The sequence below is a fragment of the Ceratotherium simum genome, chromosome 10 (genome assembly GCF_057802395.1).
Source record: "Ceratotherium simum simum isolate JZ-2026a chromosome 10, ASM5780239v1, whole genome shotgun sequence".
NCBI classification, from domain to species: domain Eukaryota; kingdom Metazoa; phylum Chordata; class Mammalia; order Perissodactyla; family Rhinocerotidae; genus Ceratotherium; species Ceratotherium simum.
In genome coordinates, this window is record NC_141909.1 from 2809679 (window position 1) to 2881252 (window position 71574).

The following is a 71574-nucleotide window of genomic DNA, read 5'->3' on the forward strand; positions in this document are numbered from 1 at the left end:
CCCCTATAAATTCCTAAGCGATGAGAACACCAAGAGCATCTCTTGTTCTAATCTTTGTCCCCCTCTTTGCTGGCACAGAGCTCTTAAACCCTTGTAAATTCCATGTGATAAGAGCACTAGGAACATCTTGTTCTAATGAGGCAACTCTGGGTGGGCTCCTGGAAGGGGGCTGGTCATCAGACCAAGCCATGATTAAAAGCTTGGGATTTTCAGCCCCATTCCCCACTCCTCCAGAGAGGGCAGAGGGGCTGGAAATGCAGTTAATAATCGATCATGCCTACATGAGGAAGCTTCCATAAAATCCCAATAATAGGGGGTTCGGGAAGCTTCCAGGTTGGTAAACACATCCACACAGGGAGGGTGGCGCACCCCAACTCCACGGGGACAGAAGCTCCTGTGCTCGGGACCATCCCAGACCTTGCCCTATGTATCTCTTCATCTGGCTGTTCATCTGTGTCTTTTATCATATCCTTTAATAAACTGGTCCACATAAATAAGTGCTTCCCTGAGTTCTGTGAGCCCTTCTAGAAAATTGGTTGAACCTAAGGAGGGGGTCATGGGAACCTCAGACTTATAGCCTGTTGGTCAGAAGCACAGGTGACAACCTGGGCTTTCGACTGGTGTCTGAACTGGGGAGTGGGGCAGACTTGTGGGAGTGAGCCCTTAACCTGTGGGGTCTGATGCTAACTCCGGGTAGATACTGTCAGAACTGAGTTGACTTGTAGGATGCCCAGCTGGTGTCACAGAGAACTGCTTGGCAAGGGGACAAACCTCCACACATTTGGTGACCAGAAGTGTCAGAAGCAAAGTGTTCTCTGTGAAGGTAAAGGAGACTCACAGGGAAGAAACACATAGGAGGGAAGAACTGGGTTGTTCCCTACATAGGAAGGAAAAAATGTGAGTTTTTTTCCATTCTAGTGCTAAGCACTTTTTAAACAAGATATAAGTAAGACAGAGGGTAAGACAAGATTCTAGAATCTTGCTGTTCTTTATAACAGAGACCCCTGGTCCATAGCAGGTCTCCCCTTTTTGAAAAAGAGCTGAGGAAGAGAGAGGGAGAGATGGAGAGAGAGAGACAGAGATGGAGAGAAAGGGAGGGACAAAGAGAGATGGAGACAGAGAGGGAGAAACAGATGAAGAGAGACAGAGACAGAGATGGAGAAAGAGGGAGAGACAGAGAGGCATGGACAGAGAGACAGAGACAGCGAGACAGAAATGGAGAAAGAGAGAGACAGAAATGGACAGAGAAGAGAGAGAAAGACAACCATCTATTACTTTATTCAACAGAACACCTGACATCCTATTTGGAAGTATTTTCAGAGCAAGCTCTTGGGCCTGCCTGGGGGGCTCCCTTTCAGAGCAGAGAGAGGCCACCCCTGAAGACAAACGTGTGTTTCACACTTAGAGCCGGCAGAAGCAAACTTGTAGCAGGCTTCTAATCGTCAAGAGATCTACGAATGTGGAGAAGTAGCCTCAGAGCATGCCTCTTCACAATCAAGATTTTTCTTTCTTTCATGATTAAAAATGAGTAACATCTATTTGTTGGGTTTGTAAATGTTTTCACTGGAGGTGACAGGAAACTAAAATGCTAGACGTCTGGAAACTCTCCTCCTGGAACTGCCTAGAGGGGAAGAAAGCTCCTGCTGTTAGAGCGTCAGGGCTGGTCAAAGGACAAGTAGGCGTAGCCGGGCACGTTTGAGGGGGTCTGGGCGGGCCGGTGAGGGAGCCTCTCCAGCTGCAGGCATCTATGGATGGAGCCAGCGAGGAAGGGGGAGTAGTCTGCTGGGGCTGTCCCAACAAAGTACCGCAAACGGGGCTTCAACAACAGGAATCTATTCTCCCACAGTCCTGGAGGCAGAAGTCCATGACAAAGGTGTCGGCAGGTGGATTCCCTCTGAGGCTGTGAGGGAGGATCTGCTCCAGGCTCTCCCCAGCTTCTGGTGTGGCTGGTGACCCTTGGCGTTCCTTGGCTTGTAGACGCATCACCCTATCACCTCTGCCTCCATCTTCCCATCACGTTCTCCGTGTGTGTGTGTCTGTGTCCAAATGTCCCCTTTTTATAAGGACACCGGTCTTATTGCGTTAGGGGCCCACCCTATTCCAGAATGGCCTTATTTTAACTAATTACATCTGCAATGACCCCATTTCCAAATAAGGTCACATTCTGAGGTATGGGGGGCGGGTTAGGATTTCAACACATGAATTTGGGGGGACATAATTCAACCCACAACAAAGGGAGTGTGTGCTGGGGACGAAGTGGGAGAAGCCTCCAGCAGTGGTGACTTTGGTTTCAGGGACAGACTGGACAGCTCGTGCAGGGCATGACAAACGGGTCCAGAGAGGTGGGCAGGACCCGGCTGCAGGGGCACCAACAGGCCGAGGTACGGATTTAGGGCTTCGCTCCCTGGGAGCAATTTCCAAAGTGAGGTGTGAGCACCACTAACGGAGGGGGCCAATTTGGGAGGCACTGGAACAAACTCTGTCTTGTGTATTTGTTTAACTGGGTAGGGAGAAAACGTAACTAGCACCATAAACTCATTGATGGTTAGTTAACAAAGAGGACCTGAATAAAGCCCATAAGTTTAAAAAAGTGAACCTATTTTTAAAGTATTTTTTCTTTTTTTTTTAATTTTATTTATTTTTCCCCCCAAAGCCCCAGTAGATAGTTGTATGTCATAGTTGCACATCCTTCTAGTTGCTGTATGTGGGACATGGCCTCAGCATGGCTGGAGAAGCGGTGCGTCGGTGCGCGCCCGGGATCCGAACCCACGCCGCCAGCAGTGGAGTGCATGCACTTAACCCCTAAGCCACGGGGCCGGCCCAAAGTGAACCTATTTTAAGAAAAATATTAACAGCACAGATCCTGAGGATACAGAAATCCACATGGTGCTGGTATCTGAACGACTGAGGTCTGAGAAGATGTTTGCTGTTGACTGCATATTTATGTCTCCCCAAAATTCATACCAGCGTGATGCCATTTGGACAGGGATCTTCTGGAGTTGATTAGGTTTAGATGAGGTCATGAGAGAGGGGCCACCGTGGTGGGATTAGTGCCCTTGTAAGAAGAGACGTGAGAGATATGGCTCCCTCTGCTCCGAGTGAGGACACGGCAAGAAGGCGCTGTCCCTGAACCAGGAAAAGGGTTCTCACCGGAACCCCACCGTGCTGGCACCCTGATCTCGGGCTTCCAGCCTCCAGAACTGTGGGCAATAAATTTCTGATGTTTAAGGCACCTAATCTGTGGTACTTTGTTATAAGAGCCCGAATGGACTAAGACACTGTTCTTGTGTCCAATTTTAAGCAGATTTGCCTTCTCAAAAGATGGATCTGGCAGCATGGTGGGACATGGATGGGAGGTGGGAAGGGGCAGATGAACAGTAAGGCTCTGGTCCCACTCTTGGGCCAGGGTGAGGGCACCATCAGAGGAGGTTCCCCTGTCCCAGAGCCAGCTGCAAGTCAGATCTGCTTCTCCTTTTGTGTCCCACCTCCTCCCCTTACCTGGCACAACAGCAAAGCCCCTCACTGGGCCAACACTTTGAGGAATTAAGGATGGCTCCTTGTGTGGCGTATAACCTGGGGCCCTGCCTTCCTTTCCAGTCTCATCTCCCATGACACACCGTTCACCGTGTAGTAACAGCGCTCAGAAGAAACCCATCAATGTCCACCATGTGCGAAGACACTTCTGTGCATTTCTGACAGGGATGTTCTTTCAACTGAGCACTGCCCACTGGACCAGTTCCTCACATGACACGATCCTTTTTGGGAAAACACAATGCCAATCCTAACGGCAGGGTTTTGTTTTGTTTTTAATATATTGAGTTTTGAGTAAATATATGAAATACATGATTTATGTATTTGAATCATATCTTCAAATTAGCCAAGTTTGCTTATGTTAAAGAAAAAATTATTCAAAAAAATTATTATTCAAACTGTTAAAGAAAAATTATTCAATGACACTTGTTAAAGCACAGTAAGGCAGACTTTATTCAAGCGGGGCTTCTCGATGGGTGTAGGGACCACTGCAATGGGTAAGACCCCACTTTTTCTTGCAGTGGGGGATAGAAATGGGACTCATCTCTGAATACAGCAGGGGCTAGTGAGAATTTAGAGTCAAGGAGCCGGTGGGCACTGGTGGATGGAAAATTACTGAGAGGACACATCAGGGTCAGCTAAATGCCAGGGGTTCTGGCTAAACCAACCTAACAGGATTCTTGCTGAAGGAAGGCCAAGGTGAGCAGATGTCACCTGGGGGTGGTGAGGGATGAGGAATCCGATTAGATATCGAGGGCAACAGATACGGGGGATGGGGAATTCTAGTGAAACCAACTTTGAAGGATTCTTGCTAAAATTGGACAATGCAGAGACAGACACCCAAGTCCAAAAGTCAAGGCCTAGTTGAAATTCAGGGAGCTTGAGCACGCTTTGGTGAAGGAGAGAATCTGTCATTTATTTACGGTTGCTTTGTCAAATAAAAGACAAAAGATGTGAGTTATGAATCTGCATTTTTCTTTTTCTTTTCTCTAGAGCTTTTTAGAAACAAGAGTCCTAAAGAAAATCTGTAATTGGTAATAATTTTAAGAGTTGGGCAGAACTTGGGACCAGCCAGTCAGAACACTGACATTTGCGGGCACTCACTAGACTGCTCCTTATAATTCTCACAGCCACAGTTACCATTTGGCATGTCGCGGGGATCCATCATCATACGTATGCTGGTCGATTTCTGTGCAGCTACCTAGACACGTATACAGTCCAAGCGACCCTAAAAACCAGAAAGTCGTCTTGACTGAGGAAGGATGTACGCTAAGTATCCTATCATTGTAACCTACTTTATCTTCCTAGGCCTTAAGACTTTATGCAAAATAAATTCCAAGATTAACAAAATCTAATAGTGGGTTGGAAACCAGGTCTGGCTATTCTTCTAAGCTCCACCCCGGGTGCGCAGCTTGTCCTTGGGCAAGTTCCTTAGCTTATGCGTGTCTGAGTTTCATCACTTGCAGAAGGCAGGATAAAAAAGAGTAATCCTCCCACTCCTTATTATGGATGACGAGGCATGCTTATGTCCTTTTGCAAAATGGGATGCTTCTTTCCTAGTAAGGGTGGAAGTCATTATCCGGGTATATCATCTTAAAGAGATAATTAGATTAAAGTCAGCATGATGTATATAAAGAAAAATGATTGAATTCTAGAGTGAACCAAGCTTGAAATGAGTTTACGGCATATTTCTACCTTTTGGTCCAAATAAGAAAGTACTGCTTGAGTTTACTGAAATATTCTTTCTTGCCTCACCTAATAGATTACAAGATCCTTGACAGAAAACAGATTCTAAGTCTCAAGCATATTTCCCATTCATTAGTAACTGCCTGCTGGATTGAAATACTTGCTCCTTTCCCTCACTTACTGTTTCCGGAGCATTTCTCAATGTGTTTCATTCATCATTGTGCTGCACAAATGTTTGTTGTATGACTAGATGACTGTGTGGTATGTTTATACCATAAGTTAACAATTTCCCTTTGTCAGGCTAATTGGCTAATAGGCTAAAATAAGTCTAATTTCTTGTTTTATTAACTAACGCTGCAATGTGCTATCTTATGCATCAATGTTTTCCCAGACATCTGGTTACCTACTTAAAGTTGAATTACTGTGATTTAGAATTTTGTAAAAGAAAAAAGAAAGGCAATAGACACAAGGAAAAAATATATACAAATGAAACAAACTATATGGTTATAAAAATACTATAAGAAAATATCCATAAACGTTAACAGTGGTTATTCCTCGATAGTGAAATTTTTGATTTTCATGTATTCCTCACAATCAGAAAAAACTCTATTTAAAAAAACTATGATTCTTGGTCATTGAAAGAGAATTTACCATTTCCTTGCATGCAGCAATGTTTCTTCCTCAGTATTTTTGCTGTCTGTTCTCGCAAACGTGCACCCCACCTGGCCCGACCAGCAGGCGCTCTAATTAGGACAGAAAGCGCGGGGAGCTGGTCCTTTGCTCCGCAAAGCGCGGGCTGCGGTCTCAGAGGGTAACCAGCGGCCGTCTCCCCGCAGGCGCCCCATAGCACTAACTGGGCGAATTACAAGGGCGCGGCCGAAACCTCAGGGGACCCAACATCCTGCGTGCAGGGGCTGGAGGGTCACAAACTCAAACCTGCGGCTCCGGGGAGCTTTTTATTAAGGGGCAAGGGTTTCTCCGCAGAGGTCGCCGCCGCTGGGCTGCCCTCCGCGCGCTGGTCAGGACACCGCCGGGCCTGGGGTCTCGGCAGGGGGCGCGACCGAGAACCCACCCTACCCGCCAGGCAAGGGAGCCGCCTCGGCCCCGCCCCCTACTCCAGCCTCCCTCTCCCCCGCCCCTCACTCCCGGCCCCAGAGCCCGCTGCTCCAGGCATCTGCTCCATGCCCGGCCCCGCCAGGCCTCGTCCCTGCTCCAGCCTCCCTCCTCCCCTTCCGCGCCCCGCCCCCTCCCGCCCCGCTCGCGGCCCCAGCCCCAGCCGCTCCGGGCGACTGCCCCCTGTCCGGCCCCGCCAGGCCCCACCCCTGCTCCCGGCCCCAGCCCCCGCCGCTCTGGGTGTCTGCTCCCTGCTTCCGGCCCCACCCCCACTGCCGGGGCCAGCCTCCGCCACTCCCAGTGTCTGCTCCCTGCACGGCCCCGCCAAGCCCCACCCCTGCTCCGGACCCCAGCCCCCGCCGCTCCGGGCGACTGCCCCATGTCCGGCCCCGCCAGGCCCCACCCCTGCTCCCGGCCCCAGCCCCCACTGCTCCGCAAGTCTACTCCCTGCCCAGCCCCGCCAGGCCCCGCCCCACTGCCCCTGACTCCACCCCTGGTGCACCAGGCCCCGCCTCCAGGCCCGGCGTCTCCGGTCGCGGGCCTCAGCCCCGGCCGCCGCAGGCCCCACCCCCTGCTCCCGGCCCCGCCCTCAGCCCGGGCCGCTTCTGGTGTCTGCCCCACGTCCGGCCCCGCCCCAATGCTCCTGGCCCCGCCCCCGACACTCCAGGCCCCGCCTCCAGACCCGGCGGCTCCAGGCGCCGGCCTCAGCCCCGCCGCCACAGGCCCCGCTCCCGGCCCCGCCCCGCTCCCTGTGCGCGCTCGGCTCGGCAGCCGGCGGGACGCGGTGGCGGCGGCGGCTGTGCTCCCGCTCCTTTGTGCTCCGGCGCCGGCTTCTTGGGCCCTCACCGACGCGTCTTCTCGGCCCACCAGCCCGTGCCTCCTGGTGACAGACCATGTCGGCGGCGGGAGCGGGAGCGGGCGCGGAGGCGGGCTTCTCGAGCGAGGAGCTGCTGTCGCTCCGCTTCCCGCTGCACCGCGCCTGCCGCGACGGGGACCTGACCGCGCTCTGCTCGCTGCTGCAGCAGACGCCGCGCGCCCACCTGGCCGCCGAGGACTCCTTCTACGGCTGGACGCCCGTGCATTGGGCCGCGCACTTCGGCAAGGTGGGCCCGGGCGCTTTAAGGCGCCATTTTCCGCGGCTTTCCTGTGGGGGTCTGGGAAGGTGGGGGCTGGGGCGCGAGCGGCGCGGGGCGTGCCGGGAGCGCGGGGCGGAAGCGGGGTTGGTGGTGCCCCGAGGGGCCCGCGGCGCATGTGCAGCCGCGGCGCGGGCGGTTGGGGCCCCGAGGGGGCGCGGGGCGTGCCGAGAGCGCCGAGCGGAAGCGGCCCTGGCGGCGCCCTGAGGGACGTGGGGCGCATGTGCGGCGGCGCAAGTTTCAAACGGGGGCGGCTCCCCGGAGGCGCTTTCTTCCCGGAGGCTCCGCCCTGCCCTGTAGGGTCGGCCAGGCGCCGCTCCGCGCCTGCGGTCGGGCGGCGGTTCGGGCGCACCCCCGGCGGCTGTGCCGAGGACCCGGGCCGCCCGCGTTCGCCCGGTGTGCGTGGTGGTGAAGAGGCGAGGCCCCGGGGCGGCGCGAGTCCCGGCTCCTCTGAGAAAAGCCGCGGGGCGGCGGGGACGGGCGCTGGGGATCGCGGGGTCCCCGTGCGGTTGCTGGGGGGGCGTCTGTTGGATAGCGGGGGGAGGCTCTGGGATTGTGGGGGGCCCCGTGCGATTGCGGAGGGGGGCTTGTGGGATTGCGGGGGGCCCGTGCGGTTGCTGGGGGGTCTCGGGGATTGCGGGGAGCCGTGTGCGGTTGCGGAGACGTGCGATTGCAGGGGGAGCCTGTGGGAGTTGGGGAGCCCTGTGGGGTTGCGGGGGGCCTATGGCGTTGCAGGCGGAGTCTGTGGGATTGTGGGGGCTCTGTGCGGCTGCGGGGGGGCGTTGTGACTTTGCGGGCCCTGCGAGGTGCTCGCTGCGCCGGTACCCCCGCCTGGGTTCCGCTCCCGAGGCGCCCCCCTCCCCTCGCCGCTGCTCGGCGGCGCGGGGGTCGAGCGTCCGGCCTGCGCCCCGGCCCCGCTGGAACGAGCGTGTGCCCGGAGTATCCGGGGACAGCCTCGCTGTTAGCGGAAGGTTGTGGTCTGGATGATTTCGGTGGCGGAATAACCTGGTTAAATTGTAAAGACGATTGTGAAAGATGAATAGGGACATTTAAAGAATGGTTTAAGGGAATTTTGTGTCGAATGTTGTCTGTGTGTTTCCAAGACTCTTAGTTTGCCCAGGTTTAGTAAAATCAGTGGTGGTAGTATTAAGAGCATTTAAATTACTGTAAAGGGGTTAGATTAGGTAGATTTATCTTCTTGTGGAGCCTTTACATTCCCCTTCTTTGTATTATTATTTTTTTTAGTTATTTAAAAACTTGAGAAGAACAGCGTGCTACTTTAAATTTTTAGAAGTTTAGATAACGTGTTCCAGATCTGTGCCGTAAATGGGGTTATTTGGCCAGACAGCTAGTCATAGTGAGATTCACGATGCGTTTCAAAAGTGACTTTAATGATTGAGATTTATATACCAAAATTCAGGGACAAATAAAAATATTTTGTCTCTGAAATGATGAGGTTGGGTTGAAATAAAGAAATGGTTTTGCAGGAATATATGCAGGATAATGTGAAATAAGTTATTCCAAGAAGTCTTGAATGTCTTAATGTTTTTGTTACCAGCTGATGAAGTTGCTTTACTTTGCTCTTGGTGCTGCATTCACAATACAGTTGTATCTTTTGGGAAACAGTTATTCCTCTCATAAAATGGAAAAGTCAGATTTATTTTAGTGGAAGAAATGAAAGGGAGTTATGAGGGAGGTCAATTAAGTTAATCAACCGTGGGCTGTAAGATCGCCGTGGCACCGGTCTCTAAAGTCGTGCTAAGATAGTACCAGTGGCTGAAAATGAGCATCCATGGGAAATCAGTCTTAACACACAAAACTCTCTTTTGTGCCCTTCTCCCTTTAGCCTTGAATGTAGATTTCCCAAGGCAATCAGTAATCTGAGGCATTATCTCCCTCCTGAGTGCATCTTGCTCTGGTTTATTTTTACATTAAACTCTATGTAACTCTCCGAGCATTGGTTCTCAACATTTTTGTCTTGATGTGTTTTGGGGAAAGACACCCCTGTAACAGGCAAGGACAGCTTTTTTTGGGGGGGGGGAGTCCTGATCGTCCCTGTTTTGGTTGAGAATGGTGCTATTTATTGTGTGACAATGGAGAATGACAGTATTATATGACAATCTGGTACATTCTGTAGAATGTTTAAAGCCTAATTACAAATAGTCATTTGGAATATTTATCAACCCAAGGGTGCCTCCAGGTATCTCTAGGGATTAAAAATAACCATAACTACTTTAAAATGCTTAAAGTGGTAAGTTTCATGTTATGTGTGTTTTGTAACAATAAAAATAAAACCAACTGAATTCACTCTTTGCAAGTCTCTACTTCTGTAGAATGTGAGTAGTAGATTAACCTTGGAGACCCAGTGATGTAACTAGAGGCATTACTTTATTGTTTTCAGCTGTCTAATCGTTATGACTGTATCATCTTAGATACAGAAGGGACTGTAGAAAGCATCATTCAGTGGGTGAGAAAAAGCTGTTGGGCAGAAATTAGGCCAGGACTCAGGGCTGCAGGCTCCCGTTCCAGTCTCCCCCCCCCCCCCTTGCCAACAGCTTCCCTCCTTTTATATACATTTAAGCCTGTGCTCTTATGAACTCTCCCAGCTTTCAAGTTTGTGTTCCTAGAAATGTGCCAGTGTGCACAAGTTACCTAACCTCTTATGAACCTTATTTGTTCCCGGAGGACTAAACATTAGTATTTAAAATCTCTAATTACACCTTGCTTTTACAAGCTTTCCCATTGAACAATATATTTCCAAAGTTCCAAGCGCAGTTTCCTAAATTGAACTCAGAGGTAACAGATTTAAGTCCAGGGAGCCCTCAATTGATGTTAAGATTAACTGCTTTTGGAATGCCAAGTGATTTTTATCCTTGTTTCATTTCTGTTGGATTTGAGACCTGTTCATCTTGTCACTACTATTGGCACTTTGAGTTTTCAGTCAGCCCATTAATAAAGGCAGTACATAAAAATGTACCAAAGTGATGTCTCTCTGTTAGCCCTCACTCCCAGATTCAAATTCCATGAAGACAGAGATCATGTTTTAAATCAGTGTAATCCTAACTGTGAGAGTTCGTCTCAGAAAAATGTTGATTGCAGCAGTCTGTCCTTTGCAAGGAAAGGCTTAAGTTGCTGAAAGAGGATAAGAGACTTGGGGAGGGATTGGAGTGTAGCTATTTGCTCTTCATTTGAGGTCTGTCCTCTGGAAGAGAATTGTTGGCAGTTAGAGCTTTTTGACTAGCTCTGCTTTGTGCTTCGTGAGGGGAAACGGGGCAGCTCAGGATCCAGGATTTTAGGACTGCAGGCCTTCTCCGACAGTGCTTGGCACATGCTAGGCACTTGCTGAGTACTTGGTGAGTGTGATGAATTCTTTTACCGAGAGACTGGTACAATATCGGTGCCTGGCTGCAGTCTTGTGTTGACTGACGCGTGTGTCTTCATTGTAGTCACCTGTTAGGCGCAGGGCTCAGCTGTGCTCTAGGCCTTTTTTGCATTAGTGCGGGGGTTCTATACAAACAGTTTGAGAAGACTGAGTGCTGCCCTCTCACTTACTTTACACATCTTTTCTCTGAGAAAATAATCTGGAGGGTGGGCCTCACCTGAGTAGTTATCGAATGCTGTGTTGTTAAAGGTGTGCAGAGTACAGTTGTGCAGGCTGCAGAAAACAGTCTTTGACTATGAAGAGTTTACTGTGGCTACACAAACCTTTTTAACCCACCAATCACTTTAACATTTTTATTCTTTAGTGTATGAAAGTGGCAAAACCTAGTTTTGATTGAAGTCTTTGAATAATGCAAGCTAATCTTTTCTGATTTGGGCTTTTTCAGTTGTAGGAAAAACAAAATACTGAAATTTGTGTAGTGTCAATCTTTTTAACTTTCTGTTCCTATGTACCAACTTTTTTTACAAGAACAAGGAAGAATGTTCTTTTAAATGCCTTTTAAAATTTGTATGGCATTGGGAAGGAATGACTTACTTTGTTCTCTAAAACAGAAAAAAAAATTGGTAACCAAAAATGCCACATCTGTTATAGAATTTAGATTCTTTGTGTAATGTTTAATAGTATACTGACATTTATGCGTGTTTCATCCCCTCTCTTGCTGTTTTTGAAGTTGGAGTGCTTAATACAGTTGGTGCAAGCTGGAGCCACACTCGATGTCTCCACCACGCGTTATGCACAGACCCCAGCCCACATCGCTGCTTTTGGGGGACACCCTCAGTGCCTCATCTGGTTGATTCAAGCAGGAGCCAGCATTAACAAGCCGGTAAGGGAGTGCGATGGTTGACGTGGTTTGTTTGTTTTCTTTTTCCAGTTATAATTACATGGTGTTGGGTTTTAAATTGAGGCCTTAATTAGAGTTTGATATTTTGACGCGTGGGCTAACTGGAATTTATGTTTATTGAATTATTTGTGGATAATAGGCCCTTCCCATAGCAGTGCTTTCACTTGTATGGTTTTTTTGTGTGTGTGTGTGAGGAAGATCAGCCCCGAGCTAACATCCATGCCAATCCTCCTCTTTTTTGCGGAGGAAGACTGGCCCTGGGCTAACATCTGTGCCCGTCTTCCTCCACTCTGTATGGGACACCGCCACAGCATGGCTTGACAAGCGGTGCGTCAGTCTGCGCTTGGGATCTGAACTCAGGCCACCAGCAGCAGAGCGAGAGTACTTAACCGCTACGCCATGGGGTAGGCCCCCTGTTGTACGATTGACTGACCCGCAGGATCCAAGGTGATTTGCCCAAGGTTACAGCTGGTAACTGAAGGGGCTGGCCTTGAGCCCAAGTTTCCTGGCTCACCTGCTCACAGCTGCCTTAGCTTCATTTCCACAGATAATTGTGGAAACACATCGATGCTAGCAGAAGAATGGCTATTAAATCGTCTCCGTGTTTAAGTTAGCATTAGCTGATTGACCAGTGTGACTTCATGTTGCTTCAGTTACAAGTTGGGGGTGATGACTAGATGCAGATAAGTAAACAGGTGTCATGTAGGAAGTGACTCTCAGACGCCAAATGCAAGGATTTTGTATTTAAGTATAGAAACATGAACATGAGAGTGCCAGTTTTTTCATGTCTTTTCAGTATTCTTTTCACTTCAGTGACCAAAAAACCACGAGAAGAGTGTTTAGCTTACTGGGGACTCTTTTGCCTGGACAGGTGTTTGGGTGTAGAAGACTGACTGGAGCAGCCCCAGACTTAGCCCCCTACCCCGAGGGTGCGTTCCTCCCAGGGACTTGTGCCTCTGGCTTTCTAGCTATTCTTTCTGCCTTTCCACTTTTCTCTTCCCCTTTATCCTATTTCTATATGCTTTTCTACTAATGTCATCAAGGGCATACTGTGTGCAAGGTAACTTTTATTTCCTGCTTTTGTCTTTCCTAAGGTTCATCCCTTGATGATAACCAGGTATAAAGTTGTTGCGAGCCCCTCTCCTGAAGATAACTCAGCTACCCACCTAAAAAGCAAGTCATTGAGGAAAGCAGTTTTTAGGAGTGGATCAGTGGGCAAGGGGAGTGAAGGATCAGAGGACGATTTGTACCCGGTAGAAGACTTTTAGTAGAGAGGATGTACAAGGAGAGCCCTGGATTTTAGCCCTGTTTCTGTTACTAAACTAGAACTTGGGAGGTGGGACAACTTTTAGGCTTCACCTGCTGCCTCTTCCTGTCTTCCTTCAGCCTCCACGCAGTGATTTGTGGCTTTTATCCCTGTACCCAGAAGTCATGAATTGGCAGCTGTGTACCATGATTTCACGAGGCATTGCCTTTCCTTCCACTTGTCTCATTCCTGGTTCTGCATTTTCTCTCCTCCTTTCTCCCGGTAGCAAGGGCACCCAGCTTGATTCTACCCTCCGCCTCCTCATCTCTCTGGCCTTGGGCAAGTCATTTACTTGGTCTGTGGTTAATCTCCTTATCGATAAACTATGCATAATCCATAAATGGCAGTGATTAATATTTAGTATTAATATAGAATTTAAGTTTAGAATATTCTTTATGTTAATTTTCATTAAATTGTTACATATTATCTGTTTTTGAGAGATCTAATGAAATTGTCTAACAGTGCTTTTCAGACCCTTTTAAATTTAGAAGCCCCTTTTTCATATAATATGTTACAGCAACTCAATCTTTTCCACAGAGAGAAGGTTTGCAGCTCTGCCCGGGCCGTCCTCTGAGCTGCTCTGCATAGCACTGCGTGGGGATCTCTGAACTCTGCTCCCAGCTCCCACGCTCTCTGCAGCCGTCCCTGTGTTTAAACTGCCCACCTCACTCTACATCCCCAGTCCGCTCGTGAACAAGGATGTCACTCGGGTTTCTTAAGCGTCCTGGCGTTGCTCCTGAAAGGGTTGCAGTGCTGTGGTCTCGTGCTGAGCTTCAGTCTGAGTCTCAGGTGTCGTCTTGCTCTGTTAGGTGGCAGTTGGACTGCTGTGGTGGGCACCCAGTGGCTCTTAAGGTCCCAGGAGCCCTTTTGTTGGCTCTCCCAACACACTGTTGACTCATCTTGAGGTAGACAGTTTTTCTCATTTCCTACATAAAGTGTTATAAAACCAGATCCAGGTGTTTCTTGTTCTTTTTTTGTCTGTGCATGTAACTTTTTTGAACCTAGCATAGCATTTCTTCTTAGTAACATTTTGTTAGGGCCGGCCCCGTGGCTTAGCAGTTAAGTGCTCGCGCTCCGCTGCTGGTGGCCCGGGTTCGGATCCCGGGTGTGCACCAACGCACCACTTCTCCGGCCATGCTGAGGCCGCGTCCCACATACAGCAACTAGAAGGATGTGCAGCTATGACATACAACTATCTACTGGGGCTTTGGGGGAAAATAAATAAAATTAAAAAAAATAATAACATTTTGTTAATTTTAATCCATCTTCTAGTCTTAATCTTTTGGCATGTTAGTTACTAAGCATTCTAAGTTCATTTTCCTCGAGTTTAGTAGAGACTGTGTCTGCCATTGCTAAGGTTGGCATGAGGGGTTGCTGGAACTCAGATGTACTGTCTAGAGGCTCAGTGTTCTACGTTTACCCAAAGAGGAAGTGAAGGTAGTTTCCAAGTGATTTAGTTTTGGTAGGTCTATAGTAACTACCCGTGAGGATCACTTTTTTTTAAGTGTTTGCAAGTCATCTCTTTAATATCCCTTCTAGAATTTTGCTGGTATTTGATGTTGCCTTTAGGTTTTTGTAAGTAAATTAGAAATAAGATTTTTCTTTATTAAAATTCAAGGTGACTTGTCTGTCTTCAGATTTCTGGCACCTCTTCCAGTTTCCTTTATTACTCAGTTTGCCAACTATAGTTCTAGAATCATACTACAAACTATTTGGTATTTTTGAAATGTGACTGGTCTGAGCTTGAGATGTGAGTGACCTTAAAATGGCTCTTTACTCTTCCTCTCTTGGCTGCAGTGTTCTTTTAAATAGTGTTTGTTCTGCCCTTCCCAGCTTCACGATGTTCTCCTTGTATAACACAAAACAGGAGCTGGGTAGTTTTGCTTTTTCTCTGTCATCTGGCATATCCCACCATCTACATGAAAGAGTAGAGAAAACCCTTACTTCTTCTTCTTGTTCCAAAGGTAGCTTTAAAAACGCTTTTTTTTTCCTTGAGCTTTTTTTCTTCCCCAAAACCTTATCTAGATCTCAGTTCTTCTTTTCCTGGCCATACTTGTATGTAATTTTTATTTGGCCTTATTATGTGCCTTCTCTCTGCCGTCCCCCACTTTTGGGGAGGATAGGGGTAGCTTTTTGTTTTTTAAAAAATCTGGGTTCACTAAATAGTTCTCTGTACATGGTTTTCTGTGTTTCTTTCTTCAAAAATGGGATTATTCTGTTTAGAACTTTACATCACTTTTGAGCTTATTTTTAAATAAATACATACACTTTTCTCTCCACCAAGCAGTCGAGTCTTTCACACTATATTTTTCTGTAAAATAATCTGCCACTCTTTCTTTTTACTTTTGCCTTCGCCTCAGTTTTTCCCCTTGAGTTTACATGCATTGGTGAAGGAGCTCACATGTTGACTGAATTGATGAACTGTTTTCTCAGTGCCATGTACTGTGGCCTCACTCCTGCTGTATATCTTTATTCCTTAATTATGTGTAGTCTTCTTCTGCCAAGTTCAGCTTCCAGGGATGTGGAAGTATGATTGATTCAGGAACTGTTGCTTAGCCAGTTGGAATTACCCAAGAAGAAAGTCCTAATTCAGTTTCTCTAATAGAAATGAGTTCCTTCTCTTGATTGCTGCGTCTTTCTTTACCTCTTGTTTACCTGAGAGCCTATGAATGAAGTTGTATTTCAGATTTTTTCCATTCCTGTGGTGTAAGCTAATTCGTCTTTTTTGGACCACTACGTTAATCTCCAGAGTCGTACCCCTGAGTCTGCTCGCTTCCTCCACCTCCTCCAGCCTGTTTTCTGAAGTGTAAATCTGATTCTAATGCAGCCTTCCTAAAAGTCCTTGATCGAAGTTGCCCATCACAGACAGCCTGAGTTGTATACGAAGCTGGCTGTTTGACCCTTGTGTTCTCCCTTCTCATCTTTTCCTGACCCTTGAACATCAACTGTCATGTCTAAAGTGTAATCCTAATTCAAGTTCCAGATAAAAAGTCCCAGGGAGGCACTGATGTTGTTTAGACTCAGGCTAGCCTGGTGGTGACATAGATGAACGAGGGTAGCGTGGACCAGACGTTCGATATTAGGTGCTTGGCCTTGATTCCTTTTTCTTTTTTTTTTTTTTTTTAACTTGTCAGAGGATAGTTATTTGGGGTTTTATATACAACACATTTGTGCTAAGATCCAGCATAAAATGATTTCTAAACTGCCATCTGGAGTGTCTGTTGTCACTGCTTGAGCGGCCCCATGGTTTTTTTTGTTCTTCGCCTGAGAATTCAGGAGAACATGCCCCTTCTGTGGTCTGCTTTTATTTTCTCTTCACACCTACATTTCTTTTTGTTCTGCTTCAAATTTGGCTCACCGTATTTTATTTCAAAGATGAACGGGTGGTGCACAATCTGTGTAATTTACTTTACTATGTAGAAGTCTTGTTGGATCTGTGTATTTGTGTCTGTCGCTTTTTGTTGTTTCAGGACTGTGAGGGCGAGACTCCCATTCACAAGGCTGCTCGCTCTGGGAGCCTTGACTGCATCACTGCCCTGGTGGCTAACGGGGCTCACATCGAGTAAGTGTCTTCAGTTGTTCCTCCCAGCCAAAGCTATAGTCAGAGATGGTGTGTTTAGAGCAAGCAAAGGTCCTGAACTTTGTTTTTAACATTAGTAATATAATTTTTCTTTTTAGATCAGTTGGCCTTAGTTAGCAGAATTGTTGTGTGGGTTAAGTTGACCACTAGCAGAAGGGGCCTTAACTTCTCAGCAGCCTCAGGATTCTTTCCATGAGAGAGCATATATTAGGATGGAAAGAAGAATTAACTAACTAAATTTGGAACCTGGCATTGTTGACTTTGCCACTAACTAGTTGTGTCAACGTGGGCAAGTCTTCAGACTTTTCTTTGCCAAGTTTTAATTTCGAAATGAGGGCCTTGAATTGAATTAGAATACCTTTTCAGGCCTCTTTGGCTCAAAAACTTCTTGTGAACAGTTAGCTTTTCTAAATTTTGATTTCCTCATCTTTTAGCAGATGTGAGAACATTGTGTTTTAAAGCCTATTATGACTTTTAATGATTTATAACTCCTTATAAATTGGAACTATATACATTAAAGACTCAAACTCTGAGCTTTTGAGACTGATGGCATTATTTCAGAGTATCCTTATTTTAGCCTGGTTTACATCAACTAGCTTATTTATGGTTTGATAGAAAAATATTTAAATGTATTAATTTAAAAATGTGATCTTGTATGCAAGTCATTAGCTAGCCATGGTATACATTTACTTTAGGTATTAAATTTATTTGTATTAACTTTCTTTTAAAGATTTATATTATAAAAATTTTTCTTCTGCAGTTACAGCATTAACAAAATGGATGCAGTTTTCACCCTTAAATGTTGAGTGTAAGCTATAGAGCTGTAATAACCAAAATAACTATGATAATAGCAGCTTTTTTGTTTTACCTTGAGTGTCTTGAATATTTTATAAAAATTAATTACAAACCACTTTATTCTAATTGGAAATGTGAAAATTTAGGCTTTGGAAAAAATAAAACCCACAAAACTAACTTAGTTTAACCCTTTGGTTTCCACTTCATTGTTGTGACTCTGTATTACAATAAATATTGAAAACAGATCCTGGACAGCAAAACTGTATAGGTTAATGCAAGGCCTGTCTAATGCCAGGGGCTGTCATTAGGCTCTTAGGATCTTAGCCTCTGTTCCATTAAGTATTATAGTTCAGATCAGTCATTAGATTGGGCTTGGATCATTAACTTACGTAGCCATTTAGTATTATAAATATGACCGTATTAACTGTTACATTGCAGGGAACCTTGTGACTTCATATGTAGTTATGACTTAAGGTAATGTAAAAACAGTTGATCGTGTGAATACATATTATACAATTTGAAAAACACTGAGATGATTCTCAATGGATTTCTTTAAAGCAAAGTTATAGATGCAGTTTTCTTAGCTGTATTTAGATTAAAAACTCAAATCTTTAATTTTATTAATAGAAGCTTTGAATATAAAATACAGAGTCATATAAAATAATTGATTTAAATTGCTTAGTTGTCATTTATTGAAATAAAGAATAATTAGAAGTTGATCTTTTTAATGACTTATTTTTCTAAACAAAACTCTAATTGGTCCTGAACATTTTATTACTGAGATGTTAGTTTTATTCATTTTAATGGATAGCTTAGTCCTTTGAGCCAATAAATATCTATCGCTGTGTCCTTTTTTTAATAGGTGTCTTTTTAAAATCACATCATTTTATTTACAATTCTGTCCTTGGTTACAGGACCCTCGAGTGTCTTTTTTCCACCAAGTGTGACTGAGCATGGCCTCGAGTGCCAGTCTGTTTTTCCTTCTCAGTATAAGAGCCACTCTCTCAAGACCCTGCATTATGGTGATGTCCCTTGATTGAACTTGCAGATATTTTTTAGAAGAAATATTTAGCCTGAGCCACCTAGCCAAAAGCGATTCTTAAAATTATAAGTCTTTGGCCTGCAGACAGAGCACAAGTAATCACTATTTATTGCTATTGTATATGTGGTTATTTAGTTTTAACATCTAGATAAAATGTCAGTTTTTCCAATAAGCTACATTGTAAATTGCCTTTTGATATCTGTTCAGCATTATTTTTATACTTGAACACTTTTAGTCTACCAACAAATAATAGTTTGATTCCCCCACATTATGGTACTTAGATCTATTTTATTTGTTTTCTATAGTGCTGCTCATATCATGAAGTGTAGTCCTAGCAAATAAAATGCTTTTTTTTTGAGAAGATCAAGGGACACAGAATTAATTTACTAACTTAAAGTTACTTATTTTTTTCCCAGTTCAGAATGGGCCAGATTATTCTTCATATTATATGCTGTAATATTTAGGAGATGATATAAATTTTTCCTGTGAATAGATTAAAAGCTGTCTCATATCCGTATTTTATCACACTTGGTGGTAATTTATAATTTTGTTATTAATTCCTACTTTGCTTTTTATATATATGCTACGTAAAGTGGCCACAGTCTTAAGTTGCTGCTTTTTTGGTCATCGTGTAGATAATGGTGAGGGCAAGTGCGCCCTGCGTCTGTGGCTAGAATGGTTTGTTGTATAACTCACTTGTCAATGTAGGCCGCATCTGTAAGATAACGCATGTCAGCTGCTGTGCATCGTATTACATTTTCTAGCACCACACGTGAGTATGTTGATGGAGTTTTTTTCTTCTCTTATTTTACATCTTGAGTTTTGGTGCCAAGTTTTCTTTTTCATGTGAGATTTTGTTTCTGCTTATACGATGGTCATTATTATTTGCCGTTGTTCACATCTAAAAAATAAAAATACACAAGATGAGATGTCAGTTCTGTGAGTAGACTAAATGTTTGTGTACTTTAAATGATCAAAACCTCTACACACACTGCTCATTCTCACTTTTTCTCAAGTAGGTCAGGTATGGAGTTTTCATTAAGTTAGTTAAATTGTCATCCTTAATTTTGCTTATAGGACTGTTTAGTTTTTCCTTGCAGCCAGTATATGAGTGCTGCTGGCTTCACACTTAGGATTTTTGATTGGAAGAAGGGCATATACTAACATGGAAAAGTTGTTCCCTCATTTTTCTTTTGGATGATCAAATAAGTAACAATATAAGATTGTCTTAATGTGATTTCAGAAAAAGACTTTTGAAAACAATTGTTGACTATCTGCTAATAATGAAGAAGACCTTTTTACTACTAATGCTGTAAAATGCAGGTTTCAGGCCTTGGATTATCTTTACTTTCAGTATTTTGGCACTGATTAATTTTGGTTACTTTGTCTTTATTTTCTTGAGGGAAAAGTGGAGAATGTTTCCATATCAACCAGATATCAGTGGGGTTTTTTTGTGCCTCAGAGTAGAAATAAAGGGATTTAGCAGGATTTAGAGTGAAACCAGAATTAACTTGGCAAATTAATCTCAGGCAAGTTTGCTAGTCCATTTTAATACCACATTATACAGGTGCCAGTGTTGAATTAGAATTATGACCAAGTCTCATAGCTTTCTATAGGAGAGCATTTCTGTAGAAGTAATTCTGTGGTAACCAAATCTTCAAATGGGCTACATATATTTTAACTTAATTATTTTGATCCCGAGAGGGGCTTAACTATGATCATCAGATAGCCGGAGAAGCATCTATAGCCTTATATAGTCATGCGTCGCTTAACAATAGGGATATGTTCTGAGAAATGCGTCATTAGGCAGTTTCATCATTGTGTGAACATCACAGAGTGCACTTACACAAACCTAGGTGGTATAGCCCACTACACACCTAGGGTACTTGGTACTAATCTTATGGGACCACTGTCGTATATGCAGTCCGTTGTTGACTGAAACATCGTTATGTGGGGCATGACTGTATAAGCAAGTGCAGTGACTCACTCTAAAAAAATCTTTCTTGCCTAATTTAGAAAACAAGCATAGTTGGCTATAATAACAAAAGTCTAAATGTGACCTTGATAAACTACTTTTAATGTTGCAAAAAAAATTATATTGCTGAACTTTTAGAAATTCTTAATTGAAATGGACTTGGTTTAGTTTGATTCCTAATTGGTGACCATACTTATTACCCACCTTTATTTGCTTACCCATAGAGCCCTGTCTGGAAGCAGAATTTTCATTAGAGCAAATCCTGTGAGGAGCATATTTAATATTAGTGTCAGAAGTTTGCTTGCAACTTTTGCCCTTGGCAAAATATAACCCACATTTATTTTATTAGCCATTCATTCATGTTTGAAGTTTGTGGTTTCTTTTCATTTGTTCACTTATCGGCCCTTCTGAATAATAGTCCAACTCTGAAATTAGAATTATAACTCTAAAGTAGTAGTTTCTGATTTGGGATCCTCTGCATTCCAGCCTCCTCACCTCCTAGTGCTGCCTCCCTTACCTAATTGTCATGATGGCGAACTTGTCTGATCTTGCTATTTCCTGCCTCTTTTTTCTTTTTATTAAAGTGTTACAGGCAAGGTGGAGGAATTACTTGCTGAGATAGCTATTCAAGTCTGCCTACCAGACAGGAGCAGATGGTTGCCTGACAGTATTCTAGAGTTGTTGACAAGTTTAGTTTAGAATTTTGATTATTTTTCTTAACAGCTTGAGTAATATATAGGTTTTACTATTTGTTTAACCACTGCTTGTATAACTAGTGCTTTCAAATAAAACCAATGATTTCTAAATCTAATTATCTATTTCCTTTGCTAAATTATAGTGGGAGCATGTTAAATATTTCATCAGACTCTTTGATGCTCTTATATTTTAATGTATGCAGACATAATTGGGGTTCAGTTGCAATGTAAAACTGTCTTCAGTAATGTTGAACTTGAAATGAAAACTTGGCACCAAATTTATTCAGGTAGAAACTTTAAAAAATAGTTTCTTCCTATTGTTACCTAAAGAATATATTTAAGAAAGTCTTCCTAATATTTAAGAGTTTGGATACCAAAGGGTTAAAAATACACGTTTTTCTTTTACTGAAGAAATTTTAGATGTTTGCTAATGTTTTGTCTGTACAAATGGACATTTAGTAATGTTTTTTTTTTTTAATCTTTTTTTTTTAATGATTCCATGTATTTGCTTATTTCCATCTAGGAATAGTTACTAATGTATTTGAGATACAGCATACCAAATTTTAAAGTAACCAGAATCGTGAGTTAATGGTTTTTAGTCCATACTGTTAAACTTTTGTTGAAATATTGACATAATTAAATTGGCTTCATGCTAAAAATTACTAGAGGTAATTGAAAAGGCAGTGTTTTGGAGCGTTAGCTCTTGGTCACGGTGGTCACGTGACAGTGGCTTGCGCTCAGTAATTGTGCTTCTGCACCTCATGTATGTATATGTATTTTTAATCCAAGTGTTGCCTGCAAATATGTGGTCCCTTATAATTTAAGTTTCCTGTTTTATGAACCATTGCCCGTTGTAAATCACACGGAAGATTCTGAATCTGTAAAAACTACACATGTCAATGTTTTACAGCTACGTAATTCGAATTGACTTGATTTTTTCAAGTAATCCTAGAAAGGGGGAGCATTCCATATAGAAACTGCTGAGACTGCCACAGGTGCCTCTCCGAAACCTTACGGTTGTGGCATTGAATGCTCAGTATGGCTTCCTTTCTCCACTCGAGGCATACTGTTGAGGTATTTGTTGCGGTGATTGGTTTTACTGCTAATCTAGGAATTCAGATCTAGACTCTTTAGATTTGCATGCTTTGCTTACCCTATTATGATACCTGCCTTTTATTTGTAAACTAACAATAGTTAAGTTGAGATCAGAATTTTAACAGAAATATTATTTATATAAAAATTGTGGTTATCTTTCATTGTCACATGGCATTAACAAAAAAGAAAACATCCTGAAGGTGATGTGACAACTAAGATTCTAAAAATTATATTTCAGGTATTTCCTGATCCGTGGTTTTTCAAATTAAAACAAAAACAAAACTATTACTCGAATGGCTTCTCATCTATTCTGATGTTGTGACACTGTAAGTGGAAAATAGATGGGGCTTAGCTGACAGCAGAGTGGAGTTTTGTTCTACAGTTCTTTGGGAAGACATTTTTAGGCATAATAAATTTTGGTATTCTCTTCGGAATTTTATTACAGAAAATATAGTATATAAGCATTTATGTTTTAACCTTAGTAAAGTTATTATCAGTTTGATTTATTTTTCCAGTTATTCAGCAGAACAAATAATTCACAGTAAAGGTTATTTTATGTCTTCCCATGTTTTCATAGTCCAATTTTGAAAGAATACTAGGAACTACTAGGAGAAAATGAGTGGCCTGCCCAAAGATGTCTTTTCCTAGTCCTGGTGAATGTGACAGGATCTAGACTACAGATACAGGCACGGTCACTGTAGCTTCCGTAATAAATTGTAGCAAATTGATCTTACCAGCCTAAAAATCTGATCATGTCAGCTTGCTGTTAAAAGAAAATCAATTTTAAAACTTCATCAGACTAGACCTGATTTGAACATTAAGTTGATTGGTGTCTAATTTTTAAACATCTCTGCCCATTTTCAAAGATTTTTCAAGTTTGATTAGAGAAGAGCAGAGAAGGTGAACTAAGCTTTAAAACGACCTCAGAGCGACAGCACTGTCTGGCTTGGGACCTCTCTTGTTTTCAGAAACGGACAAAGTAAGTTTTAGATCAGGCATAGTCTGTTTGCCCACATGTGTCAAACTGAAGTCGCTAAATTCAAAAGTGTATGTTTTTTAAAGATTTAGTCTAAAAATAATGTGTACCCTTTAATTGCTACCCCAATTTTTATGCAAAATATAGTTTTTGAGAGTAATTTTGAGCAATTTTTTCCAGGTACTGTAAATTTCCCCGTGGACTCGTGTGTGTAAAGGCTGCAGTTCAGATCCACTTTGTCTTTCCCGGCACCTCCCTTGAGGCTGATGCCAGTGGCCCGCAGTTAGTGCAGTGTGACCATGTCCTGCAGCAGTGAATACCTGTGGACCGAAGGGCGAGGGCTTGACTGCTTGAAGAGTACCGTGACAGACCAAAGTGCCACATTCCAGTGGGAAATTGTCATGGAACCTGTAAATCCTAAGTCACATTCATGTGCCCAGCTCCCACTGAGTCTTAGGAAAATAACAGAGAGTAGCTTAGGTTTAATATCTGCGTAAACTTGGAACACTAAATAGAGTGTGAAGATTTAATAAGTTGTTGATACATTTTAGCCAGGTTTACTGTTTGAACTCCTAAAACATTAAAATTGAAACATGCTTAACAAATAGGAAAGCATATATAAAAAAAGAATTTAAAGACCTGAGCCTCTTTTGTTAAAAATTAAAATGTTTTGAAAACTGTACCATCCAATGATTATTTAGTCTTTACTTGGAAACCCACATGATTTTCATCCTCTATGGTACGTTTGAAAGTCCTCTCTATTATTAAATATTAAAAAGTGGTTTGAGGAATTCGGATCTGTAAAGATAGTTTTCACCTTATTCATATTAAACACATTCCCTAATTCAATTGTAAGACATTAGAACTTTTTACAGAAAACACTCAGATGGAATAGGAGTGATTGTATTAGTTCTGCATGCTCTCTCAGGGTCTTTTATTTGACATTCTTCTAAAGTTTTCCTTTAGATATTTTTCTTGGTGTTTAACATTTTGTGATTTCATGGATTTAGCAGCTTTTTTTAAAAGTTATTTTTGTTGGAATTGAATAGTGCATAAAATTACTAGAAAGACGTTTTTCAGGAACCTGTAGACATCTGTTATGAAGAGTAGAAGACCAGTTACCAGTATGATCTGTTGGTTAAATGTTGCTCAACAGATCCAGCCCACTGCTTGTTTTTGTGTGGGCCATATACCAAGAATGATTTTTACATTTGTAAGTGGTTGAACAAAAGTCCGAAGAACAATATTTCGTGAGGTGAAATTGTATGAAATTCGTATTCCCATGTCTATAAATAAAAGTTTATTAGAACATAGCCACACTTGATTGTGTACATATTGTGTACGGCTGCTTTTAGGCTACAACTAAAGAGTGGAGTAGTTGTGAATGAGACTGTCGCCTGTAAAGCCCCAAATACTTACTATCTATCTAGCCCTTGACAGAAAAAGTACTTACCCCTGGATTAGATGATCCCTAACTTTCCTTTCCAGCCAATTTCTGTAACATGCACTATATGATTGAGCAGCCACTTGCAAGGTTTTAAATGTGAGCAGAGCAGAATTAGGGAGTTAAACATTTTACAGGGGTAGAGAATGGAGGAATGAATGCAGGTAAGTAGGAGAGGAGATGCAGAGTAGAACCTTTGGAGGCAAGAGAGGGGTTGGTTGGTTTTGTTGCCATATACCAGTCAGGTATGAACAGCTCCTTTTGCTTTAGAGGAATAGAAACACTATTAAATTAAACTGTATGTTGTATATGTTCAGTCTTAGTAACATGAGAAATAATATAGTTGAAATCTCCTATAGCTCACTAGAAGCAGAGAAAGGATACACTATGTCCTCATTTCTGATAACACTATAAGGATAGTGCCAAAATTATCATCTCCCAATTAATTCTTCCGCAGTCACCATATGTCCCAGATTCTGAGATTTGTCCATCTGTTTTCCGGAATGTTTTGATCTCTGTTTTGGATCACTCTGACTTCTGTTCCCCCAGGGTGGTGTGAAGAACCAGTAGAAGTTGTTTGACTTGTGATTGTTCTCTCTTGCTTGCTTGGTCCATACATGGGGAGTACATAGCATGAGTTGGCTCTAGTCCTTTTGAGTGTTAAAGATACCTCACACCACCTGGAAATTTGGTTGTCTCTGTCTAAGTCAAGTGATAGTGCAAGTGTTGGACTGCTTTTGGTGGGGAGGAGGCAGGGCAGGGAGACCTTATTTTACATGTAGGCAGATACGGGATGCAAACATTTACAGTCCCCATGGTCTCTCAATATTGCCACTAATTTGTTGCTTAGTTTTCTTTAAGGTTGTATTTCCTTGGAAGAACAGTAAACTTGCTATTCAACCCATGTTCAGTCTACTGTTCAGTTTCTGAATGAAGAGTAAAAGAATTGAGTGTATTTTTGGATGTTGTTCTTTTCAGTGACTTTAGAATGTTGGCATGCTCCTTAAGCATCTCAGTTTTCCTCGGTGAACTGGCATTTATAGTGGTAAATGCCATTTAACAAATCCATGTGCTGTTCTTTTTTATTCTCTGATCCACTAAGGAGTTATCTCTACTGTCAACTTTATTTGTCCTAATTTTAAGCAGCAGCTTCTCATTTCCGTATTTGATTTTGGAGAGCAAGTCCATATTTATGTATACAAATAATGGTTCTATAAACTTTGCTTATGTTCTAGGTCTTCACCTTTTCAAATTTTGAAGAGTTACATTTTATTTTTAATTTTCACATGGCAACTTATTTTTGTGTTCACATTCTTGATAGAGTAGACTTTTTTGGACCATCTTCAGTTGTGATATCTTCTGAAAATGAAATACATCATTTAAAAAAATCATCCAGCTATACCCTTACTTGAATGTTATATTTCAATATCATGTTGATATTAAAGATCAAGTATATGATCGTTGTATACACGTAGTTAATGTAATTCACTCTGCCCAAACTTTGGTGTTTCCTTTCCATTTAATTCATACATCAAAATAAAAATATTATGAAACTCCAGAATAATATTCAGAATTCACAGCCATAAAGTCAAATAAAAATATCAGTTTTAGTCCCCAGAAGTCCTGCACACAACTGTCTTATATTTTTAAGGAAATATTGTTGGTTTCTGGGATTCTCAAGTCCTGTGTCTTTTATATTTGATCAAATCGAGTTGGGCTTTCACCTTCCTTAGAGATGTATGATACTTTTTTTTTATCTCATGCTTGGAAGAGTGGAGGCATGTTTAGTGATTGTCCAGAAATACATAGATTTTTTTATTTCTGAGGTTGGAGCTTTGTGAGTATGACAGCTGGAAATGTGAATGCAAGGCTTGTTCTGGAAAAAACTCTATTTGTCCCTGATTCTGTAGTTTTTACTCAGAGATGTTTTTGGGTTTGTTCTTGGTTTTGTTTTTTTTTTTTTACGTTTTAACGTTAATGTAGGAAACAAGCATCAGGGGTTCTGCATCAGTTGTTTCAGTGACACAAAACAAGGCCTGTAGCTGATCACACCTTTTCTGTCTGTAGCGTAGCTTGCTGAGTAGGTATGAGAGCTGTCTCTGCTGTTTGCTACTTCTCCAATTTCAGTTTATCAGCCTGCAGCCAACAACCTGTTTTGCTTTTTTACAGATTTATTTCACAGAGCAGTGTATTTTCTTGTCTTAGGGGAACTTCAACATGGAGTTGCTTTTGTTCCCTAAATTTTTGTTGTCCTAGTTAAGGTTTAAAAGTTCACCTGGCTCATTTATATTCATCTTACTCAGGTCTTCGACTTATACGTTCTGCCACCATTTCCTCCTTTAATCTGAATCTTAGCTACTATAGAAGACATCAGACCCTTACTTGTTACTGTTCCTTAGTCACTTTAGATGATGTTGATTCTTTTCAATGGTAGGACTCTCAGCCTAGGGGATGAGTTCCTAGGACAGTATTAGAAGGCTTTTCGCAGGAAACGTCCACTCAAATGCTCTAGAATGTTAAAATGTAACACTCCTCTAAGTTTTCCTAAGCAAGGCCAAAAAACAAAACTCAACTTTTTGTATCTCCAGTCTGACGATAAGTTATTTTAATGTCAGGACATCATTCTAAACTTCCACTTATAGTGTCACATGTTAGCATAAAATCTGGCTTGTTGGTAAGCCAATTACCTTTGCTTTTAGGAAGCCAATTGTTAAGAATGCCATGGACAATTTCAGTACATGTTTGTTTGTTATGATTTTACTCGAGCTAAAGGAATCGATTATTAAAATTAAGTTCAGATAATAGAGAATTCAGTTTTAGGTTAAGTCTGAAGTTAGCATAAATTTAGGTTCTTCAGACTAATGTAAAAAATGATTTTGAGACGTTAAATAGGAAGATGCTTTTTTTTAAGTTTAGTATATTGATTTTTAAATTACTATCTCCCAATTCTTGCTTAGTAATCAAATGTGCATAAGAGAGAAGTTAGTTACAGAGCTAGGATTAACTCCTTCTTTAATGAAGACTTGCTATAAATCTGTATACTCTTTCATATCACCTTCAGATAGTTAGTCAGTTCAGCAGAAGCAGAGACCAGGTGAAAATGCTAATGGGATGTAATTCAGTGTTTTTGTGTCATACAGCCTGAGAAATGCCAGTGGCCTGACAGCAGCAGACATTGCTCAAACCCAGGGTTTCCAAGAATGTACCCAGTTTCTCTTGAACCTCCAGAATTGTCACCTGAACCGTTTTTATAATAACGGCTCCTTAAATGGGGGCCATCAGAATATATTTCCTAATCATGTTAGTATGGGAACAAATCGCAAGAGATGCTTGGAAGATTCGGAACCCTTTGGAGGAAAGAAAGCTAGAACCGAAGGTGAGAACACTTTGTGGGTGGGAAGGAGCAGACTTGTTTCCTTTCTTTAATGTATTTTCTTTCTTATGGCTGAAAGCGCCTTCGAGATGAGCCCTTCACTTAAGGAGGTACTTTGCCCGGAGGATTCTGGTGCAGTGATGGTGGAGTTTTTCCCGTATTGCCACTTTGAAGATTGGCCATTTAACAAAAGGGGAGGATATAAGAGGGCAGTGTTGAAAGCTGAAATGTAAATGCATGTATATAACTTTCTGCACACCCAGGTTTATCTGCCATGAATTAGACTAAAAGATTTTTCTCATTTGTTGTACCTGTTCAAAATACATCTATTAAAAAAAATCTGCCACCATGCCTGATTTTTTTGTTTCGTGCATGTTCTTGAGCTTATAACAATTGTTGATCTGGTAGTAAAACATAATTTCACATCTGGAAGGTAGATGTTTGCTGTTCTGTTCCACTTGCACTGTGCTTTGCCCTCAGCTGGCCTCCATACCCCACAAGTGTAATATGTGTTTGTCACAGCAAGATCTGATGTGTCAGTTTGACATTGAGGACTTAAGTCTCTAAGGTAAGTTATTCTAGTTTTAAGTATTCTTCCACCTTTTTTATCTTTAGGTAGTTTTGGAGTTTGCAAATAAGCAGAGTCAGCTAGTTGTTCTTCCAAGTTGAAAAAGCCTCCCTTTCACCTAGGAAAAAAAATTATATGTGTATGTCTATATATAAAATATATTAATCAGAAGACAAATTAATAGCTTAGCAGGAATATTTAGCAAACTTTTACAAAAAGGGAAATTTAGAAAGACAGTGAAAAGTAATCACACTGAGATTATGCACTCAGATAAGATTTGCTGAGGATAAATATAGAGTTGTGCCTTTCGGTTTAAAAAAAAAAAAAACCAACTATTAAGTATAGTATGAAAAAACCCTGAGTGGCTAGAGGTTTTAGTTAACTTTAAATTTGGTATGGGGGCCGGCCCCGTGGCTTGGTGGTTAAGTGAGCGCGCTCCAGTGCTGGCGACCCGGGTTCGGATCCCGGGCTCGCACCGACGTGCTGCTTCTCCGGCCATGCTGAGACCGCGTCCCACATACAGCAACTAGAAGGATGTGCAGCTATGACATACAACTATCTACTGGGGCTTTGGGGGAAAAATAAATAAATAAAATCTTTAAAAAAAAAAAAAAAAAAAAAAAAAAAAAAAAAAAATTTGGTATGGGTCAGCATTATCCTCTTTCCAGTACTGTGCCTCTTTAACTTAATTGGAGTGTATCCAAATGAAAACAGTTTTTTCCTATAAAGTTGATAAAATTACATTATCTACGACTTTCAAATCTTGGTCGCTATAAAAACTTGTGATTATATGACTTTTTTTTTTGTAGAAATGAATTATGAATTTAAATTATCAAATTCATAAATTTTATGTTATGGGCCTAATTTCTAGACAGATGCTCTAATAATTACAACAGGAAGGTATGTCTGAACTTCAAAAGTGATGTTTTTTAATGGTGAAGTATTGCTCAGCATTGTCATTTATTTGTACCATGTTCTAATATATTTTTTCTAATGTGTTTTAAAAGCCCTTTAAAAGCATCCACTTTTTAAAAATATTCATTTTATTTAATACCTGGTTAATTTGGAATGGTATTAAGTGTTAGCTTCATTATGCCCTCATGCAAAGATTGTATATGCATCCATGTCCGTGTACGTCAGTTTATAGGCTAAATCTTAAATTCTGTTTAGTTTTTTTAAAATGATGTCACTTAACATTCTAATAAGACTCATAAATGTGCCTAAAGAGTTTTTAAACTCGTCTCTTAAGTTTTGAGGTCAGTTGAATTGGCGAATAACTCATTGTTTAAAGTATCTTGAGAAGCCTTTGCAAGGATTCCTGAAACTTGAATTTAAGCGTCTTAAACCTTGTTACTACACACATTTAGTTTGAAGAATCATGCAGATGTTCAGGGGATTTTATTTTCCTCCTCCAGACAAGGATTTGTTTTGGTTGACCAGGGTTAGAGATGCACATTTTGCACATTAAGCTCACCATGCAGCTTTCCCAAACTGCCCATTCCAAGGATGCCAGTTCAGAAGCACATGTGGTTGGAGCCTGGCGTTTGTCTAAAGTTTGCAGGTAAAAAATAATGTAAACCTAAGGTTGAGTACTGCTCCATATGCACATGAAGTGGTGATATTCCGTCACAGGAGAGGTCTGGTTTGACACCTGTGTGCCTGACTTCACAGCTCCTCTTGTGGAGGTCCTCATTTGTCTGCTGAATGTTACTGTGATCATTTACTCCCTGCACTTGATACTCCAGGCCTCAGGTGGTGTGGTGCTGAGATTTGTCTGTCCCACATGTCACTAAAGAGTGTGTGTATGTATAAGTTTATATTTGTCTAAGTGTAGACAGGTGCCTTCATCCCATCCCCACCCTGGCCGATCCTCTCTTTTCTCTATGGGAAAGGAAGGGGTGATTGTTTTTTTTTTTCATTTAACCGTTATACACTCCCTGTGAATTGGGATAAAGGGGCAAGAATTCTCAATTACTAAAACAAGATTTTTCCCCTCACTACCTGAATTTTCTAAATGAAGTTCTTGTCTTCAAAAGCTATGTATATAGTTATTTCCATTTTTTGACCAGTTTTTGTAGTGTACAACTCAAGATATGTTGCTTTCGGTCATTGTCATTTCATTTCTGGCATCTATGTTTGCTCATTCTGAATTATTCATTTTGTAAATAAGTTTTTGGTTCTCATGCCGGAATAAAAATAAGTATTTTTTTCCCTCATGTAACATATGCATATAAAATACTTACTTGGATAACTTTGCATGTGAAAGTATTTAGAAAAGTTTAAAATTCCTTTTTTTATGCAGTACAAGTTTGGGTTTTTTTCACAGGCGCCTGGAATAATATCTTGGCTACACAAATGCATAGCTTGGACCTTATTAATAAACTTAGTCCATTCTGTCTTCCTAGAATTTAAGAATTACACATATTGATGTTTTTAGTGTGGGATTTGTATTTATAAAAGCAATTACTTCCAGAAATTTTCCTGGCTAAGCCAGCTCTCACAGATGTGCCCTGTAAAATTCACTCTTTTTTTTTTCAACTTTGGAATCATGTCTGAAAGTTACCTACTCTCCATAGAAAGTGGCATCTCTCACTGCTTTCAATAAACTGTGTTCAGATATTTTGAGGTAATTGGAGTGATGTTTCTTTGGAAGCTGTGCTGATCTAAAAGAACTGAAAGGAGTAGTGACAGCTTGGCTCTTCTTGCCGCTCAGCTGTAAACTGTTCTTGGGAAGCAAGTTGTAGGAAAATGCAGACTTGTTCTTTATGGAGTCCTTCACGCCAGGATCCAGATGCTCTTCGGTCAGAACACAGACAGTAGAAGTGGCCACGAACTCTGGAGGGTGCAATAAAATCCAGTAGAAGGGTTGAATTTGATGAACAGTATTTTGAGGTAATATTTTCTCCAATATGGGATTCTGTTCATTTAGGCTGGTGTAGGGAATATCAGTATATAATTAGGTTTTGCGGGGTTTTTTTTCCCCCATTTATCAAGCATTTGCTCAAGATGGAATGAAGGTGGACTTCGGGACTTCAACTGCAGCTGCTCTGTAAAAATCAGTTGAGGTTTGTTAGCATTCCTGGTTAATCTTCAGGAATAACACTCAATACAATTATTCGTATATATATTCCTTGAAAACTGTTGCCCAAATTATCAGTGGTCCTGGTTAGAAAAGAATGCCAGTGCCATCCATGAGAGGAGTCTTCCTCTTGTTTTCAATCACTAGTTGTTCTGGGTGCAGCTCCAGAGTCCTGCCTGGGGAGAGGCAGTGTGGGTTACAAACTGACCCACTAACCTAGAATTTTATTTTTGGGAAACAGTTGCCAGAAGAAGTCAGCTCTGGTGATACCAGAGTTTAGATGTTAAGTTGATTTCATAGTTTTGTTTTAATCAGACGGGTATATTAGTGATCTTACCATCTCATACATAACATGCAGGTATTTTAATAGAAAAACATTTAGGAAAAATATCTACAAATTATAACTAAGTTTAAAATTAACAGAAGTTTCTCAGCACTCTTCCCAGGATGAATTTAACATAAAGAATTTCCACTTACTGTTTCTCATTGTTGGTGTTGACCAGGCTTAAAGACAGGGGAAAGCAGGGTGGCTATGACTTAACCAGTTTATTAAATGATACATGTTAGTTAATTACATAGAACATGAGATTCAAGGAGTGAGATTTTTAATGTAGTTCCTTCTAGGTTGGTTCCATACGTATTATATAAGACTAATTTATGGTGTCCTTAGTGTTCTGCAGTTTGCAGTGAATGGCTATATTTGTTTTTTGAATTTGACCAGAGTGAGAGAACACTCCTAATTGTGTTCAAATAAATGATTGTTTTGTCTTAATCCCTAAAGACATAGCATCTTATAAATGTGATCTGAATGAATAACATCTAAGAACCGAGCAATTTCTGGGGTTTCCACTGTTGTAGACTGGAATTCAGCAAACCTTTATTGCCAGCTGCACGGCACAGTGTAGTGGCTGCAGCGGAAATCAGCCAGGACTAGGTCCTGGCACACCTTCAGGACAGCCTCTCTGACATGCACATGCACCTTTCCTGTGTTCTTGAACAAAACCCCAAATCCCTCCTCAGTGTTCCGGACTGTCCCTGCTTCTAAGTGGCCTTGGCATCTTCACTGCCCTGCCCCCTAGAATTCCCACGCCCTATGTGCTGCACTTGGGGCCGCGGCAGGAGTATTGTCCTGAGAAATCACGCTTTGTAGTAGAACCACCTTTGTGCTTGGCTGTAGGTGCTCTTCTGATTTTAACAAAGCTTTCCTTTTAAAAGGCAGTTGTTTGGGTAAAATGTGCTCTATAGTAGAACAGGGAATAGTTCTATTAAATAGTGGCTGGTGGGAAGCCACCAGGAAACATTCCTGGTCCCTCTCCTGGGAAACAGCTTCCCCAGTGGTCGGAGTTTCCGGTTCAGGGGGAAGACCACAGGATTGGAACGTGTCCTGGGGTTCCTAGCCACTGCCCCTTCAGTGTAGTGGGTCAGCACCTAGGATCTCCCTTCAAGAGGCGCAAAGGAGGGTAGGTCACTCATTTGTCTTGTGACCCCAAGCTTCGCTTAAACCCACCGTGTGAAACTGCTTGGCAGTTTTTGCACGTCAGATGGTGTGTCCTGTGTGGGGCAGGTCTAGGGAGTGGTGTCCGGTTAGCCAACTGGAGCACTTACATCTTAAATGTGGGACTGTATAGATTGGTTTTTGCCTATTAGGAGATTTCTCTGCCTTTCAAGTTAAAATAAGCCTGATTAGACATTTTTCATAAGCCTTAGGTATATTTGTAAGTGTGCCTGGCATTGGAAATCTTGGTTTTGTGTCCACGTTACGCATGTCAGTGTGAGTACATCCCTGTTGTACCGTAAGTGCATCTTCCCAGAGTTAACAGCGCAAGAAGAAGCTTCCTTGATGGCATGGTTTCTGTAATGCAGCAGACCCCTGGCTTTTAAAAGCTAAGGCCTTTTCGGCGTTTTCAAGCTGCTTGATCATAAACAGTTTATATAGTTACTGAGAACTGGCTTTAGGAGTTTTATTCAACTCCCGAGGTTAGATGAAAATACAAATGCAGGTTTTTGCATTGTTCTGGGCACCTTCCCAAATGGAGCATCTTTCCTGGCCCCAGGGGCAAGAGTGAGGGGTGCTTGGGCAGTGGTCACACTTGGTTGTGACTCTGCCTCTGGGGGAAGGAAGCTGGGAGGCTTTATTTTGAGCCAAGCCTAGGTGGTTTTCCACCATAAATAAGCATTGTCTAATGTGTACTAGAATCTTTTAAACAAGTACCTGCTTTGGGAGTCAAAGTAAAAGGTAAGGTCACTTTACAAAATGTTCAGTAATCGTTCCTGTTAGCTGCGGAAGTAAAAGTGCTTTTTTTCCAAAACGTAAATAGAATCAAATTTGGTAACTTTGGACATTTTGTTTTTCTGAAATGCCTAGAGGCATTTCTGATGCAACATAGAATACTTACATAGTCTCTTTGGCAATGGCGATAGGTGTGTGTGGGAGAAAGGAGTCAAGTCCAGATCCAGTGTCCTTAAAATTCTAAGAGACCAATTTTAATTTCATGGTTTATGAAATGCAGTTTTAGAAAGTAAGTAATTGCAACGTTAATGCCCTCATCCAGCTGAGCACTCCCTATTTACAGGTGCTAGGAATTTAAAAATGAAGGCATTATTATTAAATATATTCCAGGGTTCTGGGGCAGCTAGGTTATCAGCCAAGTGGTTAAATATCCTTGCAGATACTTTATGGGAACAAGGCGCTACGAAGATTGCATATCTGCGGAGAAAGATAATTAAATTCTAGGCTGTCTGCTTCCCACGTGAAAGAGTTTCTTGACTACTAAAATTTGAGAGCCTTTGGTCTGTTTCTTTTTTATCCTGCTCTGTTAATGAGAAACTACATTCACGGAAGGCATGTGTCTGCTAAACGAAACAGTTTCAGAGTAGAGTCCCTGGTGCACTGCACAGGGCTCTAGCTAAGAGATGAATTTTTGCTCTGAAATGGCATTTTGCCTCAGCTCGTCTTTTTGTTTTGAATGTCCCCAAACTCCCTTTGCCACGGGCTCTTCTGGCCCTCTAGTGGAGGTCTGCCCTCATGTCCCACTTCACCTTATAGCCACTCTTACCTGAGATGATTGTTATTCTTCCGATTTGATTACTTCCGATTTGATTACTCTTTAGTTATTCCTAATAGTTTTGCTTGCTTTCTGTGTTTGTGCCTTTTCTGGCTAGAGAGTGGGCTTCATTCATCCATGTGGGCACTTTTCTAGGCACTGAGCTCAGGGAGTGAAGATAGAAATATTCCTGCTTTTATGAAGCTTTTGGTTGGGGGAGTGGAGGGAGTCCTCTTTGTGCTGTCAGTTTTTTATTTTTTTAAAACCTAGTTTTCAGAGATCTGAATTGATGGATGTAGCCTCACTGCCACTTTCCCCAAGGAACACTGGCGTCTGAATTCCGAAAGAAAACCTGACCTTAAGATTGTGGATACTTACAGCTGTCTGTGTTGTATACCCAGAGAAGTCTTTCTTGTTTACAAAGGCATTTGTGGTTTTGCCACGATAGCTGGCACCAGTTCTCAGTGAGCTACCTAATTTGGCTTATCAGGCGCTGGGGAGTGTGGAAGGAGGGCAGCTGACCCCCTGCTGATTGCAGGTTCCTCACCTCTGAAATGACCAGCTCAGGACGCCCTGCAGGTTTCCAGTACTTTGTCCACTGACCTCAAATGCCCTCCCCAGTCCCCCCTCCTTTTTGTAAAATGGCCTGTTGACCACTGATTTCCTAAAGTACCTTGTTCCATAGTGAAGATGGAGCCTTGCCTGTCACTGATGTGGGGCCTGTGGAGGGTTAACAAAAGCTTTGAGTGCAGGAGACACATCCACAGTTTAACACCTCTGGTTTTAAAGCATGTCTGTAGAAGGCTTCTGGCCTCTTACCCCGTGCAGGCGTCTGTTTTCTCCTAACTGCACAAATCACACCGTTCTGTTTCTGTTTCTTCCACATACTGATCATTCTCATGAAGACTGTATGTTATCATGTTTGGTTTCAACAGTTTGGAGAATATGGTATGTTCATTCCTACGTTGAAAATGACTTATGCATCTAAAATTAGAGGTAATTAAAGCTGCAGAGTTCGTTTCTCTTTTTAAATGTTTATGCGAAAGAACATTGAAAGAAAGCACTGAAAGTTGTTACTTATTTGTTGTATATCTTCTTTGACCCAGAAATAATCCCAGGTATTGAAGAGTAAAGAACCAGAAATGCACACACACGTGCGTTTGTAAGGGTGTTAGTTATGGTATTCATGATAAGGAAGAAAACTGAAGTGACTGGACCAGTAGTGGGGAATTTGGTGGTGGGTGAATTGTAATACAGCGGTATAGTGATTGGTATTCAACTTGAAAGATTCTTTTGAACTTAGTTGATGGGGTGCATTCATACCATGCATGGTAGATTAATGAAAGCAAGGCGTAAAAGTGATTTTGGGATCTGTTTTTATAAAAATATATGTTTATTAAAACTAGAAAGCCATACATCACATGAGAGTGGCTGCTCTTGAGAAGTAAGGATTACTGGGGTTTGCTGGGAGAGATGTTTCTGCACAGAGTATACAGTTCTTGGAGGAAAAGTGATTAAATGTGCACCTTAGCTTTTCTCTAAGATAAGGAGAATGATAATTTTGTAGGAAATGTGCATATATATCGCTTCAGCTCCAGATATCTTGGGACTGAGACTTACTGTCTGCCTCCAGCTGTACTGTGTCCTGTGGCACAGGGACAGCACTGACAGACCTGTCTTGAGTCTTGGCTTTTATGTTATTTCTTTATACTAAAGTTAGTGATTTTTTTCTTTAATTTGAGGATTGTTTTAATGGTTTTTATGTTGTTATTCAAGAATTGTCTTAGTATTTGTTTATGAAAAACAACTGAAGGAACATTTTGGGCATAATAGAATGCTGAATTTTAAAAAATTTTTAGAAATGTCTCTGAGTTGTGTAACTGCTTTATGTTGTCCGAATAACAGCCTTAGATTAGAATTCTTCAAGTAAATCTCAAATAGGTATCTGAAATTTCATGACTTGTAATTGAAACTGCATTCTTCAGGAAATATTTTTTATTGTGGAAAAGTAAGTTTCTTGGTAGAGTACCAAGTTCATTAGTAATCTGTAGATGATTATTTGGCAGTGTTGGAGCATTCAGTGCTCTAACAAAAAGGAATGAGAAACATTTGTCCTAAAGTCATCTTGTGTATACAGGGAATCTGAAAGTGCCTTTGTTTTCTGTGCAGCTCAAAGCTCGGATGACTCCATGCCACTAGTGAACGGCGAGACGGAAGACGATGCTGACAAAATGCACGTCGATAGAGAGTTTGCTGTTGTAACAGGTGGGAGTGGACAGTTTCCCGTTAGCTGCAACAGCAGTCCAATGGTCGAAGACACCAAACTGCCTGAGGGTGGTTCTGTTGGACCAAGAGAAATAGAAATATATACTGTTTCAGCAATGCAGACCCCTTGTCGTTGCAAGAATCAGTATGCATATTATTTCTAACAAATTTCTCTCGAACGATTTTTGCACTTTGTTATCCAGCCTTTTAAAGAATGTTATACGCTATAATTTGCATATCTTGGGCAAGTCTGTAGAATCAAGGATAAGTGGTTTTGGTGCATTATATGGGTATGAAAACTACAGGTGCAATCTTCCTATTTTGATTTCAAGCTTTTGCTCAATGTGCCTTGTTTAACTTTAATGAGGTTTCGCATTTTTCATTTTCTGGCATAGGACCTTTAGGCAAATATACCAAACGAACATCTGTTGCTAGTAATTTCAAAGCAATAAAAGCAAGAAGGATGACTCGCTGTAAACACTGAGAACTAGTAAATGTGATTTTGACTTGTAACCAGTAAATGTGGAATCTTTTACTCGGCACTCTGGTTGCTTTGGTTTCTGTGGCATTCACTCTAAATCTAGTAAAATGCTGAACTGTGTCTCACAGAAGACGTTTTATATGCTAAAATTTTTAGTAGATTAAAACAGTGTATAGTCATTTTCAGTTTTTAAAAGATAAAGGCTCAGTTTCTTTTAGCATTTAGAGTAAAGATTTATCCATTTAATTTTTTTCTACTGTTCTATTTAGGTGACCGTGAAAACATTTTAGCCATTCTCTTAACATGTTAATATATTTGGAAATAGATACTGGTTTTTAAAAAGTTTATTACGTCTTTATGCTAAATTCTTCACTGGGGATAAAAGATTATGTATTTTGTTTCCCAGACATACATGAAAAAAATTATTTCTGTTCACTGAAGTGAAAAGAAAATGTGTACATCTTTCTAGAAGCTACGGAATTGTTATGGATGTAGTCAGCTTTTTGCCAAATAATTAAATGAAATGGGTAGATTTTCCAAGGGAAATTCTGAGGGGTTAATAAATTTAAAGACCTTGGCTAAAGATAAATAACAAAACTCAAAGCAAGCTTTTTAAAAAAATGGCATTGTTATGTGCTTTTTAAAAGGCAGGAGTATAATCACTCTTTAATCTTCAAACATTAATTCCCTGGGTTTTCAGGTTAAATTTCATACCAAGCTTGAACATAACATTGAAAAGGCCATGCTTTATTTGAAACCCAGCTCATGCCATGTAACAGGTGCCAGGTAACCTTCCCCATACTCCCATCATTTCGTTAGAGCACCACCTGACTGAATAAACAGAATGTGTGAAGTCGCTAGAGATGACTTGCAGCCGATGGGCAAGTGGTGAGAGGGCAGCCTGAGTCCTGAAGCAGCTTGACCAGACTAGAGGACAGTACTGGAGACAGAGGAGATGGCCTGGGGACGCATGTCCCCACAGGGCAGGGTGTGTCTTAGCTGGTCTCTAGGACGTCTGCTGCTCTCATGCTCAGTTGTATTAGATTTTCCATAATGATATGAGGTTATCACCTAGCCTTGATTTTGCGATTGCATAATGGAACTAATTTAACTGGGCACTAAAGACAAAAAGTACACACACACAGTGAGCATTAAACGGAAAAGAGTCTAGTTAGCTTGGATGTCTGGGCAGTGTTTGTTTACTTTTGCAGGCCCAGTCCCCTGAAAGTATAACTTCCATCCTTGTTAGTAGTGTACCAGTTGTCTTAATAACTATCAAGGTTGCCGTCATAATCATGACTTTTATCACTCAGGAAAAGTTGTTTATACTTTATTTTTGAAAAAAAAATTTATTTCCCTGGCAACAACTGGTTTTATTTCTTTTTGTTTTACTTCATGTTTAGTTCTTGAAACACTTGTTTTCTAGCTCTGAGTTTTAACTAAATAGAAAAGCTGTCATTTAATTTAAAAAAAAAAGTCCATAATCCTCTGAAGAATTTATAGCAGTTATTAAACTATGTCACTTAAATTGCCAGAAAACTGATGATTAATGGAATGTTTAGAAGATGTTTTTGTTCACTGAACAAGCCGTGATTGTTGGCAAGAAGGTTTGCAGGACACAAAGAAACCTCTGTCCAGGTGCAAATCAGACCTGTAGATGGGAGAGGGAAAGTCGGCCCTTCATGGGGAGAGTTGCACCTCATTCTCAGGGTTCTAGAACTCAGCTCTTCTGTATCGAGCATCATACCTTGCTTTAATAGTGCACAACGTTGGGGTAAAAATCTCATATTATCAAGCAAGACATAATTTTAGATCATTCTCTATACTGTTCTGTGAATTCTATGAACATGAATATTAATTCTCAAGTTTCATTATACAGAAAAATTGTGTAATTTGCCTATTCCCTTGTGCCCAAATATTCTGTGATTGATCTTTTTTTCTGTAAGACATCCTCCTCTTACTGGATGTCTGTATATGCAGATTAAACTCAGCATTTTTCCAGCGTTGGTGGTGTTTGAAAGTAGCCTACTGAAGTAGAACCTTGGAGATCATAGTCACTTTAGTTGCTGAACTCAGAAGAAACTCTTCAGAACTGCTTTTGGCCCAAGACTGTGTGCATGTGAATCATTATCCATAGTTCTTTCCTGTAGTCGCCACTCTCTCTGCGCTCTGCCAGAGCTGTGTGTGGCATTTTGCAGAGGTACTATGTAGATTTGAGTGTTACTACAAAAACATGGCTCCTTTTCATATTCCTGTGTGTGCTTCCCTGACTGAGGTTGCACGCGTGTAAGAAGCATCGTGTGACACAGTCTCACCTAGGCCGAGGAGCTTCGTTAATTCACCTGCTTCAGGGACTGCTTTTCTTCTCTTTCTTCCTTTTTTTTTTTTTTGGTGAGGAAGATCAGCCCTGAGCTAACATCTGTTGCCAATCCTCCTCTTTTTGCTGAGGAAGACTGGCCCTGGGCTAACATCCGTGCCCATCTTCCTCCACTTTACATGTGGGATGCCGCCACAGCACCGCTTGGTATGCGGTATGTAGATCCGCTCCCGGGATCCTCACCTGCGAACCCCGGGCTGCCGAAGTGGAGCGTGTGAACTTAACCACTATGCCACTGGGCTGCCCCCTTGGACTGCTTTTCTTTCGTTTCTTAAAAGCTGGAGAAGTTTTGTGTTTTATTTTAACCCTTTGTGGGAATTCTTACATTCAGTTCTGATGGATTTTTTGAGGGGTGATTTTAAAAACTGCTCTCCGAAAGTGGTCTTAAAACGAGAACAGTTCTTTGATGGCTTTTCAGTACTGTTGGTATTTTTCATGCAGTATATCTGTCACCTTAAGTTTTTAAATTTGGCTCCACAGTGCTACTGAAATTCATAAATGTTTCCTATCTTACCAGGCAGGTGCTACTGTTGTGTTTTATTTTAAATCTACCTGTGCACAGTTTTTACTTTGGAAAAGGAACTGGTTTGTTTAAAAGAAAAAATGAAAAAAAAGAAACTAAATAAAAGCCTTTAAAATTGTAGCAGCAGTGAAGCATTTTGTAGTTTCTCCTCCCCTCTGTTCTGAATTGTGGTGACAGGTGTATTTCTTAATGCAGATATGAATAACAGTAGCTCCGTATCGAATACTTTGACAAACGGATGTGTCATCAATGGACATTTGGACTTCCCCTCCACGGCACAGCTCAATGGGACGGAAAGCAGGAATGACCAGTGCTTAGCAGGATCTAATGGAATTAGCAATGGATTAGTTCCGGGCCGGCCGTTTGCAAGTGGCCAGGGTTCTCTCTGTGTTAATGGGACTGAGGAGCCAGACAAGGCCATGAGTGTTAACCCTGAGATGTGTGGCTCTCTGCACCTGAATGGGAGCCCCAGTAGCTGCATAGCTAGTAGACCTTCCTGGGTGGAGGACGTAGGGGAGAATCTGCACTATGGACATTACCACGGGTTTGGGGACACTGCTGAGAGCATCCCTGAGCTGAACAGTGTACTAGAGCATTCCAGTTCGGTGAAGGTGGAAGAGAGGTACAACAGTGCCGTCCTCGGCGCCATGCACCTGCACCACGGCTCTTAGAGACGAGCGGCCGGCCTCTGTCTGGACGCCTTAATCCCTCTCAGTAACCAACTCAGAATACTAATGTAGCACCAACTTGGAGGAATGCCACGACTTGTTCTATTTTTTTATACTTTAACTTTCTGAAAAAGTAAACTTGTATTTGACGAGTTCCTCGTGAGTCCTAGTGTGTGCACGGCTCGGGCTTATTTAGTGCACAGGTGTTTCTTCCGTGGGACATTGGGCCTCTCACGTGATGCACTTTCGGAATTTAATTTTTCTGCTGCCGGTCTCAATATTTCCTTTTACATACTGTCCCCCAAAATTGCCGTTTTTCCTTTTGTCAAATTAGATCTGATCGAGATGAATTGGAGGCAGTGAATGATGTGCCTGGTGGTTTAACTCTTTGCTCATGGGCATCGTTTTGAAAAGCTCGCTTTTCCTCTTCCCTGTACAATTGTTGACAGAAGATAGCTATTTCCCTATGCAAGGTTCAGTCTTAGAAAGATTTCTTGCGGTGATTTGTATGAAGAAAAGAACGCTTGTCTTTTTCAGAGTCTTTCCAGTGAAACTTGGCAGTGTGCCGTGTGGGTGAGGGTTTGACTTGCAGACACGGAGAGAGGTCTCCCTTCACTGGTATAGCTTCCTGCCCTGGATTTCATGGAAAACATGCACAGCCGGGGCTGACTTCTGATTTATTGTGTTTTTATTCCACATTTCCTGCTTTGTCTCTAGAATTTTTACCACGTATAACGGTTTCCTTTATATGTAGTGGAAGTTACTATTTGTAGGAACTGTCAGGTCAAAATATTTAACTGACTATTCTGACTTATATTCTCTTTTTTCCTTGTTTTTGGTTTTTGGGGTTTTCTGCTTTAAAATATATACCACTATGTATATCCAGTTAACTGAGAGAATTCTGAATCTCTTAAGAAAACTGCATTAAGTTTATGGTTTTGTAGAAATTAGCTTTTGTTTAGGCAACTAGTGGTTACACTGTGCAAATATTGTAATGAGTTTTTACTTTTCTGATTTTTGTAATAAAAATTGGTGAAGATAAAGAAAACGTCAAATGAACAAACCAATGCTCTGAGAGTGTTACTAACATTTTGTTTTTAAACTGTTTTTTGCGAATTGAATAAAAAACTCTCACACTTGATTTGTTCCTGGGGTGTGGTTTCTTTCCGGGGTGTGAGGGGGCGGGTGGCATCCTCGGAAGGAGCGGGAAAGGAGGTGGAAGTTTAGTATTGCCTTTTATTTTGCTTGTAAGATTTTACTCTGTTCTTCTGATTGCCCCCATGTAGTCTTTCTCACCACTTTCGATGTGTTCATATTCTCTAGTTTTATGGACACATTTATCTTGCTGGATCTTTCTTGGTGGAGGGGGTTCTATAAATGCTGTCAGCTAACAGTGTTATCCCTGCATGTTTATTTTCATATACAACAACCAAAATTTACTGAAATTCTTTGAGCCAGCAAATATTAATGAATGTGAGCCTTTTAAAGGAATGAATTAGTAAATCGTGACAAAATAGCCATTCTGGCATGCCTACGTATGTTATTCCTTACATTCGTTACTTTATGCGTATTATTGTAAATCTTAATAGACCAAAATGAGGAGGGAGCATTTGGCTTTGGAATTGTCAAAAAATGGCTGTATGGGGGCCGGCCCCATGGCTTAGCGATTAAGTGCATGTGCTCCGCTACTGGCGGCCTGGGTTTGGATCCCGGGTGCGCACCAGCGCACCACTTGGTCCAACCATGTTGAGGCTGGGTCCCACATACAGCAGCTAGAGGGATGTGCAACTATGACGTACAACTATCTACTGGGGCTTTGGGGAGAAAAAGGAGGACGATTGGCAATAGATGTTAGCTCAGGGCCGGTCTTCCTCAGCAAAAAGAGGATTGGCACAGATGTTAGCTCAGGGCTGATCTTCCTCACAAAAAAATAAAATAAAATAAAATAAACAAGAAATGGCTCGATGATGAAAAGGAAAGAATCATGCCGTGCCCACAGGAGGCATCAGTAATCAAGCGCGGAACCCAGATGGCCTCAGAAACATTTTTAACAGACTGATCTGAGAAACCACCCACATTTCTCTGAGTTTGCAAGAGAGATGAAACCTAATGCTATTCCTTGCTTGGGTTTTTTTTATTTTTTGGTGAGGATATTCGCCCTAAGCTAACATCTGTTGGCAGTCATTCTCTTTTTTTATTTTTGGCTTGAGGAAAATTAGCCCTGAGCTGACATCTGTGCCCATCTTCCTCCATTTTGTATGTGGGATGCCTCCACAGCATGGCTGATGAGTGGAGTATGTCCACACCTGGGATCCGAACCTGCAAACCCAGGCCTCCAAAGCAGAGCGCACAAAACTTGAACCACTCGGCCGTGGGGCCGGCCCCTGGACTGTTTTTTTAAAGTATTTCAGAGACTTCATAGTTAATATTTGCTGAAAAACATTAAGTGAATCTCTTAAAATATGCTGAAGATCAGAACATTTGGTTAGTCTTGGGAATTGAACAGCGTATGACTGCTTCTTGGGGGTAAAAATATTGTATAGAATCTACAGTTGGGCCACATCCACACTTCAGTGGGTGATTGATACACAGTTTGTCATGGACACCAGTACAGTAAGTTCCTATGCAGAGATACATAAGGAAATTCTCATGATGGAATTCTGTCTTGCCTGAAATTTGCTTCAAAATAATACAGGAGGGGAAAGTGAATGGAGATAAAGCTCAGGCAAGATCGGATGTGAGCTGATGTTGATGCTGGAACTCGAAGTTTCATTATTCTGTCTATTTTGTGTATATTTGAGGGAAAGTTGTTTTAATTAGGACTTGAAGAAAAAAAGAATTTTCTAATCCTTTAAAAAAGTCTGGACATCATTTTAACATTGACCAAGAATAAACTTAAATTTTGCTATGCTTAACTCACAAAGTTAAGTTCATGCTGAACTGTTCCAGTAGCTCACTGGCTCTTAACTCTTTTGGTCTGAAGACTCTTTTAATTGCTTATATTCTTAAATACTAGTGGCAAGCAATTGGAAAGTGAAATAAAAAATAAGCCTATTTACAGTAACATCCAAACCATGAAATATGTAGGAATACATCTTAAAAGGTGTTCAAGTCCACTATGTTGAAAACTAAAACATTGCTGAGAGAAAGAAGGCCTGCATAAATGTTTTGGTTGAAGTACTGAAGAAAATCTGGCCTCATACAGATACGTAATTGAGAAAAGAGGGATATGTTAATGTCCTTTGCATTAATTTGGGGTATTTGATACAATACCAACACTCTCCAGGGGCAGTTTCTTAAAGGTTAGTTGCAATACGAATCAGAAACTAATATCAATGAATTTTCTTGTACTCAGTTGCGTTAAATCTGTTTATTGTGCACTTTGAATGGACCTCTGACCCATGTGTGATTTTATAACATCATGCTTTAAATATTTGGAAAATATCCTTTAACTAGTTCTGCAGACCTTACAAATGTTGAAACATTTCATTATTTAATACTAAAAAATTCACGTATCACTAACGATCTCATAAAAGTCGAAGCTGTCAAGTGCAATCCAAGTTTTGCAACATTCTGATTTTTGTTTGAAAGCTCAAATTTTATCATTGGCCACAAATACCGTCACTTGTTTTCCATGAAGTGACAGGTTCACTTGGTTAACTTTTAAAAATCATGTCTGCTAAACAATGAAGTCCTAACGACCGTAGTTTGTCAATCATTCTTTCAAATAAAAATGTTTCCAGAAAAAAAGCAACTAGTTACGTTGTAACAAACAAGCCACACAAGTGCTTTTCCTGGAGACAACCATTGTACTTGGGTATGCAACAGAAACCATTCATGCGCACTTTCCATTTCATCACACAAAGTACGCACTCTGCTTGAGATTTAATAGAAGTAATTATTTTTACTGCATCAAGGACGTTCTCCAGTGAAATTGACTTTTTTTTAACTGAGTGCGCAGCAGTGAGGAATGTATTATAACCAGGACGATGGTTGCCAAGGCTTTGGCCGTTAAGCTGTCTGGCTGTGGCTTGTGAACCATACGAGGAAGAAGGCACATCACGTCTTGGTAATACAGCTGTGTCTTCCTGGGGTGCCCTGAAATGGTCCTGGGGCCCCCAGGGGTCTGCAGATCACAGAGAACTGCTCGAAATACAGCCTTAGTGTTTGGGGAAGAGATTTCAGCCACTAAGTGATAAATTCTGGGGCTTTAGAGAGGTGCTCATTGAATTACTCTTTCAGCTTTTCTGAAGATTGAATTTTTTAAATGAGGACAACAGAGAATGGGAGAAGGCTAATTGGAGACAGACACACAGAAAACTTTTTGAAGAGCTTTCTTGAAAGGGGGGCCAAGAAATAGGCCATAGGGAGAAGGAGACATGTCATCAGAGAGTTTGAAATGAAAGGAAGGGGGAGGCTGGCGGTGCTGGTGAGAGATGGGCCTTCCGAGGACCTGAGAAGGGGCCGGTCTTCCCACGAGAGGGCCCAGTTCTGGGGGGTGCAAGTGGGGAAGCTCTCTTCTATCCGTCGCTCCCATTTCCCCGGGGGAATTGTGAGCCACCAGCTGAGAGGCGGTGGGAGAAGGCCGTGGGAAGGTGAGCGCCGTCTGGGGCAGTGAGAGTAAGCGGGCTGGGCCCGAGATGTGGTTCCCTGGTTCCCGGGAGGTCCTGGCGTCACAACGTTGGTGACCGTGCAACATGAAGTGATACTGAGCAGAAGGGTTGAGTTTCCGTTGGACTGGGTCTGCGTTGTGGTTCAGCTGAGCAAGGACGACAGATCAGAAAGGGTGGGTAGAGTGACTGGACAGCACGGTGCTGACTGGCTGAGGAGGGGAGGGCAAGGGCATAGAGGGAGCGGAAGGCCGGCTGGTTCTGGGGGTTCCCGGGGTTCCGGTGGAGCTGATGGTGGAGAGGGAGAGGGCTGGAAAGCAGGGGCCAGGGCTAGGGGCTGTTTGCGGTCAGGGTCGTGAGGAGTGTGTGGCCAGTCCCAACAGTGCCGAGGTCTGTAGAAAGGCCACGGGGTGATGACGAGGGGCTCGAGGGACGAATCACTGTGGACAGTGACAGCCTGTTATGACTCAGTAACCTGCAGAGCAGTGAGCCAGGCACGCAAACCCCAGGGGCCCAGGGGAAGGGCCCAGGGCGGGGATGTGACTGCAGGGAGGAGGGACAGGTGTGTGGTCAGAGGGCGATTTGGAGCAGACAGTGTCTGGAGATGAGGGATCGAGAATGACCTGGAAGCAGTACAGAGGCAAAAGGGCACCGCTGCCACCTCCAGGCCCCGGGGGGAGAGGACCCAGGCGCCTCTGAAGGTGTGGGGGAGAATCCACCCTCGGGAGAGCGGCCTCAAGAGGGAGGAAGCAGCATGAGGACGAGAACCACAGCGCACAGGTCTGGGGCCCAGAGTGCGCGGTGGAGCTGAGGCCAGAAGCGGGGGCGTCGGAGGTGAATGGCATTGGGATTGGAGTCTAAGGGGGAGGGATGGTCATAAGGAGGAACTGGAAAAAAATGTTAAGGTTTAAAGATATGTGTTTACCAGACTTCCTCTTAATGTGCCCCAAAATGACCAGGTTAGAAGCAGAACACTTCAAACAAGTGCATTTGACTCAGTGGGACATTTATGGTATCATTTTTCTCTGTTACAAATAATGAGGAATGAACATCTCTGCAGGCTTCTCTTTGGTTTTGTTTAAAGATTTTGTAGGGTAGGGGACTGAGATTTGATCAGGTCTTGAAAACCATCTTGCAAGAGACTTAGAATAACCTCTTTGTTGGATAATTCTGAAGCTGAGAATTCAGGATTTCGGTGGTGATGTCCGAGGTGAGGCCAAGATTAATGGAGAAGCTGCTGAACTGGGTGAAGGGGCCGGAAGGTGGCTGGGGGGATGGGCTTGGACAGGGGAGGAGAAGTGGCATCCCGGGGCCATCTGTATCCCTCTGGGGCCCCTCAGCAGACAGAAACCAGACAGTAACTTACAGAGGGAAGTTTGCTATCAAGGAGTACTAAAGCTTAATGGAAGGATAATTAATTATACAGATGGGAAGAGAATTCTGAAACTGCGCCAGGGCGGAAGGAGAGAACCAGGAAATGCAAGCTTGCAAAGCAGTCAGTCCCTGGCCCAGGCTGCACTTTGGGCCTCAGAGGGGAGCTGTGGTCACAGCCCATCGGATGGCGAGGTGCCCTGGGTGCTGGCACGGGGCCGTCCACAGACCCAGCAAGTAAGGGGCGGAGGTGCTCAGGGCGCAGCCACCAGCACAAGCCCCGCAGTACCTGCGGTCCAGTGGGAGGGTCGCCTTGAGCTGGACACCAGGCCCTGGCCACGGCCGCAGGGTCCTGAGGGACTGACTGGGTCAGAGCATCCCTGGATATCCCCCCACCACACACACCACTAATGAGTGTGCAACAGGGGAAGAAAGTGCAAAATAACAAATCCCACCCTTCCTCCTGCTGCGTCCCCCGGCGCCCTGCACTGACCAGCCTTGCGTCATGCCCGCGGAGAAGGGGAAACGCCTGGTGTCCAGTCTGTTCTCACAGAGCAGTGCGGACAGTGAATTCGGATCTGAGAAGCCCTGAGTCGACAATGGCACAGCACCCACTCCAGACAACGTGCCAGGGAGACGAGAAATGCCAGTAAAACATTGGGAAGGGACTCAGTTCAGTCCCCACCTTCTCTCAGTGCTTGGAGTCATGTAGATGTGTATGCAGTCGACGCTCATTCTCTGCAGATTCCCTGTTCATAGACATGCACAGAGAGGTGACCATTTGAGTATCCCAGCACACACGTGCCAGACGAGTCAGACGGGGCGACGCCCTGCCTTCTTGTTCCAGCTCTCACACTCCAACATGTCTTCTGCACGGGAAGTTTAGTGCCGCATTTTTGTGCTCTTTGTTGGAGATGTCACTATGTATGTGTCCCACAAGTGTGGTGCTGATGACTGTCTGGTGTCCCCAAGTACAGGAAGGCTGCGAGGTGCTGTCCAGAGAAACGCTTCCTTCAGGCACCAGTTACAGTGCTGTTGTCTGAGTTCACGGTTCACGAATCAATGATATGTATGAAATAAGGTGTCTTTAGACAGAAACACACAAAACAAGGTTATGAATTGTTGGGTTGGTGAAAACGTTGTGACCAGAGGCTCACAGGAACCTCACCCTGTCATTCCCCCTGGGAGCAGTGGTCACATTGGCTAGTTCAGCGCTGGCAGCGACTGTATAGAACATAAAACCACTGTGGGTGATGAGAATTGACTGTCCCCCCAAAGCAACGATGTACAAAGTAATGAAACAACGAGAGGCGTGGAAGAGTGTGGGGAGGATCTTAGTTATTAATTCATGCCATGCACAAATAGGAAATTACTGGTGTAAGAGTTATAACTGGGTCATAACTACTTGTCTTGTTTCTAATCCAAGATCTTTGCATATAGCTTCTTGACAATGACAGTAAAGTTGATACCAAGACCCAGGAGTCCCAATGCTGGTAGTACTCTGGAGACACTAACCCTTGCAATTTACACCATGATGTGTTAGTTATCTATTGCAGTGTAACGAATTGCCCCAAAACTTAGAAACTTAGACACTTAGATAACAAGCATTTGTTATTTCTCAGTTTCTGTGCATCAGAATCTCAGTGCACCTAGCTGGGTGCCCCTGGTTCGAGGTTTCTCACGAGGTTGGCATCAAGCTGTCAGCCAGGCTGCAGCCCCGTCTGAGAGTGCCCAGGGCCTCTGTCTGCAAGCTCGCTCTCACAGTCCGTGCTTGACTCACAGCCGGTGTGGGAGGCAGTTCCTGAGGGCTGCTAGGCTTAGGGCCTCGGTTCTTGACTGGCTGTTGGCTGGGGCCCTCAGATCCTTACCACATGGCCTCGCCAGAGGGCAGCTCCCATCGTGGCAGCTGGCATCCCTCTAAATGGGCAAAGGAGAACTTGAGGGGGCTCCCAAGTCAGAAGCCACAGTCTTCATAACCTTGTCTTGGAAGTTACACCTCATCACCCTGCTGCCTTCTGTCCACTAGCAGTGAGTCGCTACACAGAGCTTACACCAACATGGAAGGGATTCCACAAGGACGAGAACGTAAGGAGTCGGATCATCGGGCCGTGGAGACTGCCTACCGCAGACGCATACAAGGATGTTCACCGTAACAGCCAAGAATCGGACACCACGTAAAAGTCCAGCCAGTGGGGAAGGATTCATACATCATTGTGTGATCGTGAACCGTATTACTGTACAGCAGTTAACAGACGTGAACCAGATCTTCACATCTGATCGGGGGTAAGCAAATAAACATGATGAGGAGTGATAGGAGCGTATACAGGCTGGCATGTACAGCACAAGTCCACGTGTGCAGATTTCAAGTGTGTAAGAACACTATGTATTGTTTGTGGCTACATGGGCAGATGGAGTGAGAGTGTAAAACCACGTGGACGGCAGTGGGAAAGATGACCTGAGTGGAGCTGTATTAAAACAGAGCCGGAGCAGCCGTTTCAGAGGAACTGCCTTGCTCGTCTTGTTGTCTTTATCTTCCACACTGGACCAAACGGCCAACATTCCAAGAAGTCAGTGAGGACGAGAATATCCTGTCTGTCACGACTAATGGAACTGGACTTGGCTGATGGCCGGATCTCAGGCCAGTCTCTGAAGTACAAACCTTGCCTTGCTCATTGAGCCCCAGTGAGCTCTCTTGAATACAACTCGCCTCATCTTCCTCCCTTTTTCCCATAAAAACTCTGAGCCCCTCTCCTGTGATCAGGACACTGTTTGGCTTTCTACCCGAATCTCCGCTCCCGAATTGCAATCCTTTGATCCCAAATAAACGCTTTGCCTCTTAAACGGGTTTCTGTTTTGTAGGTTGACGGGAGTGACGTCTGCCACCTTTAGGAGAGGTCACCTCCGGGAGGGGCGGTGGCGGTGGAGGGAGGAAGGGTACAGAGGAGACACCAGTCTTTTCATTTTATTACTGTTTTTTGAGGGAGATCTGAAGCAAATACATTTAAATAAATACATTTTAAGGACAAAATAAGAAAGATGGGATTAGAACAGCTCTGCTTGGTTTCTCTGAGTCCGTCTCGGCTTTCTCTGTCTCCATCCCCCGACGCTGCGGCTCGCTGAGCTTCAAGATCCCAGTGCAGCTGGGAAACAACTTGGGATTTCCTGTTTTACTGTTTACGACTGCCACAATGCTATCACCAGTGAATTTAATTCAAATGTTTTTCGAAACAGCTACAAAAATGGCATTTCAGATGCGTCAGTGAGTCAGTCCCATTCCCTTTCTGCTAAAAGATACCTTTTCATTACTGTCATCTGCAGGGATGGTGTTTCTGACAGTTCATGTAATTCAAGAAAATCTAAGCCAATTTTGCAAGCAAAACAACATAGACCACTACATCAAATAGCACATTAAGTCTCTAATCCGTAACAATGACGCTATCTCCTTATTTTGGTAGTTTTGAAATTCTCTCTGGAAAAGAAAGAGGGGGGAACGTGTGCACGGCAGCCAACAGAACGAGGCCCTTTCATTCCAGGCAGCGTGGACCCTCCGCCCGGGCGGGAAGCCCGGGATTAAAATTACAGCTATTGAAGTGTGCTTCAAAGTTTCCACAAAAAGAATAAAGCCGTTAATGTACATGCCAGTAACGACACCGATTTGCATTCTCTACCTCCCATGGGCAGCCTGGGTAGTAACAATGGCAAGATCTTACAACAAAGGGAATTGGTGGGGCACTTTCCATGTGGTGGGAAAATTCCTCTTAACGACAGAGGTAATGAGAAGCGCGGTCATGAGAAGCGCGGTCAGGCTAATGAGTGGAGACCGCATGGACACGTTCAAATAGACTGTCAGTCTTAGAGTAATGAGACAAATAAACATCAGCCGTGCAGGCAGCAGCAAATTCTCGCAGCAACAGTAGAAAGAAGAGAGCCAGCCCTGATGGCCTGGTGGTTAAAGTTCAGCACACTCCGCTGCAGCGGCCCGGGTTCAGTTCCCAGGCACGGAACCACACCACCCATCTGTCAATAGCCATGCTGTGGTGGTGGCTCACACAGAAGAACTAGAAAGACCTACAGGTAGAGTATACAACTAGGTACTGGGGCTTTGGGGAGGGGAAAAAAAAAAGGAAGATTGGCAACAGATGTTAGCTCAGGGCGAATCTTTCGCAGCAAAAAAAAAAAGAAAACGCCAGGTCGATGATACCAGAGGGAAACTGACCAGAGCCTTCAGCGGGTGCCCTGCCTGTTCGTCCAGCTGACGGCCCCTACCTGGTGACCATCCTTTGTGTTAATTTCTCCTTTTGAGGTGATTGCTGTGGTTTCTGTCTCCTGGAGGCTGTGACGGAGACAACGGGTGAGGACCTTCTCACCTGCGTTCGACGCTGACCTTCCAGAAATGTGAAATCCCCTCAGAGCCTTCTCGCCCTTGGCTACAACAAGCCAGTTCCAGATGGAATTTCAGTTTTGAACCAAGACACAAATTTGTTGAGGTGACACCTGCCAAGCACAGCATTCGTGTGAAAGCCACTCTGGCGCATTTGATGAGGCCCGGAGGCTCGAGGGAGGACGGCCTTTGTGATCCGAGGACAGGGGCTCGTGAACCTGGAGTCATGATGGCTCTCGGCCGTTTCTCTTTGGGCCCCGCTGGGACAGGGAGGTGTGCAGCCGTCACCCCCTGACGCTCCAGCCAAGAGCCACGGGAAAAAGGAAGAAAACAAAAGGAGGAGGAAGAAGAACCGTGGGAGCAGCACGAACCTCACTGTCTGAGAGCAGGAGGGCTGGTATCGGCATTAGCAGCCCACAGGGGGTTCTGTCCCCACGGGGAGACAGGGACATGTGGAAACGGATGGGCACAGTGAGTGTTATTTTGTCCTGGTCCAGGGGAGCATTCTTTACCCTAGACTCACCTGTGTTAGTTGTGCTTGCTAAGGGACGTTTCAGTTTTCGCTCAGTTTTGTGGCCTAGGTAACACAGAAGAGTGGGGACATCACTGGGCTGGTAGGCGGGCGTGTGGGTTACCAAGCACCAGATGCGCTAATGGGAACAGGGTTGTCAGGTTGTCAAAACAAAGCCCGTCGGAGACACTCACAGCCAGGAGCAGAGGAGGCATGGTGAATGGTGTGACATGGTCCCCTGGAACAGAAAAAGGGCGTTAGCTAGAAATTAGTAATTCTGAGTAAACTGTGGTCCTTAGTTATGATGTGTATCAACGTGGTTCCTTAATTCCAACAGATGTACCATACCAGTGTCAGTGTTAATAACAGGGGTGTTAGATGGGAACTCTCTGTACTGTCTCCGCAATGTTTCTGTAAACGTTAAACTTCTAAAAAAAAGTATTTTAAGTGGGTTCTGTAAAAATTGCCAGCATTTCCTGGATGTGCCCCAGATGGGCACAGAACTGACCCTCAGGTCGAGGAGAGCAAGGTCTGGGCATCCACCCTGTGGACCCTGTTACGTGCAGGACAGCCAGGAACACTGCCCGGTAGGGTGATGGGCGGTCCCACTAATGAAGAATTATTCCCACCTTTTGAAAGGAAGGTGGTGTTTAACCTAGAATCTTGTTAACAACCAGGCTAGCGCTGAAATGAAGGGGTAACAACTGGGAATGTTTATCACCCACTCATGGGTTCTGAGGGAATTCCCACAGCATGTCCTTCGCCAAGCTGACCAACCATCCAGATTGGCTTGGTCTGAGGGGGTCCTGGGACACGGGACTTTTAATGCACAATGAGGAAAGTCCCAGTCAAACTGCAGTGAGTCGCTCCTAACTCCTGAAATAATCGCCAGTCAGTGCCACGGGGTGTGGAGAGAGTAGAGACAGGCAGATGGTCAGGGCAGCCCAGTGACCACATCAGCATGTGCTAGACAGTGTAACACGGGGGCTGCTGGGAATGACCCAGGGGGGTCTAGATAACTCGTCAACCTAGACCCCCACACTGGACGACTGGAGGTGCAAGTGTTATTTGCTTTTGTTTTAGTAAAAAGAGAACCTGAATTACCCAGTAATAACTGGGAACATTGCCACATTGCTACCTGACTACGCCTCCTAGACATGGCCTCTGAGATGAGAGCTATTAGCCAAATAACACAGGGGACCGCAGTGCAAGCAGCGGCTGGACTAGGCTTCACGGTCAAAGGTACCAAACTGAACAGGCCGGGAACACCTTCCTCCCCATCACCACCTGGAGAATAAAGCAGGAAATATCTTTTAACAAGTCTCGTTCAAAACTTTATTTGATCCAAATGATTTCTATAGAAGAGGAGCTGAAAAGCATTCATTTTGACAGAAGTATTTTATCTTTCTATCACTGTATGGAGTATTCCACATTAAAAGAAAAAGCCAGGCCGACTGCTCCCCTACTGGAACAATGTGAATAAGAGCCATAATACCAGGTCCACATTTGTGAAGTATAGAGTTCAGATCAGAATGAGAAAACTGGGTGAACCCTGAGGTGTCGAACTGGACTTGGAGGCATCCGTGTGAACTCAGGTATCTCAATATAGACAGACAGATACAAAAACAAATCTGGATGTAAATGTGCACACATGCACACACACACACAATGGGATACACAGTGTGAGGGAGGAAGAAATTTTCCTCTACCCTTCTAGGTTCTTCTGGCTGGTCTAAGAATTAGATTGACATGAGACAGATTAATAGGAGAAAATCTAATTTCATTTTATACATATGGGAACCCCACATACATGAGAGGGTCAGAGACAAAAAGGTAAAATGGGGTATTTGTGCCACCTTGAGCCAAAGAATAGGGTAGGATTCACAGGACGATAAGAAGAGCAGGTGTTCAGTAATTAGAGGTTTGCTCTGTCATACAGATGGGTCATAAAAATTTATTTCTGGTAATAACTCTTATTATGGGCAAGGCCCCCAATTTAAATTCTTTAAGGTAGAGGCGAAAGTTTCTCTTGAGCCCTCAGGGTCTCGCTTGCCTTTAGCTCAAAATATTCCACATGTCAAAGTGGCATGTGGTGGGGAGGCCGGTTCTGAACTCCTTCAACAGGAAGGGTGCGCCCCTAATAGGATGCGAGTGGGAGAAGGAAGGACATCATGGTTCAAACCGGGGACACCAGCACAAACGCTGCTCCACATTCTCTAGGGAGCCCCTGCTCTCCGTCCCAGGTGACTACTGATGGTCCTGTTGTGTGCAACCCGTCCAGATCTACCAAGTTACGGAGAAGTCCCCACTGACTTGCTGGGTGTAGGTGGTACCTAACCCACGTGCTCCTGCACCCAGAGATCAGCACTGGCAGGAAGGGTCCCACGAGCCGACGGCGCTGTCGGAGGGAGGCCTCAGGCCCTGGTGGTGGGTCCTGCTGGCTGGGATACAAGGGCCAGAGGGCCCTTTTCCCTTTCTGCCCCCTCCCGGGTCTTTGTGTTCTTCTGCTCCATCCCTGCTGAGACTCAACCAACACCTCTTTCCTCCTGAAGAAGGAGGTGTCCGGTCCTGTAAGGTCCTGCGTAGGAAGGGAAGAAGGAAGATGCCCTCCTATCAGGATGAGGTGTCCGCTAAACCAGTTAGTCAGCCCCAGCGTAGTGTGCTGGCCAGTCTCTGTCACTTTTCTCTTTTTTTCAAAGGACCCATTTTACTGTACTTTTTTGGTTTGACCTGGAACCGTAGTAGAGGAGTGGGTATGTCCTCTGCCTCAGAAGAGGGAGGAGGGCAGATGACCCCATCTCGCTGCATAAATAATGAAGCAATCTGCATCTTTGACTGCTTTTCCCGTATTTGGTATCATGTCTGGAACGTAGAATCCCAGAAGTAAAATAATGGGACCATCGTGTACGAATATCTCCAGGGCTCTTGTACATAGGACCAACTTCATCTCCAAAAGGAAGACAGCATTTAAATTCTGGCACACTCATTTTTTAAAAATGTTTGCGTGTGGGCGAGGGGTTGGGAACAGAGGTGTGGGAGGTAATTTGGTGGTAATCATGGAAGGCTGTGATGCACGAAGGTGCGTTCTGTGCCCGTAGGCTCCCTAAGACAGGGATGGCGGATGCTTCCTTTCCCAGATGCCTGTGATTCAGCGTGTCCCACCAGGTACCTGGTTGGTGTTTGTTGTTGAAAATTAAGTGACACAGGTGATGTACATATTGAAAATATTTAAGTCTTAAAAAGAGGACTAAACACAGTAAGGGCTCATCTGTCTGATGAAAAAAATACGTATAGCCATGCCATAGAAGAGATCTCTTTTAAAAAGATGCTGAAGACTGGCACAGAGAGGGAACAAGATGAAGGAAAAAGTTAGCATTTCCTAGGAAGTCTGGGACCAGATGGAGCCAAGAGTAATTTTGCTTCCAGGAGCAGAGTCAAGGACAAGACCCAGCAGCGGGGGTGTCGCTCTCATGATTAACGACGCTGCCCAGGAAGCCTGGGGGAGACCCCAAATGCCCACCACGGTCGGGTCTGCCTTTAACCTCATCATTTTATTCAAATTACTTCAGCTATCAACCCCGGAAACCAACTTTAATTAAGTTGGCTTCTTGACTATGTGTGGATTTTTAAAGTTGGAATGGTGATACTTAAAGTATTAATGGCTATTTTTGAAACTGGAAAGGGAATACTTCATTTCACCTTGAGAGAGCAGCTCGTGGAAAAGAAGTTAGAAACACGCTACAAGAGAATTTAAAGTGCCGTTTGTGTTGAGCCATCAGACTGGCTGAAGTTATGTATGCGGTCATGGAGGAAGTCATCGCTCTGCTCCCCCTACCTGGCTCTTAATTTCTGCCTGTAAAGATTGGAAACTTTTCTCTGAAACTCATTTTGTTTATGGAATGTGACAGAATGTGTTTCTCCCTAATTCAGGAGTTTACCCTTAAAGTGATAAGACAACCCAATTGATCAATCTGCATAACGAATAAAGAAATGCAAATTAAAACAACCACCACCAGAACGCTGACTAGTCCTGTCAGACTTGGTGGAGAGGAAAGCACGGTGACATGGAGCAGCTCAGTGGGCCGCCTCCGCTGCCCCAAGCACAACCTCCTCACGTACAGGTTCCAGAATCAGTTTCTTAAAGTTTCAATGTATTTGTTTGGGACAAAACATTTTCCACTGAGTGTAACTAGGGGTTTGACCCTAACTGTACGATGGTTTCAGTGCAGGGAAATTGCAGCTGCAGCCTTTTATGTGCTGCTTTCCCCCCTCCCTCCTCTGCAGGGCAGGATTTGCCCTGAGCTAACATCTGTTGCCAATCTTCCTCTTCTTGTTTCCTCCCCAAAACCCCAGTGCGTGGTTGTGTATGCTAGCTGTAAGTCCTTCTAGTTCTTCTATGTGAGCCGCTGCCACAGCATGACAATTGACGGACAGGTGGTGTGGTTCCACGACTGGGAAATGAACCCCGGCCGCTCAAGTGGTGAGAGCGCCAAACTTGAACCACTAGACCGTCAGGGCTGGCTCTTACATGCTTCTTGATCAGCTACATGATCTTTCCATGACTCGTTTGCGTGCTCTCTCCAGCTCTCTGTGGGATGGCCTTTCTCGCTGGTATCAGCTGTTGGTGATATCAGTCCTTCTCTCTGGATGGCACATTTTCCACCTTTCTGTCGCTTGTTTTTTAACTTTGTTCTAATGCCTTTAACCCACAGAAGATTTTTGTCAACTCTGTCCTTCTCTTCTTTGATGGTTTCTGAATTTAATTTCTTATGTAAAATTGCTTTCCCAGCCATAGGATTTCAAAAACATTCTGCTACATATTCCGTGAGTTCTTTCGGGGTCTTGTTTTATGCATAGTTCTCAATCCACTTAGAACTTATGGTTGCATGTGATATGAGGCCAGCGTTAACTTTTATTTTCTTCTGAATAGACAGGTACTGCCCCCAAATATTTATTGAATGGCTTCCTTCCACACTGTTTTGAAGTGCCACCTTTATCATATGGTAAATTCCCATATGTACTTGGACAGGCCTCTAGTTTCTGTTCCGTTCCTCTGATCATGTGACTGTGTTTATTTCAGTTTCCCACGTTTCTTTTCTATGATGTTCTTGTTATTCTTATATACTTATTTTTCCTGTTGAACATTAGAATTAAGTGATCAACTGCATTGCATCTCTATATTAATTTAAAAAGGACTGGCATGTTCATGTTACTCTCTTCCCGTTTGGGATGCCTCTCCTTCGTTTGGGTCTTTAGTAATGCTATTTTATATATTTATTTATATATATGTACATATATAATATACATCACATAGATATGTGCTATACTTATTCTTGGATGTTTCTCAGTTTCTGCTACTGTTATGAATGGAATTTTTTTTCTATTTCATTTTCTAATAATATCAATATAAAAGAATTTTTTTTGCATAAATTTGTCTCATATCCAGTCATCTTGCTGAATTCTCCTATTCTAATGCTTTTTTGGCTAAGGCTTTTAAATTTCCAGTCATACTTTATCTTACACCATACACAAAAATTAACTCAAAATGGTTTAAAGACTTAAATGTAAGATCTGAAACTGTTTGACTCCTATAAGAAAACGTAGGGGGGAAAGCCTCCTTGACATTGGGCTCAGCAATGATGGCTCGGATATGACACCAAAAGCACAGGCAACAAAAGCAAAAATAGACAAGTGGAACTACATCTAACTAAAGAGCTACACAGCAAAGGAAACAACCGAGTGAAAAGGCAGTCTACAGAATGGGAGAAAATATTTGCAAACCACCTATCTGATAAAGGGTTAATTTCCAAAATATGTAAGAAACTCCTACAACTCAATAGCAAAAAACCAAATAACCCAATTTAAAAACGGGCGAAGGACTTAAGTAGACATTTCTCCAAAGAAGACATACAAATGGCCAGCAGGTACGTGAAAAGGTGCTCAACTTTTTTCACTAATCATCAGGGAAATGCAAATCAAAACCCCAACGAGATATCATCTCACACCGTTAGGATGACTATTATATTTAAAAAAAAAAAAAAAGCTAAGTGTTGGTGAGGATGTGGAGAAATCGGAACCCTTGTACACTGTTCATGGGAATGTAAAATGGTGTAGCTGCTATATAAAACAGTATGGAGCTCCCTCAAAAAGTTAGAAATAGAACTACCTTATGATCCAGCAGTCCTACTTCTGGGTATATATCCAAAAGAAATGAAATCAGGATCTTGAAGTGATATATGCACTTTCGTATTCATTTCAGTATTATTCGCAACAGCCAGGATGTGGAAACAACCCAACTGTCCATTGACAAACAAATAGATAAAGAAAATGTATATACATTCAATGGAATATTATTCAGCCTTACAAAAGAAGGAAATCCTACCGTTTGAGACAACATGGATGGACCCGGAGGATGTTATGCTAAGTGAAATAAGCTAGACACAGAAGGAGAAATACTGCATGTTCCTCTCACATGAGGCGTCTAGACTAGTCAGACGTATGGAAGTAGACAGTAGAATGGTGGTTACCAGGGGGATGCGGGGAGGGAGATGTGGGGAGTGGTGTTCTATGGGTATACAGTTCCCGTTCTACAAGTGAGTAAGTCCCAGAGATCTGCTGTACGACACAGTGCCTACAGTTCATAGGAAGATATTGTGCACTTAAAAGGTGGTAAATCTCATGGTAAGTGTTACTACCACAGAAAACCAAAGACACAAGGAAACTTTTCGAGATGGTGGTATGTTCATCACTTTGTGGTGACAGTGACACGAGTGTATACATCTGCCCAAACTCACCCAATTGTATACATTAATAAAGCTGGAAAAAATATAGTTAAATTTTAGCCATTAAAAAAAATTAAACTAATGCTAGTTTGGCTTTTTTTTTGGCAATATTGACTTGCTCAATTTTCTTGCTTTATGGCTTTGATTGAAATGTCTGAAGCAGTATTACATAATGGGCATTTCTAAAGTGTTTCTGCCCTTAATGCCTTCAGTATCTCATCATTTAAGATCATAGTTGTTGGTTTCTGGAAAGTACCCTTTGTTATATTTTTTAAGTTCCCCTCTGTTTCTGTTTACATCAAGTTTGTGATGAGGAAATCTGTTGGATTTTATCAGGTGCACTTTGGCCGTGTAGTGACAAAGTCACATGCGTTTTCCTCTTTGGTGTGTTGGATGTAATGAGTTGTGTCAATGGCTCTCTTCATGATGAAGCGTCTCCGTGTTCCTGGGCTGAACCTCCTTGACCACAGAGTGTGTTTTTGAATATCTCTGGTTTCGGTTAGCTGAGATTTCGCCTGGTGCATCTGCCTCTGTGCTCGTCAGGAGCTGTGCCTGTGGGGAGGGGCGTCTTTGAGGTCTTTTGTGAAGGTTTTATGAAATGATGGGTCGTTTGTCTATATGTTTCTCTGTTCTAGAACAGTTTGTGTGAATGGGGATTACATGTTCCCTGGATATTTGGTCAAATCACTTGAAAAACTGTCTGGCTTCGGCAGCTTTCCACATTTTTTAGGGTAGTCTTTGCTATCCTCCTCCCAGGATTATGTGGTCATCACCTGTTCAGGCTTATTCTTACTTTGGGGGTGAATTTTTCTACAAAGTCATTAATTTCATCCATATTTTCAAATTCCTTGACCAAACGTTGTGCGGATAGTCCTTACAGTACTTTTCATCTCCTTCTTCTCTGTCATCGCATCTTCTTTCTCATTCTTAATGTTTATCTGCATCCCCTCTCGCTTTTCCTAAAAGTCAGGCTCACCAGGAGCTTGTCTTTCCTAAATGTATTTTAAAAACAACCAGCTTTTAGTATTATTTATGAGTTCAACTTTTTTTTGTATTCTACTTTATTAACTTCACTTTGATCGCTCAATTTTATCCTTCTTATTCTCTTGTGGTTGTTCTTTTTCTGGTTTCTTATGTTGAAAGTTTCTTAAAACCTTTAAGATGAAGCATATGTACTTGTTTTATTGATTTCTATACCAGTTACTTATGAGTGTTTTGTCTTTTGATCTGGGAATCATTCTTAAAAGTGTTTTTCAGATTTCCAAATGGATAAATGTTTTGGCTTCTTACTATTAATTCTCAGATCAGATAGTATGATCTGTAAGAACTTTACCCTTCACCATTTATGAAAAACTCCTACATATCAAGAACATGAAGAAATTTGGGGAAATTTCTATTGTCATAAGAAAAGAATGTACAAGACACACGCACACGCACACACACACACTTGTTAATTCTTATTTGAATCCTGAATGTCTGTTTATTTATTTCCTTCTTGACTGGTCAGATTGTGAGAGAGGGGTATTCAAGCTTCCCACTGGGGTTGGGATTTTAACAAACTCTCCTATATTTTCAGGTTTTGCCTGATACGTGTGGTTTGGTACACTGACTGTTTACCTTTTTAGTGAGCTATTTTTTTTAACTTTGCAACATGTCCCTTTGCCCAGCTGATGCCTGGGTGCTGTAGTGGTCCCTCCAGACCCCCGTCCCCCACTCACTGCCCTGGGAGGCTGACCCACCACAGACGGCCTCCACAGGCCCCTGCACCCTGGCCTCTGGTGAATCTCAGCGAGTGGAACGCCCAGAGGATTGGGGAGGAGCCCCACTTTATTCCCAGCTCCTCTCCTGTGGGTCTGCCTCAGGTTCTTCCTGTCATGGTGACCCCTTCCACTGACCCTCTCCCTCTGGGTCCTAGTAACACTGCTTCCCCCACCCTTCCGAAACTTGGAGAAAGAACAGTCCTACAGTCACCAGCCACCGAGTGTTATGCGTGGTGCCCGAGACGCTGCCCCACCTTTGTAAACAGTCCCGTTCCTGCGCCCTCCGCCAACTCCCCGAATGTGCGGGTGCCGTCCACCCCCGTTCTCTCTCCTTTGGGCCTTATGTTCCCACTTTGCCTGCTTTGCTGCTGTTTTGCATTTGCCTGTTCTTTTATTTTATTTCTTTAATTTTTTTGGCTGTCTCATAAAAATAATCTAGTTCAGTTCCATTTTGTTTCTTTTTCCTCTAATCTGAGTGGTTGGGAGGGAACACCAGGGTGCTCTGGGGTGATGTTCTGTTCCTTGACCAGGGTGATGGTTTCACCCTGTTCACTCATGATCATCCTTCAAGCCACGCAATAGTGATCGCCCATTTCACCATATGTGTGTTATAACTCAGTGAAAATGTGGAAACAGAACAAAGCTGTGCAGTCCTGTGATGCTGACAGGTCCCCAGACAGAGCAATAAAAGCTCGATCCTTCTCAGTGTTATGATAGGGTCCCACTGTTTCCTCAGCGTGAAGACAGGATGCTGCTTGTAGAAGGAATATTCTTTCTTTAATAAAGATACTAACAGTGTTTGAGAAATATATTTCCTTAGGCTCTTAGTAGAGAAGCCAGCAGGCCCTTACACTTTGCTGGAGTGAAGGCAGAAGGAGGACTGCAGAGCCCATGTTCTCCTTGCTCATGGGACCAGGGCCCGCCCCCTACCTGTCCCCACCGTGCCTGGATGAGCACAGCAGAACATCAAGGTGGAAACCTCATTTGACCATCAAGGTCCTTCCAATGTAAACCTAGCTGGACATCAAGGTTTATCTAGTGGAAGTCTGAAGTGAATATCAAGGTCCATCAATGGAAGCCTAGCTAGACCTCAAGGTTCATCCAACACAGTCAAGTAACATCCAGCTCAGTCAGAACTGAGCATCAAGGCCTGTCCAATGAAAGCCTGGGCTCCTTGAAATAACACAGTGAAGGGAGGGGTCAAGGAGGGTTCCTGTGCCCTCTGGGGAAGAGATGAAGTTCTTGGCCTGAGGGACTTGTAGCCCATGTGAGGCATGGGCAGGAACCCAAGGGCAGAGGAGCCAGCTTGGTGTGGAGGGAGCTTCCCTGGTTCCATGTCTTGAGGTGGATCCCCCACCCTGCGCATAGGAGAAATATTCTTTCTTCTTAAGAATCAGCATACTTCACCAAAGGTGCCTCCCCTCATGCCGCTGGGCCTATAAGTCTCCTCCTCTTCTCTAGATGGAAAAGTGGGGCACCCAAGCCACCATGTACAAGGAGCTCCCCCACTGGCTCCCAGGAGCCAAAGCCCCAGGTGCTGGTGGGATCCTCTCCAGGCTGAGGCCATAGGCCAACTTTTCTTTCTCTACAGTAACTGCTCGCTCCTCAGCAGGCTGGGTGGGAGACCGTGGGAGAAGGGGTAACAAGGCAAGCCAACATCTTCCCAAGACCCCCTTTATCCCATGTCTGTGAACACCACCTATCGGCTCAGGATTCAGCCCAAATCCCCTTCCTGAGCTTCAGCTCTGAATATTCATCTGCCTTTTAGAAGGTTCTACCTGGGTGCCCCGTTTTCATCCTCAAACCCAATCATCCTCCTATGTTCCCTATCCTGGCTAAGGGTGACGCCCGCACCCTGCTCCCAAAGCTGGAGGAGGTGAATGGCCCTTGCCTCCTCCCTCTTCCTCACCTCCAGGAGCCACTCCTCGAATCACAGTGATTGTAACTCCTGGGGGTTTCCGGAATCTCCCCTCCCCTCCATCCTCACTGACGCTGCCTTCATTCAGGCTTTTATTTGCTCTTCTTGGGCTGTAACTCTCTCCTTTGTTTGAACACTTCTGTCTGACTTCCACACCATTGACAGAGTTCTTTCTAAAACATGGACAGTGGATTAAGACCTTTTAATGCCGAACTGAGTCCAGACCCCCTTACTGTGAAACCTGAGGGGTTCTGCTGGCCTGAGGGTCTCCCCTTCTCCCAGGGAAGGGCGGAGAGGACGAGAGAAGGAGAGGACCTCAGAGCCACCTAGATAGGTTGGTCTGGTGGGTAAGAGGGACAGCAGAAAGGCCATGGCACAGGCTCTGGAGAGCCACACAGTCTGGGCTCACACCTCCATCCTCCCGGCTGTGAAATGGAGGAACAGCGTCCTCGTCACAGATTAAGAATTGAATTAGTCAATGCATAGAACTTCCTTAAAAGGTGCCTGGCCCGTGGAAAGCACTGCATAGGAATTAGTTATTACTACCTGTGTCAGTGTCCTAGGGCTACCATAACAAAGTACCACAAATGGGGGGGCTTAAAAAGCAGACTTATTGTCTCACAGTCTGGAGGCCAGAAGTCTGAAATGAAGCTGTTGGCAGGGTTGGTTCCTTCCGAGGCTGTGAGGGAAGGGTCTGTCCCAGGCCTGTCTCCTCAGCGTGTACATCTCTGCCTTCATCTGCACACAGTGTTCTCCTTGTGTGTGTCCCTGTCTCTGTGTCCAAATTCCCCCTCTTATAAGAACACAGTCGTATTGGACTACGGCCCATTCTAATGACCTCATCTTAACTTGATCATCTACAGAGACAGTATTTCCAAATAAGGTCACATTCACAAATACCAGGGGTTAGGACTGCAACATCTTTTAGGGGGGACGTGATTTAACCCATGATATAGTCACATGAAAATATCTAGTTGGCAATGAATAAATGAGTATTTTGGGACTCAAGAAGATCTAAGAAGGTATATAGATTTAGTTGTCAGATTCTAGATGATAATGGGAATGGGTGAGTTTCTTGTGTAGGAAGAAAAAAGAACAGGAAATATTGTCATTTAAAGGATGGCTAGGGGAAGAGGACACTGATAAGACTGATAAGACATGAGCAGGATTGCAGGATGAGAACCGAGAGCAGGGTGGACTGAAACCGTGGAATAGAGAATTCAGGAAGGAGGGTGTGCTCCACGGTGTCCACAGCCACTGGAAGATAAGTAGGGAAAGAACTGGAAAAGTGTCCAATCAAACTGGAGGCGAAGGGGCCACTTATGAGAGTGGGTTTGTGGAATGGTGGGGACCAGAGCCAGACAGCGAGGTTGATGGCAAAGAGAAGCTGTGAGTTTGGGCAGCTCTCGTTAATGTCAACTCTAAAGGGAGGCAGTGGAGCAGTAGCCAGAGAGGATCACAGAGTGGGGGAGGGGGGCGGGATTCACGACAGAGACTTGGGCACGCTCCTGTCTTGAGGGAAATGAGTGGTAGGGAGGAAGGCCACCACACCACAGGACACAGAAGGGACAACTGACAGATCGAAGTCCTTAAAAATTAGAAAAATCAACCATAAATCTAAGTCCAATAATCACTATTTTTAATGAGGGACCCAATGTTTTAATGTAATAAATAGAGCTAGGATCCGTGCAGTCCTGGAGACACTTATGGCCAGAGGCGCTCTCAGATTACTCCGTGGTCAGACTGCAGCCCAGCTCAGCTATTATTTAAATTTTGGAAGCTTAGACCTTTGGTCATAGTTGATTCAAAGCAGGTCACTAGATTAGCCAAAGATTCTGTATTGGAGATGGAGGATGGAGAATGAGAGTCTCACTGCCTGGTGCCCAGTGGCCAGGAAATAAATACTGGCTCCTGGCTGGTCCTTTTAAAAAGCTTACACTTGTTTGGTATGTAGCAGGACCAAATTTACAGATGTGACCCAAAGATATAACTTCCATATATCTTATAACCAAAATCCTATCTTGCTCTAGAGGTTCCATTCTGCAATGAAGCAGAAGGATAGATGGATGGATGGATGGATGGATGGATGGATGGATGGATGGATGGATAGATAGATAGATAGACAGACAGACAGATAGGGAATTAGGCAGACAAAAATATATAGAGTTAGACAGAGTTAACATAGGGCCTGTTACAGTTTGTGCATTGAAAGAAATTTGCCGAACACTGGAATGTTTTAACGGCTCCCCAGGGATGCCAATGGGCAGCCAAGTTATCCAAGTTGTAATTTCAAGAGGAGTCATGGAATTCCAACTCTGTTTGATTTTGGAGTTCTTTTATCGTGTGTAACTTTCCATCAAATATAAGTGTCGACTCTTGGTGAAGGGAGATGATGCGTCAACAGTTTCTGCTCAGCCACATTGCTCCTTGAAACTCTTCCTCCACCCAAACGAGGCTGCGGCAGGCGGCTCAGGACGGAGAGCATCCGATCTGAACATGCTTGGGCTCCTAGTGGCGCATTTTGCAGCATGTTGTTGTTAGGATCCATTACTGCCTCATTTGCCACAACTAATACTGCTTGTATGATGATTAAAAATCTTAAGTTTCTGCCATTTTGCCCAAGAATAAGTAAATTAAACAACATCTCCACAAGGAGGAAGGGCGAGTGGTCACTGGAAATTTGACATGGTTTGTGGAAATGATTCTTGGCTGCGCTGTCTAGAGGCGTCCCCAACCCCCCACCCCCCAGGCAGACTTTGTGCCCAGGGAACCTAACCTGGACTGAGATCGAGTGTGCACACATACACGTAAAGCACACGCATGACGCACACACACATCACACCCACACGGCACATGCAGACACACACACACAACACAGAAGCAGTTGTTGTCTGGCTCCCTCAGCCCGGCTCTGAGAGCCCACAGTCATGACAATAGCTGAAACGGCCCCACATTATCTTGAATTACCTTGTCTTTAAAAGAAAATGTCCTCATAATCTTTTGATCCACCGTGGAGGGTCTGTAACTTGGAGCAAGTAAATTTATCTGTCTTTTTCTGCAAATCATTATTTCTGTTCTTCAGGGTGAGGCAAACAACGAGATTGAGCTGTCATGGTTGGAACTTAGGTTATAGATGTTTCTGGCAAAATGTGTGAAACGTATCGTGAAATAGAAGGTGAACTCGAGGGACGTCTATGTGTGGCGCCCAGACCTGAAACATGGCATCGCTGGAGCTATCTTTTCACTTGGACCTGAGATGAAAATTCGTGTTTAAATAAATGTTCTTCTTTTTTCCCCATTATTTCAGTTCTTGGATTCTTCATCAAACAATTCAAGAACCTTACCTAAAAGTAGACAAAAGAGTGGTTTGATAAATAGCAGTATCTTTGTATCTATTGTATCTCATTTTGGCCAAATGACCCACTTCATGCTGGACTGCTTCCCCAGACATCACGTGGAATTATTTTATGTGTCTGTAACATTATCGTGTGGAAAATTACTGAATGCTTTTGAGGTCTGTGCCAATAAAACGTCTTCTAGTGTGATCTGTGGAGATGGGCCTGTGTCATCGTCCCTCATCCGGGACCTCCAGTGTGATCTGTGGAGACGGACCTGGGTCATCATCCCTCCCTGGGGACCTCTGCTGTGATCTGTGGAGACGGGCCTGGGTCATCGTCCCTCCCTGGGGACCTCCAGTGTGATCTGTGGAGACAGGCCTGGGTCATCGTCCCTCATCTGGGAGCTCTGGTGTGATCTGTGGAGACGGACCTACGTCATCATCCCTCACTGGGGACCTGTGGTGTGATCTGTGGAGACGGGCCTGGGTCATCATCCCTCCCTGGGGACCTCCGGTGCAATCTGTGGAGACGGGCCTGGGTATCATCCCTCCCTGGGGACCTCTGGTGCGATCTCTGGAGTCTGGGTCATTGTCCCTCCCTGGGGACCTGTGGTGTGATCTGTGGAAACAGGCCTGGGTCATCGTCCCTCATCTGGGAGTTCTGGTGTGACCTGTTGGAACAGGCCTGATGACCGTCTGAGAAAATGTTACTGTGTTGAATCAGTCACCCTCCCCTCCAACCCTGGCCTGCTGCCTGGGGCATCCTTGGCATCTCTGTGCCCCCGTGCTGGTCTGAGTGCCTTCCCTAGAGCACCTGCACCCCTGCTGTCACCAGACCAACCTTGGGTCAGCGTCAAGAGAGGCAGCCATACCTGGTCGCCCTGGGTGCCCTGGGATGGGGCCTCTCCCACACCGCCGGGTACAGTCTCCACAAGACGGGCACTCATGGCGCTCCGCCTGCACCTGGAGGGCAGGGGCTGGCAGGCAGGAGGAGAGCTTCTCCCTGTGGAACGTGCTGGGGTCGGAGTGGGGTGCTTGTGGGCGCCCCACTCTTCCTGCAGCTGTGTCTCTGCTCTGAGTCTTGCTTTCCTGCCCGTGAAGTGAGGCTGGCGGTGCGCAGCGTGGGGAGCGTAATCGGAGGGGAGGATGGCGGAATTAAGTGTGGGTGGATGTAGCTCCCCTCGCCTGCACCCCTTTGCTCCATCCTTTCCTACCCACATCTAAGCCACAATAAAAGGGACCTCCAGTACCACCGGAGCATTTTGTCACCTAAACCAGAGGAAAAAGTATCAAAATCCTGGCTTTTGAGCTTCACACCAAACCAAAACAAAAACCAGCTATCTCAGGCACGAGGTAGGAAGAGTTGGAAGAATCTGTGCTCCGCAGAGCTAGAGCATCCTGCGTCGCCCCGGCCCCGCCCCCAGCCCACAACCAGACCGAGATGCTTTGAGCTCGAAGGAAAGAGAGGCTCAGGGAGCAATGGAGAGGCGGGCAATGGAGAGTCCAGCCTCAGCCCCACTGTAGGGGGGAGCGCTGCCAGGCGGGCTTGGGAGCAGGTGAAGGGAACCTGTGCCCGACCCCGTGGGGCTAGCGATGGCCAGCCTCGGTTTGCAGGGCCAGGTTGGTGTCAGAGAGGAAAGATGGGCCTTGGCCCAGCAACAGATCTCACTCCTTCCCAGCCTGGTGAGGTCCCTCCCGCTGCCCCAACCCCACTGGAGGACTCAGTGCCCACGTTTCTTTTGAAGGGCTCTTCTTGAAATACAACTTCTAGTATCGAATTAGTTTCAGGGCTGTGTAACAAAGTGCCACAAACTGGGAGGCTTAAGACAACAGAGATCTATTGTCTCATGGTTCTGGAGGCCAGAAGTCCAAGATCAAGGTGTCAGCAGGGCCGCACTCCCTCTGAGACCCTGGGTAGAACCTTCCTCGCCTCTTCCAGCTTCTGGTGGCAGCTGCGGTCTTGGCTGTCACTCGGCTTGTAGATGCATCACTCCAGTGCCTTCATCGGGCGTTCTCCCTCTGGCTCTGTCTTCACACAGCATTTTCCTCTTCTTGTAAGGACACAGGCATGTTGCATTAGAGCCCATCCTGTTAACCCCATCTCAACCTGATCACATCTGCAAAAATCCTATTTCCAAATAAGGTCACGTCCACAGGTACCGGGGTTGGGACTTCAACATATCCTTTGGGGACACAACTCAGCCCGTAACAAGTACCAGCTCTGGGCTTTTTCAGGTTGCAAGTGAGACCCCCACAAACCCCAGCTGACACCTGCTGCAGGTCCAGGGGGGTTGTGTTCATAGCAACCATGGTGCCTTTACGAGGGTCTCTCCAGAGAATGCCAGAGGGGAGCCCCTTCTCAGTCACCACAAACCTTCCCTGCCTTCAGACTCTCCCCCGGACAGGAAACCTCTCTCTTCTTCCCCAAACCCAGCGTCTTCGGCGCGGCTGCCTCATCTTTTCTCCTCCAGACCCACCTTGTCTTCTCGGGGTTAATGTAAATCTACTTCTGTTCCGGCTCCCCCAGGCCCCCCTGCCCTCTGTCTGCCCCTCGGCACCCGCGGCCCCGGAATTGGGAGGGAGAAGTCCCACCACTAAAGCCAGGTTTTCTGCTGGGCAGGAGTTCGGGAGGAGGCGGCTGTGACCATGAGGGTGCTCTTTTTCGTCCCTGACACTCAAGCCACAGAGCCCAGTGCCGGTTGGTTTAATAAAGAGAATGAAAACATCCTCTGTGGGGCCGGCGGGCCCCTGGGGAGGCCAGCGTCTGTCACTCCTCAGCAGAGGGATGACGGCTCTCTTCTCACTCTGTCCTTGGGAAGGCTCAGCCCTGCCACCTCCCTCCTGCTTCCTCGTCTGCGCCTCAGACTGCCTGGGGAGGGCTCATGGGAAGCTGGTCCCCATCCAGCCAGCAGGGCCCTGCCACCAGGTCCTACTCTGGATCCTGTGAGCCTTGGGAGAAGATGGATGTGGCCCAGGTGCGGTCACGGTGCAGATCCAATCACGGAGATGACAGGACGGAGCCCCGGGAGGTACCTCGTAGGGTATGGTTGCACCCGAGGTCATGGGGAGGGGAGGACGCGCGGGGAAGACTGCTGCCCAGGCAGAGGGGATGGGGCAGCAGAGCCGGTGGAGGTGGGGGCGAGTGGCCCAGCCAGGGGGTCAGAGCCAGGATGTGTGCCGGGCTGGGCCGCCACTGGGCTGCTGGTGAAGAGGACCCAGGATGGGGCCATGCAGGGGTCTGGGCGGCCCACCAGGGGCCTCCAGGAGGGAGGAGGCAGGGACGCTCTTCCCAGGTCAGTGCCATGTACAATCCAGGAGTTGCCTAAACCTCAGGTCAGCTCAGCAGATAACAACCCAGATGATGACCGCAGGCCTTCTTCACTTTGAGATGTGGTGCTGGGTACATGGACCAAGGTGGGGGGACTCCAGGACGGACAAGAAAGACTCTGTCCTGGGAAGTTCCTGGCACTGCAGCAGGGCCCGAGGACCTGGCGGAGGAGAGCCTGCGGGGCTCTAAGCGGTTCCCATCCTTCCCGCTTCCTCGGTCCCCTGCTCCTGGCAGGATGGCGCCTGTCCCTGGACTCATGGATTCTGCTAACAGTGAGACGACTTCTCCGGGAGCAATTCGTGCCCATCAGTGGGTCAGCTGTGGGCTGTGGAAACTTGATTCCCTTAACCCTCCTTTGAAAGAAAGAAACCCGTCTGGCATGGCAGGGTTTGGTCACACGGGAGAAGGAACCGTTTATAAGCTAAGGGCCCGCTCTCGCTAAGCCGGCCCCTCGACAGCCCCTGGAGCGGAACAGGAGGAGGGACGGTTCTGGGCAGCAGAGCCCGCAGCATGTCCTGAGGGCTGGGGTCCTCGAGCACTGCTGACGGCTGAGAACAAGCCACCACCCAGAGGAGCAGAGCAGAGAGGCCTGAGGACGCTGCTCCCAGAGGACATGTTACAAGATCAAGTAAGGATGAGGCTCAGAAATGTAGGGAGAGGGGCCATGTGGGACACACCCCACCAGGTGGGAGGAAAGGCCCCTCAGGGAAGGCAGCCTTCCTTGCGCTCTATCTCCTTTTTCTCATCAGGACCTGGACCAGAGGTGTTTTCCGGCCCTCCACCACCCCTGCATTCATCGTGGGTGTGCGAGTGTCCTGGGGCTGTCTCCAAAGCACTACCTACGGGGTGGCTACAACAACAGGACTGTGTTTTCTCACAGTCCTGGAGGCTGGAGACCAAGGTGTGGGCAGGGCTGTGCTCCCTCTGAAACCTGGGGGAGCATTCTTCCTGCCTCTTCCAGTTCCTGTGCCTTCTGGCAGTCCCTGGGTTCCTTGGCTCGTAGATACTTCACTCCAATCTCTGCTTCTGTTGTCACATGGCCGTCTTCCTTCTGTTCGTCTGTGTCCTATCTTCTTATAAGGACACCAGTCACTGGAGTAGGGCCCACCCTACTCCAGTGTGACCTCATCTGAACTAATTACATCTGCAAAACCCTATTTCCAAATAAAGTCACATTCTGAGATTCCGGGTAGACATGAATTGGGGTGTGGCGGGGAGACATTATTCACCCCACTATGGTGGGTAATGTCACAAAGTTTAGGAAGCAGAAAAATATAAAGAAGAAATATGAAGAGAAAACCCTTCTCTCTATTTTGTGTCTCTGAGACTTTATGAGAACATTCCAGAATAATGCACTCAACTGGAAACAACCTAATTTTGGCTCTAGGCAATTCAGCCCAACTCCTGATCTAAATATTCTGAAGGTCCCGCCTGGACCCATGGCCTGTGTGTTAAAGACTCTGCCCTTCTCGGCCTCCACAGGCCGTGCCATCACACTGACACAACACAGGCCACGGTTAGGGGTGTGTGCAGGGCCACGGCAGCGGGGTGCTCACTAAGCAGTGGGGAGATCTGTGGAGTCTGACTGGCCCTGTGATACACGCGGGAAGACAGTTTGGTCTAACTCCTGTCTGCCACTGACTAGCACCTAAGTGTGGCATTGGTAAATCTCTACCCTCTCCGACCCTCAGTTTCCTCACCTGGGAAATGGAGACATCCATGGCCGCTATTTACTGGGTGCTGTTCTGTGCAGACAGCGTTCGATGGCATTACCGTATTAACTCAACCTTATAATGACTGCAAGAAGTGACTTCTATTTTTTTTCTTCTATAGGTCACGTAGACCCTTAATTTTTTGTTTGTTTTTTGGATTTTGGTTTTTTTGAGGAAGATTGGCCCTGAGCTAACATCTGTCGCCAATCTTCCTCCTTTTTTCCTTTTTTCTCCCCAAAGCCCCAGTGGATAGTTGTATGTCATAGTTGTACATCTTTCTAGTTGCTCTGTGTGGGACGTCGCCTCAGCATGGCTTGATGAGTGGTGCATAGGTCTCCACCTAGGATCTGAACCAGTGAACCCCAGGCTGCCAAAGTGGAGCACGCTAATTTAACCACTACTCCACCGGGCCTGCCCCTAGTTTCCATTATTATAGTAATTTCAGAGACAGGGCAGAGCATAAGTGACTTGCCCAAGGTCATACCATTGTAAGTGGTGGGACTGGGTTTTGGACCCAGCAGCCTGGTGTCCTGACCACTGAACAACTACTACTGGTAGGGCTGCAGGCACAGTTGTCAAAATGGGACAACCCATTGGCCCAAGGAACCCCTCTCCAAACAGAGGCTGGCCCACACCCCGGCGGCCCCACTGGTGGGCACAACTGGACAGCTGATGACCCCATCCCAGGTTTGGGGTGAGACTTCAGTACCATCACGTAGCGGGAGGTCCCAGCCCAGGGCCTAGAAAATGCGAGGTTGTCATGCCCTTCCCTTTCTTTCAGCTCTGTCCTCCTTGCCAGGGGTTTCTGATTCCTATAAGACTCCTCAGTTCT

General features: G+C 44.4%; 1 protein-coding gene across 3 annotated transcripts; it reads left to right on the plus strand.

The window, feature by feature from the left end:
• Nucleotides 1–7075: 7075 nt before the first annotated feature.
• ANKRD10 (ankyrin repeat domain 10) lies at nt 7076–42173 on the plus strand. Of its 3 annotated transcripts, XM_087435847.1 has the most exons (7): nt 7076–7433; nt 11576–11728; nt 16523–16614; nt 17866–17901; nt 27795–28030; nt 36888–36983; nt 40560–42173. In XM_087435847.1, the coding sequence occupies exons 1-7, from the start codon at nt 7224–7226 to the stop codon at nt 41033–41035; spliced, it is 1299 nt and encodes a 432-aa protein (XP_087291973.1). In that variant the 5' UTR covers nt 7076–7223; the 3' UTR covers nt 41036–42173. The 3 variants fall into 3 exon arrangements, with proteins under 3 accessions (XP_087291973.1, XP_004423231.1, XP_087291972.1); XM_004423174.3 differs by lacking the exon at nt 17866–17901 and having other exon boundaries at nt 7078–7433; XM_087435846.1 differs by lacking the exons at nt 7076–7433; nt 17866–17901 and adding an exon at nt 7675–7861.
• The last annotated feature ends 29401 nt before the right edge of the window (nt 42174–71574 follow it).

What these genes read in the sequence shown, in the direction of transcription:
- ANKRD10 (XM_087435847.1), top strand. Translation starts at nt 7,224, where the DNA reads ATGTCGGCGGCGGGAGCGGGAGCGGGCGCGGAGGCGGGCTTCTCGAGC. An exon ending in GGGCCGCGCACTTCGGCAAG is followed by an intron (nt 7,434 to 11,575) that starts GTGGGCCCGGGC and finishes CTGTTTTTGAAG; the next exon opens with TTGGAGTGCTTAATACAGTT. An exon ending in GAGCCAGCATTAACAAGCCG is followed by an intron (nt 11,729 to 16,522) that starts GTAAGGGAGTGC and finishes TTGTTGTTTCAG; the next exon opens with GACTGTGAGGGCGAGACTCC.